The sequence below is a fragment of the Dioscorea cayenensis genome, chromosome 7 (genome assembly GCF_009730915.1).
Source record: "Dioscorea cayenensis subsp. rotundata cultivar TDr96_F1 chromosome 7, TDr96_F1_v2_PseudoChromosome.rev07_lg8_w22 25.fasta, whole genome shotgun sequence".
NCBI classification, from domain to species: Eukaryota; Viridiplantae; Streptophyta; class Magnoliopsida; order Dioscoreales; family Dioscoreaceae; genus Dioscorea; species Dioscorea cayenensis.
Window position 1 is genome coordinate 17,193,851 of NC_052477.1, and position 69,443 is coordinate 17,263,293.

The 69,443-nt window shown below is 38.0% G+C and overlaps 1 protein-coding gene, 1 non-coding gene and 1 pseudogene across 2 annotated transcripts; 2 read left to right on the plus strand and 1 right to left on the minus strand.

Annotated features, from left to right (window-relative positions):
- Positions 1–904: 904 nt before the first annotated feature.
- On the minus strand, positions 905–1,011 carry LOC120266192. The gene has a single exon (XR_005538034.1). It is a non-coding gene; the product is annotated as a small nucleolar RNA R71 (small nucleolar RNA).
- Positions 1,012–51,749: 50,738 nt separating this feature from the next.
- LOC120265109 (ribosomal L1 domain-containing protein CG13096-like) lies at positions 51,750–55,312 on the plus strand. Its single transcript, XM_039273017.1, has 7 exons — positions 51,750–51,753; positions 52,916–53,023; positions 53,142–53,195; positions 54,222–54,268; positions 54,570–54,680; positions 54,965–55,016; positions 55,278–55,312. The coding sequence occupies exons 1-7, from the start codon at positions 51,750–51,752 to the stop codon at positions 55,295–55,297; spliced, it is 396 nt and encodes a 131-aa protein (XP_039128951.1). The 3' UTR covers positions 55,298–55,312.
- Positions 55,313–57,498: 2,186 nt separating this feature from the next.
- Positions 57,499–58,914, plus strand: LOC120265110 (annotated as a pseudogene).
- The last annotated feature ends 10,529 nt before the right edge of the window (positions 58,915–69,443 follow it).

Here is a 69,443-nt window from a genome sequence, read left to right on the forward strand (position 1 = left end):
GGCACTGTACATGCACTGTAGCAGCCCGGAACATGAAAATTTCAGAAAAAGTCTAGGTCTGAATTTCCTTACAGGTAGTATTATGACCATCCTCGCAGGCAGTATTGTGAGCGTGAGGCCACCCGCAGGGAAGCCCGAGTTCATCCCTTTATAAGCATTGTTAAGGTTTCTTTTGAGGGAGGAAGCCTTCTTCTTGGAGCTCAACACCACCACACCAAATCGGAGCTAGAAGTAAGGTTTTGAGGGCATTTCCATGGAGGATTCGACAAGGAGAGCGTGATTTTGGGCGAGATCTACTCCTAGGGTTTGTGTAGAGGAGATTGAAGACAAGGGAAGCCACCTCTTGTGTGGCGTCTTGACTCTAATTATCTTGCAAGGTACCCATCTTATGACACGAGCGAGTCAAGTGAATTTAGTTGAGCCCAACGACGAGATTGAACGAGCCTTGCATCAACGGTTGAGAGAAGTGGCCGAAAGTTCAAGACAACAAGAGTTCTAGGTTGAATCTAGTGAGCCTTCAGTTATGGCCGACCCAAGGAGAACTTTATCCGATTTTGAGAGGCCACAATTTACCGGGGAGGAATTTAGTTTGCAAGTACCTACTGTTCTGGCCAATAATTTTGAGACCAAGGCAAGCACGATAGGAATGGTTTAAAACTCAGTATAGTTTGATGGGTTAGCTGATGAGGACCCACATGCTCATCTTTCTCGCTTCCTTCAAATTTGCTCAACCTTCAAGATCAACTCTATATCTGATGATGCCATTAGGTTGAGATTATTTCCATTCAGTATGAGAGGAGCGGCATACATATGGCTCACTTCTTTAGCTCCTGGTTCCATCACCACATGGAAAGACATGGTGGAGAAGTTCCTTGCTAGATATTTCCCACCAAGCAAGGCAGTAAGACTGAGACAGGAGATTTCATCCTTCAGGCAAGGGGACACCAAGACATTGTTTGAGGCACATGACCGGTTTAAGGATCTTCTATGCATGTGCCCTCATCATTGATTCCCTGCATGGATGAGAGTTCAGATGCTTTGTAATGGGCTGAATTATGCTACAAGGCAGCTCATCGATGCAGCAGCTAGTGGTTCTTTGAGCAACAAACTCCCTGAAGAAGCTGAAACATTAATCGAGAACATGGTTAGCAACGAATGTCATTGGAGCACTAGACAAAAGGCACCAAGAGTAGCAGGGCTGTACGAGGTGAATGAAACCACTGCTTTGGCTGCAAAAGTGGATGCTTTGACCAAGAGTATCATGGATAACAATGCATTGGCCACAAAGGTTGAAGCTTTGACACAGAGATTTGATCAGTTCATGTTGGGTTCTGGCTCAAGTCCTAAGGCAGTGATGTCATGTGAAACATGTGGTGTTGGGCATGCAACAACCCAATGCCCCATTTTTGTTGCTTCCCCTGTACCGACTGAGTCAGTAGAGTATGTCAGTGGAGGACCAAGGGGTCCGGGAAATGCTTTCGGCAACACTTACAACCCGGGGTGGAAGAACCATCCAAATTTCTCTTGGAACCAAGGTCAGTCACAACAAAGACCACCACCACCTCAAGGTCCTCAGTTTCAGCCCCAACAACCACAAGACAGGAAATATACCACTGAAGATGTGTTGGTAAAATTCATGATTAATACTGAGGCAAGATTTCAGAATATTAACAATAAGTTAACACAGCATGGGGGACAGTTCAGTGAGATAAGCACTGTGTTGAGAAATCTTCAAGCGTCTATACAATCTCTTGAGAACCAGGTGGGATAGCTTGCTAGAGAACAATTAGAACGACCCTCAGGTAGCTTACTAAGCAACACTGAAAGCAACCCGAGGGAGCATTTGAAGGCTGTCACACTAAGAAGTGGGAAACAGTTGGAGGCAAGGGCCAAGGAGAGTCCAAGTGCCTCCAATGATGGGGTAACCATTCGGGAAGACCCTAGTTCAGGTGAGAATGCGAGTGAAAAGAGTGAGAAGAAGCCTGATGAAGATGTTCCTAAGTCTCCGATCCGAGAGGGGCCTGAGTATAAGCCTGTAGTGCCATACCCCTCTAGGCTCAAGCAAGACAAGGAAGAAGCCCAATTCAAAAAGTTCCTTGGCATTTTCAAGCAACTTCACATTAACATCCCCCTGGTCGAGGCTCTTTCACAGATGCCCAAGTATGCTAAATTCTTGAAGGATCTCCTCACTAACAAGAGGAAGTTAGAAGACTTGGAGACCATGACTCTGTCGGGGAATTGTTCTGCTGTGATCTAGAAGATGCTTCCTAAGAAACTCACCGATCCCGTGACTTCATCATCCCCCGTGTGATTGGGGAAGGAATGAAAAGAAAATGCTTTTAGCCGATTCGGGGCCAGCATAAATGTGATGCCATATAATTTGTTCTTAAAGTTAGGGTTAGAAGATTTGAGGCCCACGCGGATGACCTACGCAGCTTGCGGATCGCTCGATGAGAAGACCTCGAGGAGTGGTTGAGGATGTTCTAGTTTGAGTTGACAAAACTTATCATTCCGAGTGGACTTTGTGATTTTAGATGTGGACGATGATGTTGAAGTCCCTTTGATTCTCGGTCGCCCATTCCTTAACACTTCTGGTGCTTTGATTGACGTCAAGGGAGGCAAGATGACCTTGAGAGTTGGAGATGAACAAGTGGTCTTCACCCTCCCCGAAGCAATGAAAAACACACTTGATCATGATGATATTTTATACTTTACTGATAATACTAATTTAATCATCTTTGATTGTGTGCAGGAGGTTTTGGCTCTAAATCCCTTGGATGAGTACTTGGAGGGGTTCGAGATCAATGAGGTTGGGGCCAAGGTCCCCTCTCCTCCACCAACTCACAAAGTAGCCCAAATGGAGGCTAGCCCACCACCTCATGGACAGAAAAAGAAAACCTTGAAGAAAGTGTGGAGAAAAGCGAATGAAAGATTGAAAAGAAGTGTGTTTGTCTCCACAATGCCACCCAAGAAGGTAGACCGCTTATACTTCGAGAGCCAAGGCAAGTTCTAAATTTTTTCATGTCTCTCTCAATGAACTTTCCGGGTAGCAACACTTTGCCAAAGAATGGAGGTGACTCTCCACCATATGTCCCACCATGATCATGAGGTAAAACACGTCAAGCTAACGACGTTAAACAAGCGCTTCTTGGGAGGCAACCCAAGCTTTTGAACTCTTTACCTTCTCTTTTCGTATATTTGAGTGTTTGTGGTTTGTGTTCTTTAGTTTTTGTGCATGTTTGGTAGCCTTGTTCATCGTCTTTCTTATGTTTTTCATCCATGTCGTTGAGAATGCCTTGAGTGATTTGATGATTAGACTCCATGAAATTAAATTCTTGAGTGTTTATGTGCTTAATTTGGCTTTGTTTTCATTGTTTTTTAGGTTTGGAGGAGGCTAAGTTGATGTAAATCTGGAAATCGTCCATTTTATGACCGAGAGAGAGGCCATGAGCCATCTAGAGGGCTCTCACGGGTGCCCTTGTGCCCGCGAGGACACCCGTGAGGCATCCAGAGAGCTCTCACGGGTGCCCTTGCTCCCGCAAAGGCACCCGTGAGCAATCCCGAGGGCCCTTGCTACCGCAAGGGCACCCGTAAGGATACCCGAGTGAGGGTTTAAATCAGCCCCTCACTCGCCTTCTTTCTTCTCACTCACACACTCATCTTCTTTCTCTCATAACTTTCTCATTTCTCCACCAAATCCACTCATTTCTTTTGCTCTAGATCACTCTCCTCCTCCTCTAATCTTATTTTGTGAAGGAATTTCAAGGTTTAAACACTCTCTTGGCCATTTTAAGCTTTTGAATCACCCTATTTATGCTAGGGTTAAGGTATGAGGGTGAAGAAAGTGGCCTACAAGAAGGCTAGGAGGGACCCTTCTCCCCCTCCCAACGAACCAAAGTTTAAGAATGAAGAGCACAAGACATGTTATGCACTTTTATCGTGGAAGGGGTTTGGAACCATTCAGAGAATAGATTGGGATGTCTTGATGATGTTGGGGTTGGATGGTATCATCTTGGAGCTCATCTCCCATAGTGGGTGGGACAAATTATTCTCCATTGAAGAGCCCACCTACTAGGAGTTAACACTAGAAGTTTTGAGCACCATCGAGGTTGTGAAGCATTGTCCATTCACTCACCAACAAAGTTCTATCTCCTTTCATGCATTCGGGAAGAAGCATCAGGCCCTCATCACACTGTTTTTCCCTAAGTCCGGACCCGAGTATCAATCTCTTCATCACCTGACTGGGAAAGTTTCCTACTTCATTTCCTTGTATTTATTGCCTATCTTTCCCATCTTGTTCTGCTGATTTAGTTACATTGGGGACAATGTACAACTTTAGGTGTGGGGATGGAGTATTTTTACAATTGCATGCTTGAATCACCAATGATAGCTACGATTTCATTGTTAAGGACTTCCTAGCTTGGTAGAATGATAGTTGTGAGTTGTACTCTATCTGTGCTTGAATGTAGATTTGTTTCATCTTTTGTGCACCTTTATACATGTTCACGAGCACTTTCACCTTGTACACTCCAACCAACCCATCATTATGATTTTGGCATTAATTTGTTAAATTCTATCTTTAATGCACTTTTAAGCCCTTTTGAGTTCCTTTATTGTTTTCTCTACCTTAAAGTGAACTATTGTAGCTAGTTTTATACTTGGGGACATGAGATACAAATTGTGCATGTGAAAAGAAAAAGAAAAAGAAAAAAAATGAAAAAAATGAAAAAAAAAATGAGTCTATGACAGTATTCCTCTGCTAGTATAGCATGAATGCATCTATGTAGACTGTATTCGAGTACGTTGGGTGGCTCTTGTGCCTAATCAGCATGTGCATCCTTCAGAAAGATTGTAAAAATTTTTGTGCAGTCTATGTTAGTCGGAATGAAAAGGAAAAAAAAGGGTGTATGTTGTATATATGTGTGAAAGAAATAAAGTATCTCTCTTGTTCCCCTGATGCTTGCTACGTAGCCACTTGAAAGTTAGAGTTTTACCTAGGAACCTGACAAGGTCCCCTTGCGTATATCCCTCAAGTGCACGGGTTTGTCGAAGTAATAATCCCGGGTGAGCGGGTATCGAATCCACAGGGAGTAGGGAATAAAAATACTTAATTTCGATTCTTAGCTATGTGAAAGATCAATGATAATGAGTGTGATAATGATTCAATTCTCAACAATAAAAGCAACAAGAAAGGGAGCAAAAGTAAAGAAGGGGGTAAGGCAATCGATAAAGATGGGGTACCCGGATAATGCTCCGCCTAGGATAATTGTTTCAAGTGCAAGAACCCTCTATTATGCTTCCTAATCAATGCAATGGTGAGTCGTGGAAATCCTTAATTACATAGTCCCAAATCTAAGGTCAACTATGCCTAACTCTATACATGTCCCGGAGGAGAAATCAAACAATCTCAACACCTTGCACTCGCATAGGGTTGCAATGGGCTCTAGGGATTCCAAGTGATAAATCTCTTTCTAATTATAGACCTAACCCTTTGGTCCAGGTGGAAGGTCCCTAACCACAATTAAGCCCTAGATACTAAGATCACCTCAACGCTTCACTCCGTTGCACGCGCAACTAAGCCCCAGTGGAAGTTCATCCCTTAGACCATTCACTCTATTATAGCCGCAAAGAACTCGAGGAACGGAGGTAGAATTTATCACACCGGAGGGGAAAGGGGACGCTCCTGTGCCTCTCGACTCACCCTCTCAACCCTCTCCAACCTAGCTTTGTCTAACGCTCGTGGTGTGTCACTCACTCACAAGGTTACCAACAAGAACTCTCAACCCTAGTGTCACTCTAGGGGAAATATTCATACAATCAAGCATTCAAGGTTGGAACTCACAATAAACATTAATTTATTGAAAGCATAATAAAAAGGTTCAAAGAAACAAATACATCCTAGGGTTCACAATACCCGAGTACCCACTAGGGGTTTAGCTCTCCATGGAGCTAAGTACAATCAATGAAATAGAATGTAAAAGCAAAGAATCCATAAAGAAACCCCCTCGATAGTCATGTCGATGGTCTTGTGGGAAGTCCTCTACTCGTCGTCCAAGAATTTCCTCGTCCGGTATAGGATACGCCTCGACGGAAGCTCCCCTACCAACCTTCTTCCTAAGGAATGACGATGTCGGAGCCATAGAACCTCTCCAAAACCTTGGCCAATACCCCTCGAAACTCTAGTCGAAGCCCTCTCGCAAGTTGGGGAAAAGATGGAGAAAAGAATACCAAAATCGGGGATGAATCGGCTTTAAATAGGACTGGAATCGAGCGACTACACGGGCGTGTATGCTCCACGGTCCCGTGCGGAATTTCCACACGGGCGTGGATAATTTCCGCACGCCCGTGTGGATTCTCTGTTTCTCTGGTTTCTCGGCCGGTTGTGAACAGTGTTGCTACAGTATTTGACCTGAATAGCTTCCCAATTCCATACTTTCATCAGGGTAACGCAAACGGGCACACATTCACATCGTGGATCACTTGCTTCTTCAATGGTGTACACGTTGGTGGAGCTCTTGTTCTATGTGCATAAGTCGGAATGCTCGAATGTGACTGCCTTTGTGCCCCTCCAAATGGATGTGCCCACTAGAATACGAGGAGGTTGGCACACACTCTAGCATCTCACACCTGACCTATGTCTTCACGTTTGAACCTTAGCAAGATTTCCTCCAAAATTGGTGCATTATGATCCACATTGGCCTATTTCCTTCATACTCGGCCTCACAACCCTACCTGCATAAAAGTAACATAAAAACACACATATTAGTGTAAATACCCCAGAAAAGTAATGCTCAACATAAGGAAAGAATGCTTCGCATTCAAATCACACAAGCACTTATCAAAACCAGAGGATTCTTAATTGAGTATTGAGGATGTCTTTAGCGTCTTGATGTCATTTTCATTTTGTGTTGGGTGAATGGGCATCCTGGGGTAATCCAGGGTGTGGAGGTCAAGGGGGAGTTAGCACACACACTCACAGGAGCACTCTAGATGAGACAGAACTATTATCACTTCACTATTCATTGAACAACTCAGTTGTTGATTTCTGTCCATTTGTGCTTGTGGAGTCCTTTACGCTTGAGCATGAGGTCGTGCATTTAACCATTTATCTTCTTGCCCCTGTTCTTCATGTTTGTTTGCTTGGGGACAAGCAAACGCTTAGGTGTGGGGATGTTTGATAAACGTCAAAATGTACGTATTTTATACATACCAATGTGCATGTTTATTATATTTTATTGAGAACTCGATGCTTTTTTTATGGTTTAATCATTTTATTTCATGTTTCAGGCACAAAGAAGGCCTAGGTGAGCTCAACGACGGAATGTAAGAAGAAATCGACATCGAAAACGTTATTTTTGGACCCTGGGCACTATGCATGCTCTGTAGCAGCCCGGAACATGAAAATTTCAGAAAAAGTCTAAGTCTGGATATCCTTACAGGCAGTATTATGACCATCCTCACGGGTAGTATTGTGAGCATGAGGTAATCCACAGGGAAGCCCGAGTTCATCCCTTTATAAGCATTATTAGGGTTTCTTTTGAGGGAGGAAGCCTTCTTCTTGGAGCTCACCACCACCACACCAAATCGGAACTAGAAGTAAGGTTTTGAGGGCATTTCCACGGAGGATTCGACGAGAAGAGCATGATTTAGGGCGAGATCTACTCCTAGGGCTTGTGTAGAGGTTGAAGACAAGGGAAGCCACCTCTTGTGTGGCGTCTTTGGAAGCTTCTCCGGCCTTCATTATTTGATGGAGTCTTTCTTATGTTTTGTTTGGTTGTTTGCATGGATTTCTTGTTGTATTTGATGACTATGAACAACTAAACCCCAAGGTCACCGGATGTAGGTGAACCTTGGGGGTGAACTTATGCTTGTATGGATGCTTGGTTCTTTCTATTATATTTTGGCTTGTTTGTGATCCTTGCTTGGTGTATTTGAATGCTTTGGTATGCATGAGAACTCGGTGTATCAATTCTTAGGTAATGCTAGGTTGCATGACCATTGCCCTAGTGTTAGACTCACCAAGCTTGGAAGGGAAACACATATAAATATGCCATGACCATCGGGTATTTATACCCCTCCAATTCTAGGGTTAATTGTTAGCTTGTATTCTAACCCTAACTTGAGAAAACCACCTTTCCCATTGCAATCCTAGGAGGATTTGGGTGGAAGATATTCCGTATCCAATACTCGTACCGGATTAGGGGTCAATTGACATGACCATCGGGTTGACCTAATCTAGGGTTTTCTCGGTCCAACTAGCCAATTGCATGTTAGTTCTGACATCCTATACACTTTAGTAGCCCCTGAGAGGATCCTCATCCGCGACCGCTTTCTTTCCTTGATTATCCCCCGTATCTTGCCTTCATTGTTAGCATTTTATTTGCATTTTACTTGTTTATTTGTTTTATCACTATCACATTCAAACTTGGAGATTAAACAACATAGCGAAAAGGAAGTAAGAGTAGCTTCTCGGGCCCTTGGGAATATAACCCCCTCGTGCTCGCACGAGGGGTATTACTTGGCGATCCCGTACACTTGCGGGGAAGCGATCACTCATTTGTGTGACCCAAACGACAATGCCAGAAGTATGAAGGGTTTGACTCGTTCAACTTAACCCTTTTAGTATCTATGTTATAGATGGACTTATGGTTTTTAAAGTCTAGAACGTAAAGCCCATTATTAAGCATAGCACTGCCATACAGAATGTCCTCATAAAAAATTGAAATAACATTATTTTTAATAATGAAGTTATAACCATAATTATCTAGACAAGAAACTGAAATAAAGTTTCTGCTAATAGCAGGCACATAATAACAATTTATTAAATTCAAAACAAGTCCAGAAGGCAAAGTTAATGGATAGTCTCCTATTTGATATTGTAGCAACCCTTGCTCCGTTCCCTACTCTTAGGTCAACTTCACCTTTAGTTAAATGTCTCCTACTTCTGAATCCCTGGATATTTGAACAAATTTGAGAACCACATCCGGTATCCAATACCCATGATATAGAAATAGAGAGATTAACTTCTATCATATAGATACCTGAAGTAGAGGGCTTGCCTCCCTTCTTTAACTCTTCCAAGTAGAGTGGATAGTTTCTCTTCCAATGACCAGTATCATTACAGTGAAAACACATACCCTCCTTCTGAGGTTTGGGCTTGGGTTTCTTAGCCTCCTTGCCTTTGGAATAAGGTCTAAATTTCTCCTTTGGCTTGGACTTAGCTTTATCCTTCCACTTTCCTCCCTTTCCCTTGTCCTTTCGTGCCATAAGCACTGGGATGGATTTCTTGATACTCTACTCAGCATTTTTAAGCATCCCATGCAGCTCAATAAGTGTCTTATCCATACCATGCATGTTATAGTTCATGGCAAACTGATCATAACTATCTGGTAAGGACCCTAAGATAAGGTCCACCATAAGTTCCTTTTGGATTGACGCATCAAGTTTCTCGAGCATATCAATATACCCTTTCATTTTTAGTACATGGGCACTTCCATAAGTATTATGAGCCATCCTACAGGAGGTCAACTCTTTTGTGGTCATGAACCTTTCATGCCTGGCTTGTTCTTGGAACATTTCCTTAAGATGCACCATAATATCATAAGCCTCCATATCCATGAACTGCTTTTGTAATTATGGACTCATGGTGGCCAGCATGAGCTGAGTAACATCATTAGAGTCATTATTTGACTTATCGGGTGCCTCTTTAACAATAGCCATACCATTCCTTGCTGGTGCTTCTAGTAACAGTTTCTCAATGGATTCCAATTTCTGTTCTTATCTAAGAACAATTCTAGGTTTCAAGATCAATCAAGGAATTTAGTTCCATTAAGCTTGTCCTTCTCAAGGACAGATCGCAACAAAAATTTTGTGGATTTGCATTATTGGTTGTCATTATGATCAACACAGAATTAAAAGCAAGATTTAGTTATGAGGTCTTTAAAAATTTTCCCACCATTATGAATTAATATCCTAATGTAAATAATTCGTTGTTAGTGATTGGCCAAGATCCATATTTCACTTCATATTGGTCAAGCTGAGCTTGTACACCCAAGACTAGGTTATTTAGGTAGGAACTTTTTCCAACCACATCATATGTGATTCTTGGATATAATGGGGTTAACATTTAGTGTTAAAGTACACCCCCAATCTTTTCAATGCCTATGGCTAGGATCGTCCCACTACCCATGTTAAGTCAAACCATTACTGGAGTGTTGGCCATAACCATTATCCCAACACTTGCCTTACAAAGATAATCTAACGCACTCAGCTTTGGCATGACCCGTGTTTTGATGATCGATGCCTTGACAAGTTTCTAGTAAGGGAAGGCATTTTCATGACTTACTATTGTTGGGATTAATTACGGTTTACATGGTAATAGCGGAATTTCATTCACCCAAAACATATGTAAGGAATAAATAAAAACCAGAAATAAATGTGACATTCATGGGCCAAAAAATCCTAAGCCTAGAGACTATCTCTGGCAGGTTCCTTTCCTGGTTGTGCCATGACGAGCTCTCCTACCAACCTTTGGGGGCTCCGTCTTCATCAAGTCGTCTTGTCTTTAAATTTTATATGATATAAAATAAAATAAAAAACAAAACTGATAAAGACACGTAGGCCATACACAAAAATATAACGACTCATAGGCCGTACAAAAATAAAATGACACGCCGCCGTTTAAACAGCTAAGGCCCAAGAACGCACAACCAACATTACACGCATATTAAATAAACAAAGCAAGAAAGACATGGAATCTGAATTTTAATTAACTTTTAATTTAAGCCATACAGGAATTATGTGTTTAGGTTCTAAGAACTAACCCAATAACGAGCTTGGGTGTCAACCCAAATGATCAAACCCTTTAATCTATTTCATCAAATGAAATGTTCTTAAAACCCCTAAAACTCACTATTAGTTGATTTGTGCTATCAATCAAATTGATCAATTCCTTACGTAGAATTTTAATGTTTAAGACATAACAATTATACCAAAAACAATAAAACAATCATACCAAAGAAGCACATATACATATATGGCGCATACCAAAATAAGCCTAACAAAACAATTTTAAAAACTTATAAATGGACATATGGCCTAAACATATATATATATAACCAATTTTAAAATCCTAATCAAATCAAGATTTGCAAATAGAAAATAAAATCTTTCTAAACATAAGCATGATCAATTATTTTCTAATCATATTAGGAAATATTAACTAGTTAATCGGATTAACAAAATTAACAGAATAGGGATCTATCATCTTATTCTATTAGCATGAAATGTCAATTAAAATAACATTATTAATAGATCTAACATCTAATCCTATAGGCATGCAAAACCTGGCTCTGGTACCACTGTTGGGATCTTATCACTCTAACAAGGGAATTAACATGAGAAAAATACATGCCAAAACGCAGCGGATGACAAAACTTTTAACAGCAAGTAAACATGATAAAACCCTAGCTTATGACAGAACTAGGACTAAATTCAAAATAAATAGATAATTAAAAGTTATACCTTTCTTTTGATGACGATTCTCAACGCACCCATGTTTCCCCGAAATCGAAAGGGACTGCAACCTCTACTATCACGGATACACGAACACCTCTGGGAATCTAGCAGATATGCTAGTACCTCAAGAAACAAACTTAGTTTTTTGGTTCAAATAGCAAGCACCCGATATTTAAGAGAAAAGGGACTGTAGGTGCGGCAGTGGCGAGATCTGGCGGCGGCGGCCAAAGAGTGGGTGGCGGCTAGGGTTTCTTAAGAGACAATCTCTCAATAACCTTATTTTTTTCTCTCTCTTTTCATATTAGGGTTAGAACATCTATTTATATTAGAAACCCAAAATCCTAATTTATGAAAAAACCGTTCACTCCTAATCAAATTAGGAATCTCTTCTTTACTTGATTAATTAAATCATTTTAATTAACCAAATCGATTAGATTGGATCAACACTTAATAAAACCCAACCCGAATAAGCTATTCACTCCACCTAATTTAGATTTTTCACCAAAACTCAAAATAGGTGGTCCATTAAGTAACAAATACTGAACCTTGACCCAGGCATTCTTAGTGTATGATCCTGTAGGTCCATTTAGCATTGGCAATGAGCTTAAACAATTTTAACGCTCATAAATCATAATTATTCTCTAGCAAGATAATGCGATTACCCTAAAATTAAATGGAGGTCAATTTTGAGAATTAATAGAACCTATCACAACCTCATACAATCCTTTGCCACAGCATATCTTAATTAGCATAAGGTATGGAGCGAGTCACCCTTATTTTAATGCTAATTAATTTTTTCATCTCTTAGTGAACTGACTAGGTCAAGTAAATGATAACTCTTATCATTTCCCTTGGGCGTGACCACGCACTACTGAATCTTACTAATCAAGTGGACAGTGACATTCATTCTCTCTACAGAGAGGGATAATCCCTTCACTTCACTCATGTCTCCTAGCATGAACCGCGACATGCCCAAACAAACCCATACTTGCCACTTAGTTACGATGACGTTAGGCATAAGTTAAAGCATGTAAGGATTCATCTGAGATCTATAGTGATTTCAGGTCAAAGGATTTGAGTACAAGAATTGCTTGAGAAAAACACTTATGACTTTACAGTCATGTAGTGTTCTCAAGAGCAGATCGTTCCAGGTACACTATTCCCTAATATGTATCTATGTCCTTTGATTAATATCTCATATCCTATGACCCGTAAAACAAGGTAATCTCACAAAAGACATACTAGTCTTAATTTATTTTCATTCCCATGAAAATAATCGACTAGGGACATTTAGAATATTGTTCTAGTTTATACTTCAAGGTTTTACTATCCAAATCACGCATTTGATAACTTGAGCAGAACTAATATTCAAGGATATTTTATCTTATTAACTATGCACAGAAATAATAACAGATATAACGATGCCTCATAATAATTATCCAAATAATAAGAGTTCATACAATGTATTGGGGCTAGGGCTTACACTAACACCTTCATCGTGAAATCTCACTGCAACTGAACCTTTACCTTGAACCTTAAATTCTTTATCATCACCAAGTTTCACCTTGGACCCTTGAAACTCTTCCAATTGATGAAAGAATTCCTTTCTTCCTGTCACATGACTAGAACATCCACTGTCTAGTAGCCACGCTGAATCGGATACTGGCTCATCATCATGGACCATAAATAAACTTCCAAAACCTTCTGAATTATGTTCATTTCTTGAAGAAGACCCTTTCTCTAAATTCTTATCCAATGAACAACAATGAGACTTGATATGACCATATCTTCCATAATAAAAACATCTGAAACTGTTGATAATTACCTCTATTATTACTGAATTATTGTTGTTGCCTCTGAATATTATTATAGCTACCTCTTCCATCACCAAAATTGTCTCTGCCTTCATGACAAGGTCTATCTCTTCATCTTCAATTCTTCCCCTTCTAGCAAAACCATTGCCTCTTTCAAAAGACCTTGACCAATCTTCTCCACTTCCTCTTAGGCCACTACTAGAAGATTCACCTCTCATAACAAATGCTTTATCTTCATGTTTTTAGAAAATTGATTAAACCTTTCCTCATGTGCTTGTAAAGACACTCAACAACCAAAAAGAGCTTGGAAATATCCCTAGCCTCTTCAGTTGAAGTCACAACATGAATAAACCTTGAAGACAAACTCCTTAGCACTTTTGACACTACTTCCTTATCTATAAGATCATAACCCAGGCCTCTAATTTGATTAACAATTGCAAGTACCCCTAGTAATATATTACTGAATAGTCTCCTTGATAAGTGCTTGTGTATTAGTAATATGAAGTATTCGTTTCTTACAATGAGCATTACTTTTCTCAGATTTTATCGCTAATACATATGTATTTGTGTTCTTTTGTGCATGTAGGGTTGTGGAGACAAGTATAGAAGAAAGAAGCCAAAGTAGATTGAGTTTGCACTTTGGTTGATGGAATCTTGGAGTGAACAAACGTGAAGACATAAGTTGTGCTCAAAGACATGTAAGTGTGTGCCAACCTCCATTGTGTTCAAGAAAATATGCAAATTAGAGGAGGCACAAAGGCAGTTACGCTCATGTGTTCCGACTTGTGCAAAACTAGCAAGATTATCGTCAAATGTGCTTCTATTTGAAGATGCAACGCAATCTATAGCGTAGACATGTGCCCGTTTATGTTGCCTCGATGAAAAGTATGGATTAGGGAGTACTTTGGCGGAGTACTGTAGCAGGTTACTGTAGTAAAACCAATGTAATAATTTACTATAGCAGTTACTGTTCACAGGCCGCAAAAAATCGATTTCCTGGAGATTCACAAGGCATGTGAAAATTTCGCATCCCCATATGGATGCCTGATTCCATCCCTTTTTAAGTCGCGATTTCAGCTCGATTTCAGCCCGATTTCAGAATCCTTATTTCCATCTTTTGGCTATCTTTTCTCCACCTTTTGAGGCACCCGCGGCTAGGGTTTGGAGAGGCTTTGGTTAGGTTTTTGGAGGGGTTTACGGCCTTCGACATCATGTTTCCTTCGGAAGAGAGTTATTGGGGGAGCTTTCGTCGGCACCGATCCGGCGACGTATGCCCTAGGCTTGACGAGGGGACCTTTGGAGAAGACGCGGCCACTCTACAAGACCATCGACACAAACACCAAGGTAGTTTTATTCATAGATTTCATCTTTTTACTTTTGATTTCATTATTGATTGTATTTTGCTCCATAGAGAGCTAAACCCCTAGTGGGTACTTGGACTTGTAAACCCTAGGATAATGTTGTTTCTTTGACCTTTTATTATGCTTTCTTTAATTGATGTTTTAATTGAATTCCAATCTTGAATGCTTGTTGAGTTGATTTTCCCTTAGAGTGACACTAGAGTTGATAATCCATATTGGTAATCCTTGTGGATAAATGACACACCATGAGGGTTAGACAATGGTCGAGAGGGTGAGTCGAGGGTAGCAAAGCGTCCCCTTTCCCCTCCGGTGTGATTTATCCTACCTCCATGTTCTAAGAGTTCTTTGCAGTCACAATAGAGTGAAGTGCTAAGAGACGAACTCCGTTAGGGCTTAGTTGCGCAAGCGATAAAGTGAAGCGTTACAGTAATCCTTAATATCTGGAGCTCAATTGTGACTAGGGGTCTTTCACCTGGACCAAAGGGTTAGATCTATTTTAGGAAATAGGGTTTATCACTTTGAATCCCTAGAGCCTAAAGCAACCTAGCACAGTGTGAGGTGTCGAGACTGAGAAATTTCTCCATCGGGGCATAGTGTAGGGTTAGTCACGGTTGACCTTAAGTTTTGGGACCGTGTGTTTATGGATCTCCATGACTCATTATACATTAGTTAGGAAGCATAATGATTAGTCTTGCACTTGAAACAATAGTCATAGGGTGAGCAATGTCTGGGTGCCCCATTTATCGTTGATTGCCTCTCCTATCTTTTAGATGCGTCTTCTTCTTCTTTTCTTATTTCTATTTGCATTGATTCTTATTCACATCACTATTAATCCATCCTCGTTCTAGTTAAATAGCAATCTTTGTGTTTCTAATCACTATTCCATATGGATTCGACTACCCACTCATTGGGGTATTATTACTTCGACAAGCCCATGCACTTGCGGTACACACGCAAAAGGGTGTTGTCACTCCTCTTCTCTGATATGTAACAACTCAAACTTCTGCCTTAACGTTTGCCTCCTCATAGATACCATCTTGGTTGTACCATGATATTCATTCTAAATATATTCACATTCTTCTTTTGCTATGTTCAACCTCATAATCCTATCAAATATAGCTTCATCAACATCTTGTTGAATTAAAAACAATGCCTTATCATCATCTTTTTGGTTTTCCCATCATCTTTAGTTATGTATCTTCTTTGATTACTACTTCAATCACTTTTCCACAAATTTTGAGACCTAAAGAAGGTCTTCATTCTTTGACTCCATCTCTATCCTTGAACACAAGCAATGATGAAGTAGAAATCTCAAGTGTAGATGATGAAGAGCTTGAAGCCATACTCCACTATCCTTAGCTCACACTTCACAACCACACAATACACACACTCGCTTTAATTTGACAACTCTACTCCACTAACACACAACAAAAGCACATAAAAAAACACTCACCTAAAAGCTTTGATACCACTATTAAAAATCATAGATCAGGCTTAGCAGAAGATCAGAAAACCAAAACCAAAGATTTTATTCAATAAAGGAAAAAAACATGGTAAAAAACACTAATAATTTCACCAAAGCTCTATACAAACTACAGTAACCAAACTCCTTTTAAATTAACTTAAAAGGTTAGTGATGAGTCATAAGACACATGTTGCATGCTTAAAATAGGCAATCGCTTAGTGTGCTCTGCCTCAAACTTAAGCCACTTCTGCTTAATGATGAGATCACAACCCTCCATTCTTCAAACCTAATTTCCCTTTATACAAGCACCTAACATAACTACCGTTCAAATATATACAAACTTAGACAAACACAGACAACTGAAAACATTAAAAGAGAAATATTAACTCTTGGTCTTTCACGATCTTCAGTCACTCCTCAACATTACAGCAACATCAAACCACAGCTCTTACTCAATCACAATGGTCTTCAATCAACAACCAACAATTTTTGTACCTTAAGGCAACACATAACAAACGACAAATTCATACCTGCAGTTGAAGAATTAAAATTTCAGTTTGATCTCTTCTTTTATCAAAACAATATAAAGCTACAAGTATACAAAATAAGCAGCAGAAATTTGTCTATTTAATCATACATCTATAAAACATAACCTCAAATCAAAATACTATATTATGTTTCTATAAATCTAATGACCTTTTAATCATCATCAACTACCACGACTGTCAGTAGTAGTGGCAGGGGTAGCAGCTACAATAGAGAGAGAGATAGAACACTAAAGAGAACAAGTCGAAGGATGGCAACGGCTATGCTATAAGAATTAAGTGTAAATAAGACTGTTTTGCAAAGAAAATGATCATTGAAAGAGATGTGAGAAGGTGAACCCTTGTAGTTGTTAAGTTGTTTAGAAAACAAAAGAAGTAAACCTTAGGCTTTGTGTTAAGTTCTGTTCCCCATTTCCTTTAATGCTATAACTGCACTCTCCCTTAGGTTGCTTGATATGCAATGTTGTTCACGCGATTTTTACCTTTGTTATTTTTAGCACTGCGCTTAGTAAAGCGCAAGCTCTATTTTTTTTTTTTACTCATATTTACTAACAAGTGATGGTGCTCCAAACCGATATAGTTTGTCTCTTAACCGTGGCAGGCTGGTGCAACCCACCAACCTTAGGTAATTAGCCCAATAGCAGATTGGCACATTTAGTTTGTAATTTTTTAAAAAATAAAAATCCAAAAAAAAAAAAATCCAATTCTTCTTCTAAACATTGGATAAGTTGAATTTGGATGCATTTAGAGTTTAAAAATAGTTATGCACATTAAAAAGTAATACCAAGCTTAGGGGTGAGCAAAATCGGGTATCCGATCCAGTTTTTAGAATCGGATCGGGTACCCAGTTTTTCAGATCTACAAAAACTTAATCCGTATCTGACCTAGTTTAAATCAGGTACCAAAAATCGGATATCCGGTTTAAACCAAATCGGATATCAGATATCCGAATTTAAATTTTATTTACTCCATGGATTTGTTTTATATAACAACATTACATAAAAAACAAATATTAAAAACTTATAACTTAGCATTAAAGTCTTATGTTATTCTCCACACAACAAAAGTCATAACAAAAATAATAAAGAGTTTTATCAATCTTAGACATTACCAAAAAAAAAAATCAAATATGATCATTAGTTGCTAGAGAAAATAGATTAGAATAGAGGCTAAAGAGAAGAGGCGAGGTAATAGCCGTTGGGGACTAGGAGGCAGTGATTTGGAATTTTTTTCTTTTTTACTTTTAACCCATGTAGAATTTAAATTTATTAATATATATATATATAACTATATAAGTATATAACTCTTCAAGTTATTTGATTAGCCATTTGGATATTTTTTTATTTTTAGCACTTGCAAAATTTAAATTTATTAATGTGTGTATATATATATAACTCTTAAAGGGTTTAGATGAGGGATTTGGAAATTTTTTTCATTTTTACTTTTTAGACCATATAAAATTTAAAATTATCATATATGTATATAGAATATAATAAAAATTAAAACCTGATCGAATTCGGATACCCGATTTTTAATTTCTTGACCCGTATCCGACCAGATTTTCATCTGAAAAATTCAGATCAGGTACCCGACCCTCTTTTTCTGATCGGATACCCAAAAAATTCGGGCCAAAAAATCGGATACTGGATCGGATCATCAAATCCAGATTTTTTTTTTGCTCACCCCTACCAAGCATATTTACTTCTTGGTAATTTCACATACTAATCTACAAAAACAAATGGCCAATCATCTGTTCTACTTTACTAACAAATTTAATAGCATACATATTATTGTCATACGTTACATTTAGATAATTACTTTGCATATATATATATATATATATATATATATATATATATATATATATAACAAATGAGTTATTGTTTTTAAAAATATTTGACGATATGCTTCTAGTAATTATCTATATAGAAAAGTGTGTAAAATTATTGTTGTTTATCGTATATGATTATTATTTGGTATTGTTTGATACAATTTTATAATTTACATAAAATGATGGAAACTGATGGATTTACATCTAATGATACTATAGGATATTTTTAATATTTAAAATTTAGGAACATCTCTAGAAGATATGTCATGTATCTATATTCAATCGGGTGAAGACATGGTGATGGTATTCCCGGAGAAAATAATGAATTACAAAACTAGGATAAGAACAACGAGGGGATAAGAAAGCAAAAGAGCTGAAAAATCACCAAATTTTCTCAATTAAACAAAAAATAAATGATTGATATTCATTATTCTCAACTAATAATATTCCTTATTTTTACACCCATACATAATTAAACGACAAAGACAAGGGTGGGCCCAGTACAGTGAGGAAACTAAGATGTGCCCCCAAACTCAAAATCTCACACAACCTAGCTCATACTTCCCTTTCATGCAGTTACTTTCACGCCACGTCATCGACTTATCCACTTGTCACAAAGCTAGAGGCGTTGGATGGTTTTATACATCTCGTCACATATCAATCCTGGTGCGATTTTGACTACCAACTGTTAGTTAAGCAGGTATCAAATCATTAGCTTTGGGCTTTATTAGGCCATAGTTCCCCAGTCTTCGATACTTCACTTGCTCTTCACTTAGATTTTCATGATTCAATCGGGAACGTCTTTGAAATCAAGATTTTTTTTTTCTTCGGCTCCTCCTCGGCATCGTCTTCATCCTCGCTCCACTCTCTGACACCGACAAAGCCCGGGAAGCTATCATGGTGGGAGAGAAGCTGGTGCCAATTAGTGAGGGTTTAAATGAAAATATGTGAGTGGGATGTTGCCTTCCACATCAGCAGATTATAATTCCATTCATTGGTGGGGCATGGCTAATAAAACAGCTATTGGTGGGCGTGACCAGAGGATCAAATGGAGGAACTCTCATTTGAAAGAGTTCATTACGAGCAATGACGTGGTTAAATGAAAGAAGGGCAATTGGAGAATATTGTAAGGGTTTGTTATTTCCAGCTGGAGAGGGATATAAAAGGATAATAGGAAGAAGAAGAGGGTTAGCTTTTGTTTGAGAGAAATGTGGCCTGGTTCTAAATGTCAGTGATCTCTGGAGAGTTCCGGCGGTGATTTCTGACAATCAGATCGGGAGGGAAGTTAGGTTCCCATTATCTTTTGTATTTCTCACCAATTCCTTGGTTGTTACCTATTTTTCTGTGATCCTATTTTAGATCTTGTTAAGATCTTGAATGATTCTGCAACATTGAAATTAATTTCTTTTGGATTGAACATTCTACTGAATTAGTTGAATTGTAAGGAGAATTCCAGTTGATTTAGTAAATTTTACTTGGATCTTAGTTTCCCTTCTTATTTGATTGAAGATCCATAACATTTTGGTGCTTTCCTTTGTTCCCTATTTCGAATTTGGTTTCGTTATGGTGGAATCCACTTGCATGAAAGATATTACAGCTCGATTAGATACTATGATGGCTGTCATGGAACATGATGAGGAGAGGTTATTAGCTGCCATGGATCAACGTGATGAATGTGTGAATCTTATGGAACAAGCCCTCTCTAGGTTATCTGTGATTTTGGAAAGTCAACAGCATAGGTTATAGGACAATGTCACTATTTCTACATCAGTTCAACCAGTGATTAGAGAAGAACATGATTATCATGCTAACCCTTCTGCACAGATGAGAGCAATAAGACTGAATTTTCCTCATTTTGATGGTTCGTAGGTGTTGCAATGGATATATCAAGCTGAACAATTCTTTGAGTACTTTGATATTGTAGATCCTTATAACCTCAAAATAGCTCAAATTCATTTTGAAGGTCTGGGGATTCCATGGAATCAGATGATAAATAAGAATGGGTATTTTACATCTTGGTCTCAGTTTTTGCAGGCTCTTGAATTTGCTTATGGTTCTTCTGCATATGAGGATCCTGGTTATGCTTTGTTTAATCTGTCTCATGAAGGCACTGTTACTCAATATTATGAGACCTTCATTGCCTTGGCAAATAGAATGGATGGAATGTCACCCAAAGCATTATTAACATATTTCATTAGTGGTCTAAAGAAAGATCTTCATAGAGATATCATTCCATTAAAGCCTGATTCATTACCTTAAGCTATGCACTTCGCTTGATTATATGAAGACAAATTTTCTGATAAGTGTTTGGTTGTTACAAAAGGATCTTCTAAACGTGTTGTATTCCAACCAGACATTCATGTTAGCACTAATTCTTTTCGACCACATTAAGGAGTTTCTGCAATTCATAAATCTTAGGTGAATTCACAAAATTTTTAGGACACTAATCAGCAGAACATACCTGGATCTTCTAGTTCTTCTCCACCATTTAAGAGAATCGGTTTAAATGAAATGCAATTAAGACATGCCAAGGGCTTATGTTTTAATTGCAATGAAAGTTTTTCTCCTACTCATAAATGCCCAAATAAAAGGTTGTTGTTGCAATGGGATAAGGATACTATTATTAATGAAGAGGCTCCGGCTGTTATTGCTAATAATTTAGTGTATGTACCTAATGTTGATTTCACTGTGGAGTTTGACAATCCTATAACTTCTAAAGAAACTTCTACTAAACAATCATTGAATGTTATGAACAGTGCTCCTGTGTCTGGCACTATGCGATTCTCTGGAATTGTTATTGGGCATTTAGTTCAAATTTTATTAGATGGGGGCAGGGATGTTAGTTTTATGCAGCCTAGGTTGGCAAAATTTTTACATTTGGATGTACAGCCTAGCCTTTCTTTCAAGGTACTCATAGGTGATGGCTCTGCTCTGCAGGTGGAAGGGTTGATTCCAGACTTACAAATTCATGTACAAGGCCATTTGTTAAAACTTCCAGTGTATTTGCTTTCTATTGAAGGTGTTGAAATCATTTTGGGGGCTGATTGGTTGGTAACTTTGGGATCTCATAATATGAATTACAAAAATCTTTACATTCAATTTTATTATGATGGCAATTTTATCACTATTCATGGAGTTCCAAATTTTGGTCCTCATATGGCATCTCTTCATCAGTTGCATCGATTGTGTAGATCCAAGGCAATTTCTACTTGCTATTCTTTATCAATCAAGGAAGCTGATTATAGGTCTTTATGTCTATGGGTCTCAGTAGATCCTTCTACCCATTCAGATGTCCAATTATAGTCTCCTGTTGACATGCCAGAATCTTTGCAACAGTTGTTATTCAAATACCAAGGAGTATTTTCTATACCTACAGGATTGCCTCCATCCTGAAAATTTGATCACAGAATCATTCTTCAATCTAAGGCACAACTTATGAAGGTTAGACCTTATTGATATCCCCATAGTAAAAAAAATGAGACAAAAATCATGGTAAATCAGATGTTGCAGGATGGTTTAATTGAGTATAGCATGAGCCCTTTTTCATCTCCTATTCTTTTGGTTAAAAATAAAGCTGGTACTTGGAGATTTTGCACCGATTATAGATCATTGAATGCTTTGACTATTAAAGATGCATATCCAATTCCAACTGTTGACGAATTGTTGGATGAATTGCATGGTGCACATATCTTTTATAAACTAGATTTAAGATTTGGTTACCATCAAGTCTTAGTTCATTCTGATGATAGACACAAGACAGCATTTAGAACACATCATGGGCACTTTCGATGGTTGGTGATGGCCTTTGGTTTATCTAACGCCCCGCCACATTTCAAGCTCTAATGAATGAAATTTTTCAGTTTGCTATGCTCAAATATGTTCTTAAATTTTTTGATAATATATTGGTGTATAGTGATCGCTTCCCCGCAAGTGTACGGGATCGCCAAGTAATACCTCTTGCAAAGACACGAGGATCGTATTCCACGGGGCTAAGGATCTCCTATTACTCCTTCTCGAGCTATTATCTAGCCTAAGATCTTAAGTGATGGGTTTACTCTACTAAAAACAAATAAAACTAAACACAAGATTTGCTAGCAAATTAGAGAGAACAAGCAATAAGCAAGCAAGAGAATCAATGAAGTGCAAAGGCCTATGGATGTGGATCCCCTTGAGGGGTTATCATGCAACATGGATGATGATTTAAAGATGCAAGGGTAAATTGGACCATGAGATTCCAAGATTAGAACAACCCCAATTTCTCGGCGATTGAACCCTAATCCCATACGAACATAGATAGGAATTTCTTCCAAATCTACATTCCTACGATTGCATTAAGTACAAGGAAATCTCGCTTAGGAATAAACCTACTCTTCTTCGGATTAAACCTACATGGAGGGCTACCAAACACCCAATTTCTCGGCGTGATGATACAAGTATCCCCCTTCTAATCCATTCATGACCTAATACATGCGAGCAAGTCACATCTACATGCATCATTCATAAAAGAGCTACGGATTTCTCCTTGGTGTAACACTTAGCATGAAAACAATGGATTAGATCTCAAAAATACCCAAGCATAGAGTTAACAAGCAATCATCCAAAATACATGATAAAACCCCCCAAGGTTCACCAACACCCGGTGGCCTTGGGGGTCTAGTGTGTCATCATCTCATAAGAAAGCATACAATCAAGCAAAACATGAAACAAAGACATAGTATGACACTCCCTAGATGAAATGGTGAAGGATGGGGCGAGAATATGCCGAATGACGCTTCCCCCGCTAAAGGAATGCCGAATGACGCTTCCTTCAAGTCGTGATCGATCTCCCCTTTGAATGATGTTGCCTTCTTGCCTTGAGAGCCTTGGACCTTGGGCTTGAATGATCTTCTAGCTTTCTTGCCCTTCTTCTCCTCCCCAAGGTCGCCCAAAATCTCCCAAATGATCTCCCAAAAGTCGGGCAGCAAAAAGTTCTTTAATCAGCCCTAAAAGTGAGTATATATACCCCCGAGGGCATACGGAGCAGTATAGGGGTCGTATGGGGGTCGATAGCACACGTAAAACCCTAGATTCGCTCCGGACGGGGTGCATACGGCCTCCATACGGCCCCCGTATAATCGGGTAGTATGGAAATCGGATGTAACACCAACTCAATCCGGCACATACGGTAGCATACGGCCCCCATACTCGGGTAGTATGGGGGTAGTATGAAATTCTGCTTTTCTTCTCTTATTGCCAAAATGATATCTTCTTGTTCTCCATGGCTTCCATATGCCCCTACAAAGCAAATAATAGACGATTAAGCGCAAACGGGCATCAAACCTCACAAAATACATGCAAAGTGCATACGATACATATATGAAAACACCTACATTTAGACACTTATCATATAGCAAGGACTTGGACAGTCATTTTGTATACTTTGAACAGGTCCTTCTAACATTACAGCAATATACACTCTTTACCAAATATTCTAAATGCTACTTTGGGGTATTCCAAATTGAGTATTTGGGGCATATCGTTTTAGTTGCAGGTGTGCAAATGGACAAGATTAAAATTGAGTTTATTTTATAGTGGCCAGAACCTACAAATGTTAAACAGTTGAGAGGATTATTTAGAATCAGTGGTTATTATCGAAGATTCATTAAAAAATTATGCACTTCATGCTCAACCTTTGACTGATTTATTAAAGAAAGACTACTTTCAATGGGATTCTACAACAGCAACAGCATTTCAGAATTTGAAACAAAAAATTTCTGTTGATCCAGTTTTGAAATTACCTGATTTTAATAAACCTTTCACCTTGGAAACAGATGCTTTTGGGATTGGCATTGGTGCAGTTTTGTGTCAAGCCAATCATCTAATTGCTTTTTTCTCAAAGAAATTAACTCCACTAATGCAAAAAAATCATCTTATGTCCTGGAATTATATGTTGTTACTGAACTAGTAACTAAATTCAAACATTATCTTTTTGGCCATCACTTTACCATTAGAACTGATCAGGAGGCATTGAGACATCTTTGTCAACAGAATATTCATACTCCAGGACAACAACAATGGCTCCCAAAGCTTTTAGGCTATGATTTCAATATTGAATATAGACCTAGTAAGGACAACTTGCCGCTGATGCCTTATCAAGGTGTTTTCAAATGCACATCTCAATTCCAAAATGCTCTCTTTAGTCTTAGATACATCAACTTCAAAAGCAGGATCAATTTTATGCTGACAAAATTAAGGAATTAAGTCCCAAACCGATACAGATCCTGAATTTACTTGGCAGCACAATTTGCTATGGAAGAGAGAAAAATTGGTTATTCCTGATGATATACAGATACAAAATCAGCTGTTAAAGGAATTTCATTCAACTCCTATTATTGGCCATACAGACACTCTTCTGACTTATATGAGAATGGCTCAACAATTCTATTGGAAAGGGATGTGCAAGGATGTTAAGAAATTTGTTAAAACCTGTATAGTGTGCCAACAAGCAAAATTAAATCACACTAATCCTGTGGGCCTTCTTCAACCCTTGTCAATTCCTCAACAGATATAGGATGATCTGACCATGGATTTTATTATCAGTTTACTTATATCAAAAGGGTATTTATTGATTTTTGTGGTCGTTGACAGATTATCAAAATTTGGCCATTTTATGGCTCTCAAAGCCAACTTTTCTAGTACTATGGTTGTTCATATAACAACAACAACAACAACAACAACAACAACAACAATAATAATAATAATAATAATAATAACAATAATAAATTAATTAAATGCATCTCTTAATTTAAAATTACCAAATATCCAAATCTCAAGACCAGTCGAGAGCACTGATCTCAAGACGGTCTAAAATACTCAAATCTGAAAATCAGCTGAGTGCACCGATCTCGAGGCAATCCAAAATATCCAAAATACACAAATCTCAAGACCAGTAAAGAGCATCAATCTCAAAGCGGTCTAAAATACTCAAATCTCATAATCAGCCGAGAGTAATGATCTCGAGGCGATCCAAAATATCCAAAATACACAAATCTCAATACCAGCCAAGAGCACCAATCTCGAGGCAGTTTAAAATACTCAAATCTCAGGATCAGCCAAGAGCACCGATCTTGAGGAGATCCAGAATATCCAAATTACATACACAAATCTCAAGACCAGTCAAGAGCACCGATCTCGAGGCGGTCTAAAATACTCAAATCTCAAATCAACCAAGAGCACCGATCTCGAGAGGATCCAAAATACACAAATCTCAATGCCAGCCAAGAGCACCGATCTTGAGGCTGTCTAAAATACTCAGATCTCAAAATCAGCCGAGAGCACCGATCTCGTGGAGATCTAAATATTCAAATCTCCGAATCAACCAAAAGCACCGATCTCAAGGCACTTCAAAATATCCAAAATCCCAAGATCAGCAAGGACACAAATCTTGAGGCGATATAAATCCCAAAATCAATTTCAAAATCAATCATGAATACAAATCACGAGGTGAATATATATATATATATAAATGATAAAAAATAATAATAAAGAAGTAAATAAAATAAAAAATAATTATAATAAAAATAGTAATTAATAAATAATAATAAAAATAATAAAATAATAATAATATTTAAAAAACGTGGGATGTGGGGTGTTCGTCGTGGTTCCCCGCGATCTATACAACCGTCCACGCCTCACGATGAGGGTTGGATGTCTTGAAAAGAGAAAGAAGACAGAGGAGAGAATGAAAAACAATGAGAGAATGGAGAGAAGAAGAAGACGGAAGAGAGGGAAGGAAGATTTGAAGAAGACAAAGAAAGGAAAAGAAGAAAAAGAAGAAGAAGGTCTTTCTCTCCTCTTATACTGATAAGTGCTTGAGTGAACATGTTTTTATGCATGTTTTACATACATTGAGCATCATATTTTATACGGTTTATGTCTCATTTCGTGTATTAGGTGTTCTTTTATGCATATAGGTTGTGAAGGCATGGGGATTTCAAAAGGGAGCGAAGATAGGCTATTATGGCATAATATTGGGAGTTCTTGTACAAATCAAGTTGGAAGACACAAGAGGAGTTCGTGTATGAGGAGATGTGTGCCAACTTCCATAGTTTTTGCAAGCCAAGTTATTAATGGAAGGGCACAAAGGCAGCCATGTCTCCACATTCCTCCTCTTTGTAAAGATTTCAAGACCTTTCAAGACGCATTGATGAAGGAAAAGCCAGTATAGCTCGCCATATGATCGTAGTGCCCGATCGTGTGGCCTTAAGAGGAGAATGTTTATCATTGTGTAGCGAAATTCATCGAGCCGAATTCATCAGAGCAGGATTCATCGCTCCACGCCACGCGCGTGGGGGCACGTGATGCACGCGTTGTGAGGCTATAAATACACCTTTGGCCGATTCTAAAGGGACTTTTGCGGAGCTTTGAGCATAGACATTGAGAGAGAGACGGCTAGGGTTTGAGGAGAAGGTCTTCGCCGATTGATAGGGAGTTCTTCACCAACTTTGATAGATTCCTTCGACGTCATAGCATTTTTGGGGAGCCATTGGCAACCTAGCTTCGAGAGGAATCCTTCAAGACGTAGAACTACCAATCAAGGCCAATCCGCGAATTCGAGGGGTTTTTCTCTATGGGTTTTATTGCTTTTCATTGTATTCATTATTATTTTTGTAACTAGGCCCATGGAGGGCTAAACCCTAGTAGGTATTTGGGCATGTGAACCCTAAGATTTATATTTTTTTGGATTGATTCTCTTAATGTTTCTAGTTAATCCGAGTTGTCTTGAGTTTTTAATCTTGTGATTTAATTGCTTGCTAGTGTTGTTAATCCTTGTGGTTGATTTACATTGCATGATTTAATACTTTAATGTGTGAGGTCTCCATTAGAGTTAGATTTCCAAGATTAAAGAGGGTTGAGAGGGTGAGCCTTAAGATGGAGGAGTGTCCCCTTTCCCTTTCGATTGAGTGTTTCCTATCTCCGTATTCCATATTCTCTTTGCAACCATATTTGGTGTGAGGCGTGAGATTGCTCGATTTCTCACGGGACCTTGTAGGGGGTTAGGATCCTTCGCCGGGAATTAGGGGTTGGATCTACATTTAGGAATCGGTTTCACTCTTAGGTTTCCTTAAAGCATATTGCGGTCATATGGGGTGTGAAGTGTTGAGATTGGTCGATTTCTCCACCGGGACCTTGTAGGGGACTAGTGCCTTTTGCTTGGAGATAAGGATTGGTTATCGTTGGACTACCTCGACTCATTAGACTCGATTCTAGAGCATTTAGTGAATCTTGAGCTTTAAAGAAAATCTTAGGGGGAGCATTGCCCGAATACCTCATCCTTAGTGATTGAGACTCTTCTACTTTATTTCTTGTATACTTGTTTGCTTTGCTTGCAATTAGTTCACTCCATTATATTAACTGATTCCGACTAGATAATTGAGAAGTGGTTATTACTAGTACTTCCGTTCCCTGTGGATTCGACTACCCGACTCACCGGGTAATTATTACTTCGACACCCGTACACTTGTGGTTTACGCACGCATATTCGGACGTGTCATATACCTCTATATATATCTACATATATAAAAAAAAAAAGAAGCGAAATCTCCCTTGTTGTTGTCGCTGCTACTTGCCGTCATCGCTTGATGTTTTGGTCACTGCTGCTACCTGAGGCCATCGTTGGTGTTATCGTCACTGCTTGATGTTGTTGTTGCTCACCATTGATGCTATCATTTTTTGCTGCGTTGTTGTCGCTGCTACTTACCGTAGTCATCAACGCTGTCACGTTGTTGACGCGTTGTTCGCTCGCCGCTTCTTTCCTCTTTTCACTGGGTCTGGGAAAATATTGAAGCCGCCACCGAGAAGCCAGTAAGGAGAAGGAGAAGAAGTCCGCCGCCAAGAAAAGCTCCAGTGAGAAGAAGCCCAAGGTCGGAAAATATCTCCTATCCAAGGCCACCTCTAAAAAAATAAAAATGCTCATTTGTCAAGTAGATGCTAGTCTCGCTATCGTTATGGCCTCGACGAACCTTATACTCGCAGTGGCGAGGGTGGTCACGCGGTGTTGTTCTTCCGCCGGATGTTATGCGACATGATGATACTCTACCGATTATTCGCCGATTCGGGTGTGGTTGTAAAAAACAAAAGTAAACCTCTGCTGCCAAGTCCGCAGAACAAGCCGTGCAACTCTTATGTGTACTGCTTGCTCCCTCTCTCTTCTGTGAAAGGACGAACATCACCATCAGCCCATCAGAGAACCCATTCCGCGATCTAGGATCAGGTGTTGTTAGAGAGAAGTGTATTCTATAATTTATGCCGTAAGTTCTCAGCCTAGCGAATTCTGACAATAAGAGGCTTGCAATGAGATTTCCAAGCAAAATTAATAGTAATAATAATAATAATAATAATAATAATAATAATAATAATAATTGATATGAAAACTGGAATAGAAGAAATCGGTTTCGATCTGGGACCAGATTGTTGACTTCAGTTCTTTGTGCTAAAGAGGAGGAACTAAGCAATGGCAACTACGGTTTTGTATCAGATACATCAGAAACTTTCTCAAACAAAGTGGCTGAGAACCAAATATGAGAGCAATCAGATGATGATCATGATGGCCATTATCTACATGAAGATGTATTATTAACAAAAAAAAAAAGGAAAAAAGATTGGAGGAGCAAGTGCTTGGGAGGTGTTAACAAGAGTAGAATTTGATTCTGCTTACACTTGGAAATAATTCAGATGCAAGTGAAAGCAAGAGCCAGTGATCATGAAGGTATAAGGCTGGAGAATGAAGACATCTTATCTGAATCTATTGAGATGGTCTCTGTTCATTCCAACTATGTTGATTGCAAATAGATGGTTTGATAAATTAATTTTACCAAAGAGTGTGGACAATGAAATTGCTTTGTGGGTATTACCGATGTTTTGTAAAAATATCCAATGTGATATATGGTTTACTAAATTCTCTTGTGATTTTCATTACAATGCTGTAGCAATAAGAAACAAGGAAGATAAGATATTTGTTTGGAAATTGCAGTCTAGTCCACCTGTGCTCATTGCAAGGCTATCTCCTATATATCACTAATTAGGCAAACAGCTATGTCTTTTGATGGAAACACCATTCTAAGCCACTGTGAAGACGGCTCCATATGGTGCTGGGACATTGTCCTGTGGAGAATAGAACATCATACTGAATTGGTTCATCAAATTTCTGTCGTTGCTGCTCGGCAAGCATTAATGGAGTCGCTTGTGCAACTTATGAGAAGTCCATCTACACCAAGACGTTGCATGATTATGTTCACTTACTCAACTGGCGATTTGGTAAACGCAACTATGCGTTAACGGTGTAGAAGCTCGGTATTGGAAGCTATGTGCTTTCATGTGCTTCACCACCATTTATTCTCAATTATCACAAGATGTCAAAGAGAATAAATACATTGGGCAGCAAAGATAATAAGATACCAAATTCCAAAAAAAATATATATATATATATACATATAATGTGAGTAAAAAATTAAAGAAAAATTTATAATAACACCTTGCAATCGGAGGAGTAAAAGCAAAGATCTAAGGAAATTATAATGGCACCTCACAATGATTTATTGTCGAAGACACTTACTCGTTGGCGTTGATATGATTAAAAAAAGAATTAATAAAAAAAAATTAAGGAATGGGACTAATAATAGAGGTATAAATACTAGTTAGTTGAAGCAAAAAAAAAAGGCATTATATGCATGCATAGGCCGACTTTTTTGGCCCTACTCGAACTAACTCCGTCCGAAACCCGACTAGCTCACTGAACCGGCTGGTCGGACCGTAACTTTGATAACCGGCCCGCATCTAGAAGGGCCCTAGCATAAAATGTTAAAGAATTTCAAACTCGTGACCGGCGGATCCAACGGGTCAGTGAACCGCCGGGTCATTTTTTAAAATTTCAAACTTTTTATTAAAAAATTGTTGGTTATTGTGTTGTTCATGGAATTTGAACCCATGACCTTTTATTGGAGATACAAAACATCAACCACTTGAGCTATAACTTAATTTGGTGCCTTAAGAGGGAAAAGTATATATATATATATATAGGTAGAATGTTGACTTTATTTGCACATTTTCCATTTGTTTAAGCTCATATAACTATCAATTTCAATGTTTTAAATACTAGTACTTGATGAAACTCACACTATATTTATTTTTGATTAATTATAAAAATATATTTTGGTGTTCTACGTTGAAAAAAACCTTCCGCCTAATAATAATAACAACATAATGAGTACAACGATAACAAATTTTAGAATTCAAAAACTAAATTTAAAAAAATAAAAAGTCAATCTCAATTATAATGGATAGATAAATAGATGACAACTTTGATCTAAATAAAAAGAGAAAAAAAATTATAAATAAACCCCATTTATTTTTTGCAGCAAGTTAACCACTAGACCTTTTAGTCTTTTTTGAAAAATAATAAAACAATAAATCTCTAACAATTTTTATTTTTCAATTTTTCTTATAATCTATGTGTATGCTCCTCTTGATCCAATTATTTTTGTATTTAATATTGTTTTTATTTACTTTTAATTGTTATTAACATAGAGAAAAATATTCATCATTCAATATTAAAAATCTATTGTTTTTTTAAATTATTAATCATCTCCATTATTTAAACAAAATATAATTTATATCAAATTATTTATAAAAAATATAATTATATAAAACGACATAACTTCATTGATGTGATGTACTATAAAATGATCCTAGAAAAAATTAAAATTTAGTTACATATCAAATAATATTGGTTTTAAAAATATTGCCAACAACATTTAATAATGAACATTTAACAAAATAAATTAGCAACTTTAAAAAATTTTAATAATGCAATTTTTTTGAAATTATCTTAGATATTTTTTTAATAATGATTGAATTTTATAAAAAAAGGGGAAAAAAAACATGGTAGCCAAGGATTGAACTTGAGACACAAGCATTGTTTTGAATTTTAAAACCACTACTTTAGCCAACCCACTTATAAATAATTTATGAGAATGATTTCTTTATAAAAATATATATTTAATACATATATCTTAAGTTATTGACATTTAGTCCCACATCGACTATTTTATGAAAAACAATCTAATAATTGCCTATAAAAGGAGTGATGGGCATCCTAACCATTTTATTTGAGTTTTATTTATTTAAAATTATTTTTAAATTATATTTCATAATTTAATTTTTTAAAATTAAAAAAATTAAAACAAAATCTCTACGGGTCGACCTGCAATCCCAGGGTTTCAGCCCTGCTTTGTCGGGCTTTGGGGAGTGGCCTGGGCCGGGTCCGGGTCAGGTTTCATGTTGTGAAATCTCATTTTTGCCCTTGAAAATGGTGGGAAAAAAACACCAAATCACATCATGTTCAACCTTTTCAAGGGCTTTTCGCTTGTTTCGATAGACAATGCCTAGAAGTTGCATTACATCTTGTTCTTCCTCATTTCTCCTCATTTGATTTGTTCGACTTCGCCTCACGGCTTTTGTAATACGGTGAGAATCTCTTTGTTGCTATCAGCTTTGACCATTCCGCTGATGTTTATTATGGCAAACTCATTTGTGGTAGTCTCGGGTGAAGTTTATCATACCCAAAAATATATAAATCGGTTTCTCCAATGTAAAAATGAAGTTAATTTCCATCGGATTGGTCAAGTGCACTCCATCTTCAAATGAGTCAGTAGTCGATTTTATCTGTCGAGACAGTAGCATGTTCTATTGTCGCCTCCGCTTTGAAAAACGAGTTCATTTCGTTATAAAGTTCTTCTCCTGCTTATGGTTATCTATTTGTATATTTTAAATCATCGCTTAATTATTTTTCTATTATCCGCTTAAATATATTACCAATATGTTTAATAATTGTCATCTCCATTTAACTTTATCTTTACCTGTTTAACTATTCATATTAACGCGTAAATTCTCAAAGTCTCTGCAGAAACGGTGATCTTTTTCGCTTTGATCCGAATTGTCGGCGGGTGGCACGGGCAGTGGCAAGGTTATAGAGTCCGTCGCATAAGAATTAATGACGGCATTAATTCTTATGCACGATAACATAAATATCCGAACACCTGTTCGTTGTCATCGACCAATGTCGGTCCCACCGTAGTTTTCATTTTTTTCTCGGATATGAAGCGCCACCGCTTGTGGACTTCACACCATAAATAACAAGGAAGAACCCTTCCCATGGACAACCACCTCCCGTCCTCATCATCCTCCTCCTCCTCCTCCTCTTCATCCTCGCTATCCGCTCCCGTATGATATTCACTCGGAGTCGACGAAAAGTTCGAGATCAATCTCTATCCCGAAAAGGATGTCTCGTGATCCTCCTCATCTTGAGAATCAATCGCCAGAATCACGCATAAGTTAAACTATCTTTTTCCTACCCTAAAGTCGAAATACCCGCGATAATCGCCTCGAATGCGAGGATTCTCCAAATGATGGATGACAGGGCAAGCAATTAAGCGGGCATTTCGACTTGGGTAAGAAAAAGAAAGTTTTCACTTATTGCGTGATCATGGAGGATTCTCTAGAGGAGGGAGATCGAGAAACATCCTTTAAGACGGAGTTGATATTTATCACTCGAGACTTTTTGTTACCGCTTAAGAACCTTACGCCAGCTGTATAAATATTACTTTCGTGTTTAACTATCGTGATCTTCGCTAAGTCGACTCACGACACATTGATTAATAGACGCTTTTCATGAGTGTTTGTTTAACCTTTTTAATGTTCTATGTAGTGCGTGTTCAAGTTGATGCGCATGTTATGCAACCGTGGCCGTGAGTATCTCGAATGTATGCACACTTGTTTCTGTCTCTACGAGGGTCGAGTCGTGAGTGTCCAAGATCCGAGAAGACGTTGTAAATGTTGTAAATGTTTTATTTTAAATGAAACAAGCTTATTTGAATGTGAACTTATGATATTTAATCAAATTCTCCATTGTAAACGTTTAAATATTTTAAACAAACAAACCTATTTGAGTGTCTCCTTGTGATAACTTGTGAAATTTAAACAGAGACATAGAAAAAAATTTTGATAAACAAAGAACGGCATTGTAAACAATACAAAAAGTTAAACAATAATCAATTTACTCTTTAAACAATGACAACGGTGTTTAAGAAAATACATAAAGATGTTTTAAACAAATGACCCTGTGAGGTACCCATCTTCAACGCGATGTCGATGAAAGCATTCAATTTAAACAATAACATATATTTTTAAAACAGATAAATCACTATATTTAAACGGCTTTTACGATTATTTACATGATATAGACTTTTAGTTAAACAGTAACAATTATTTTTAAACACTATATGTATCCTGCTTAAACATAAAAAGCTCGACGCTTAAACAGTAGACTCATGTTGAGGTGAGAACTTTCATTCGAAATGATGATAATATGTCTTCATTGCGACAGTGACATATATTTCCCTTTTTGCCCTTGGGATGGAGGAAAAATAGCCGCCCAATCACATCACGTCTAGTCTAACCTCTATGCATACAACTCGCACTTTTTTTGTTTCGCCTATCCGATCGTTGTTTGTTGTTTATATCTTCTTCTTCTTCTTCGCCTTATTTTTTTGTTCTTCATTTCATTTGGTTTGTACGATTTGGTTTTTCGACCGATATATTATGGAGAGTTTTTGTGGTATTGCTAGATTCAACGGGAAGGAAGAGTGCTAATGTTCACGACCGACTCTTGGGAGTTGGTGTTAGCCGAGATATGTGAGCGATGAGGTCCTCAAGTTTCTCTTGTCGTAGTGAAGTTTATCACACCATATGGATATAAAATGGTTTGTCCAATAGAAAACGATGTTGACTTCCAACAGATGTGTCACGTGCACTCCATCTTCAAATGCGTCAGTAGTTGATCTTGTTGTCGAGACAAAATGTGCCATCACGTAATCCTAATGAAAAATGAGTTTTACTCGTCATGAAGTTCCTTCTCTTTTATTTGATCCAGCTAGTATCTGGCTCATTAGTGTTTAAATATGTCACCATCGGGTTAACATCTTGTACTAATCGCTTACGTTATTCGATGAATCGCTAAGTATTTAATTTAACGCTTTAAATATTGTCATTATCACTTAAACATTATATTCTCCGCTTAACATATTGATCTTTTCATTCGATCAAGTGTTGGCAGAATTCGGATTCTGCGAGTGCTCCCTGCTCATCCCCATGGTGACTCTCGACAGCTGGGATATCTTTCTTCTTCGCCGATCATTCTCAAGTCGTCGTTGGATATTGGACAATGCTTTTGACGTTGTTGAACATTTCGTGGATGCACTTCAAAAATCATGCAATCAAACGGAATTTTGACTTCAAATTCATAAAGAACGAAAAACATCGAGCGATCGTGGAATGCTCACCGATGGTTGTCGTTAGCGCCTTCATGTATCAAAAGAGTATAATAAAAAAATACTTTCGTAATCAAGACAATCAACCTGGCCACACACTTGCAGGTAGTGGCATAGGTTCAAGGCCACATCCGAAAGCGCCCAAAAATGGGTTAGCGTGACGAGTGATTCGAAGCTCAAGGACCACCCTTGACAAGGCCATCGACATTCGTAAGGACATGTTGCGAGAACATGGTGTCCACATACCATACAAGCGTGCTTGGTTGGGGAAAAAGATCATGCCCCGGGTGGTCCTCGACGGCAAATGACATCTCCAGCCCATGATCGCTTGCTTTGGTATGTGGATAAGGTGGTCGAGACAAACTCGGCAACAGCGTGTATTATGGGATTCAAGAGGGCTTGCGTGACGCTCATTGCTTCTCAATGGTATCCACCTCCTTGAAAATATCGGGGTACACTCATCGGGTGCCATAGGGAAAGATGGAAACAATGGTTTTTCCACGCCACCTTCTGTGATAGTCGACAACCCAGACCGATGCCAATTGGACTTGGCTCATATCTAAGTTAGGGCGATGCTTTATACGAGGAAGGAGATTATCATGAGATAATTACCTTCGTGTCGGACAGGTCCAAGGGCCTTGTGAACGTAATTGCGAGTCTTCTCTTCTTCGCCACATCAATACTGTCTTCGGCATTTGGAGGCCAATTTTATGAAAGCCAATGTCAGAATTGGGAAGGTATTGAAGGAGGAGTGCTGGTCTATATGCTTCCGCATTGCGTGGGCATCCACGGCTAAAGATTTCGATGATACCGTGAATGAACTGCAGGTCACATCACCCAAAGCTCATCACTGGTTGATTAATAAATTGGATATGACACATTGGTCGAATTATCTCGCTCGGAGATGATCGCTGGGGTGAGATGTATTCAAATGTCGCGTAGCTGCTCAATGCTTGATCAAAGAAGCTCGCATTTACCTCGGACGTAAAATGGTCAACTCCATAAGGTCTCGCGAATGTTGATTTACACTTAACATTTAGTGTTACCCTTTAAATATTTTTCAATCTTTGTTTAATTCGACTATGTCCGACTTTTAAATATTAATCCTTTCGCTTAACTATTTACAATAATGTTTAAACATGTTTTACGAATTATTTAACCATCACCTGCCTTTGTTTAACCTTATTTGCCAGTTCAAGTTGATGCGCATGTTATGTAACTCGGGCGTGAGCAAGCGAACAAATGGGAGACCCTACTTGTGCCCTGCATGTATATCTCAAGGTAGAGATCATTGTTGAGGATAGCCGAAATCTTCGTGTTGGTCGTTGTGTCGATAATCGTTACGAAGTGATCGACCAGTGCAGCAACTCTGTAGATCTTGCCATTAGAACTTGTTCATGTCGAAAGTGACAAGTTTATGGTATCCCTTGCAAACACGCTTGCGCTGCAATAATGCAGACATACACCAATGTTCATCGATTTATTAGTGGCTACTTCACCGTCGACAATTACAAACTGGTGTATAAGGAAGCTATATTTCCCATAACCGATGATGACAGGCCTTCAGACGGAAATCGTGAGCTTTGTTTGCGACCGCCTGTGACGAGAAGGCAGCCTGGCCGTCCTAGACGAAAGAGGATCGAGTCGTAAGCATTAGATGTCCGCGAGTTACATTGCAGCCGCTGCTATGGATCCGGTCACAATCGTAGATCCTGTAATGAAACTGTCGCCGACTAGGCATTGTAAATCAACTGACTTCTAAAGAGAAACAATCTGAATTGACTGGAAATTTTTCATATTTAAACTTTTATTCTTTACAGTGTTATCAGTTATTTAAACATAGACAGTGTTATGTTAAACAAAGAAACTTTAATTTTAAATGTTTCAAACTGATATTTAAACGATAGATGGTAAAGTTAAACATTTAAAATCAAATGTAAACAATGACATTGTAAATTAAACAATGAATTAAATTTGAATGGAATTTCGTCTGACTTTACAATTGAAAACAGACAAAATTTACATTGACATATACAAGTCATGTTCTTCGAAAATGAAAATAATGAATTGAATTTGTCCTAATTTACATTCGAAAACAAAATTGACATTAACATATACAAGTCCTGTCCTGTGAAATCAAAAATTAACCCGCTTCGGACGACCCCCCTTTCTCATGGACGCTACCGCCTCCCTCCTTAAGTACGCGGGTAACATACTTTAATCTCGGTAAAGAACGCTCTGTCTGGGGTACCCGTGAATCTCTCACCCCAAAGTAATCTGCTCGATAAACCGCGATGACATAGATCGCAAGCAATCGACGCCTCTTGTTTTTTGCCGGGGTTTCCATGTCAGAACGAGTGGGTACTTTGCATCACCGACTGCGAATCGCATATCGACACCGTGTCGAATAGATTGCATACCGTCGAGATATGCAAGTTGAGATTAAGATACCGCTTAAATAACAAAACACTATCAATCGGACATAATTAAAGAACTTACCATGTCCAACGCGTCTTTTTCGTACTCCCAGCATTTAAGAATAATGCTTGTATTCTTGTTTTGTCATTGTCAAGGACGATGACATGGAAGTGGCCATTCATTATTATCGAGGATGACAATTTCAACTTATGCAAGTCTGCAGACAACATCTCCGATCATAGCCATAGTTGTTTTACAAGTGCGTCCTCCGCTTTGACATAAACAGAGCCACGTGCCTTAGTGATGGAGGCGCTTTTTATAGGGATATGGCACTTTGCTCATCGACTTTTGCATTATGCATACAAAAGCGTCCATCATATCATCTGTGACCATCTCCTTACCCTCAAGCAGCGTGTATAATTTGTCCCGTGTGGTACTGACATCGTCATTCTTCCACAAGACAGTGCTGAGATTAAACGATAACAGATATAATTAGACCATATTCTAAATATTTAAATGATATTATCAATGCTCAAATGATATTATAAATAATTAAACGTTAGGTAGATAAATTAAATGATAACATATAAACATATAAACATTTAAACACTATCACAAAAAAAGTTAAACACTATCTTAAAAACTTTAAACACTATCATGAAAACTTTAAACTTCCCTGTCCATACGGCAGTTAAGGAAGATCCTCATCAACTCCTGCTCGTATTTGTTAAGACGTGATTGGCCAACCCATTTTTTCTTCTTCGGAACGAAGACTTGCTGAGCCGTCTTGTCCCAATTTTAATTGGCCTTGATCATCTCCCTCGCTGCTCTGGCCGAGGTCTTCACGGGCACTGCTCGCTGAGCCTTCACGTGTTCGAAGACGCAGAAGATCTTCCTTCGATGCGGGACGAGCGACAGATCAACCGCAGCACATCCTTACATGGTTGTTGTTGTTGTTGGATTGTGTCCGGGCTTCGATGCGGATGACGACAAAGCATCAACCAGCAGACATACTCCCTTACATGTGTTGTAGGGATCGCGCCTTGCTTCGATGCGGCATCGTCGGCCACAACCACGCCCACGACTACATGCATTCAACGATATTCTCACGCGTGGCTACGTGCAACAAAGAGATCAACGGAGACACACCCTTAGCTTGTTCTTGTTCTTCGTGGATTGTGTCCATCTTTGATGCCGCAATCTCTGCAGCCCATGGCTCCACCAGGTCGGGATTTCAGTTAACAAGGAGTAAACGATCTTTCTCAACCGCCATGAACGGGCCACATTATCTACGATGTCCTCTACCATCACTGGCCATGTCATCTTACTGATCGACGGACTCCAAGAATAAACATCACCACGGATGGTGTCTGCTATTGTTTCATCGTCAGCCGATGGAGACAGAGGCAGATTGTTCTCCTCTTTTTCGCAAGTCTCTTCGAATGTGGCTCGCCTTTGAAACGGCCACCCCGATGATGCTCGTCTGCTGCAAATCTCGACTACTGGCCCATCCCGGGTGGTTTATTTCTTCGAGGGACGGAGCGCTTTTGGCCATGAACGCCCTTCCAGCCTCCAACACGAGCGATGTCGAGGAAACTCGACCATCAACATCCGCACACATGCATAAGAGTTGGTAGTGACATCTTCGCCTAAGGTAGCGCTGGGTCATCACGGCTCGAGGGGTGCCATGGTCGGGGACCGCCACAATCTGGGGGACCGCCGCTGTCGTGGTAGGGGGTTGTCATGCGCGGTGGGTCGGAAATAGGAGAACGACGCTGAGCGCCACGACGCTGTAGGTCGCCTCTCATCTCGCCTTCGAGCAAGTGGTTCCGAGCAATAGCGATCCATCCGCTCTGGCTGGCTCCTAACAAATATTTCTTATTCAAGACTCACGGAATCATTTCGAGAAACTAACATATGTAAACCAAACAATTTCAAATAAATCATTCAGCTTTAAACTATAACTAACTATATTTAAACAGAGTTTTTATATATTAAAACATTATAGAATATATTTAAACAGAGAACAAAATATTTACACCTTTATGAATAAATTTTAAACTGTAAATAATAAAGTTAAACGCTAAATAAAATGGTTAAGCATTAAAGACTTCTATTAAACATTGTCCATGATTTATTACATCTTTTCCTTCGAGCGATGACAAGCTGGTTTCTACCATCGCTTGCTTCCTGTAACTACTTTCACCGTAGCACAACATACTTGGGATCTTGCCGAAATGGACTTTCTTTCCCTGCTCCAGTCATCAGAAACCATACATTGCGCGACCAAGCACCTCTTAATATATCCTATGTTAGTCTTCTTCCCGCATGATCTATCTTACACTCGAGCGCACTGCGGTGGAATGTCCTCCATCGACCACTTCAGCGCCGCTCGCACTTACGCGACGCCCTCATGGACGTGTAGATCATCGATATAATCACGCATCCAGCTCGAACCGAGTATGATGTATTTAGGGAAGAGGATCTGCACTCCATGAGGTACACCATCAGAGTTTGACAAAAATTATCTTCTTTCCCCTCGCTACGAACAAGTTGCACAAGAGTGCTCTTGATGGAGTCTCCTGTCTCTCGTGAGGTTTTTGATAAATACCTCCTCTCGAACGCGTGAGCGGGTTTCTTCTTCTAAAACACGATCGCCGCCATCGCAACGCACCAAGAACGAGGGCCACATCCTAAGGCCTGAAACTCAGCAGGCTTTCCCCGATCCCTCGAATTTATCGTGCGCCATCGTACTTTTTTGCAAGAGAGAGAATCAAGAAAGGCCCTCTCTTGGATATATAGCTTCCACTTGAATGTCAGCGAACAGATGTCCTTCTGATGATCTCCCCCAAAGTCGTAGGGGTCATGTTATCTTTCAATTCACTAAGGTCTCCACTACCGTCAACATAGCATCACCCATTAACTAGGGTCGACTCACCATAGTCATAAGCTCTCGCGACAATAACAACACATTCAACATGCAGATTGACAAATGTTTAAGCGGAAATATAAGATTTTAAATCCAGTAACCTTCAGCTTATTAAACGGAGATATCAATTGTTAAACAGTAGACCTAGTTTATTAAATGTAGACAACAATACTTAAACGTAGACAACAAAAATTTAAACCCGTAACATCTCATTTCTTAAACGTAAAACCCTCATTTCGTAGAAAACTCGCAACCATATCAAATGAAAGGGGAAATGTATATTATAAATATTACATAATCATAACAATCGAAATAACTATTTCGATAGTGTATACAGACGAAAGCGCAAAACAACACAAAACCCTAGCTGAGAAATTGCCCTGCAGACTCAACAAAATCCCCACCGAGAAATCCTCTCAGACTTTTAATATCTTCCAACAAAAACATGAGCACAAAAACGAAACCGAAAAATCTTTCAGTAATGGAATAGTTACTATAAAACCATACTCAATACCTTAGATTGAAATCGATTAAATGCCAACCACTTTGCGGACTTCTCCTTCGAGATACCATAGTGGAAAAGGAAAAGTCAAGAGAGGTCACTACTGAGAGACAACTTTCGAGATACTGTAAATGGAAAAACTCAAGACGCGAGTTGAGAAAAACTCAAGAAACTACCTAGTAAATTCCTCTCTTGGGTTACATACCGAAAAACCCCCACTCTCCTCATACCGCCTAAAATGGTCATACCACGACTCCCCGTGCAAGGGCATTTTCGTCCATAAAATTTGAAAATCACTCCGCTGACATCCGCTACACTGCTGAAGATAAAAACACTGAATTAAAAAGAAAGGGATTTTTGGGGAGTGCAAAACTAACGGGGTGTTTTTGGCAATATGGCAAACTTAGGGGGTGTTTTTGGCAATTTCCACTTTAAAATATGTAGTCTATTATATTTTCATTTATTTTCTCCACTCAAACAAATTTACCATATATGTGCATTAGTCTACACCACAATTACAAAATAATTTATAAATATATATATTTTGTTATTATTAATAAATTATTTTTTAATTGACTATTTAATAATTAAGTTCAAAACATAATTTTTTTAGGTGGACTTATTATTTTCCCAAAAAATCAAAATTAAAAAAAATATTAAAAAGTCAAATTTATGGGTATTTGTATTTTGGGTACAAGGAAAAAACACAAATAACTTAGGGAGGGGGATTATTAGAAACTAAACAGAGCATAAATATTATAAATTATTCATTTAATCCTTTCTAACTGAAAGGGATGGATATAAAAATTAATATTTTATTAGAATATTATTAAATATGATAAATGATGTGTTTCTAATGGAGAGAGAATAGAAATAGATTTAAAAATTAATATTTAAATAAAGTATAATTAAATATTATAAATTATCTTTTTTTTATAGAAATGGATTGGAAAAAGATTTAAAAATTAATGTTTTATGATTTATTTTTTTTATAATCATTAAATAAAATAAATATATGAATATATATTATAACCATTAAATATTTACCAATTTAAATAAATAAATATTATTATTTATTTGTAGTTAATTTTGTGCTTCAAAATTTACCTGAAAAAAAAAATAAAAAATAGAAAATGCTGCCAGAGATGATGATCTCGGGCTCCATCAAATCACAGCCGTTCACTTTCCCAACGGCTCAATCTCTCTCAATACCTCAGCACTAGGGTTTCAATTCCCCCAAAAACCCTTCCAGCCTTCCTCAATCTCCAGCCCTTCCTCCGTCTTCTTCGCCAGTCGCACCAACTCGCTGACGACGTTTGTCTCTCCTACCTCCAAGGCGCCGCCGACGAGGTCGAAGCCGTTCGCCAAGAGAACGCCGAGCTCCGCATCGCTAAGAACGACCTCGCCAAACGCCTCTCCGAGGTGACAGCCTTTTAATCATCTATTCACTCATCCCACAACTATTGTTATTTTTTTTTTCGCCTAATATGTTAATCACTTCGATTTGATTGCTCTGAAACTTTGCTTTCTTTGGATGTTTTCTTTATGGTATATTAGGTTGCTGAAGCTGCTGTAATCTTAAGTGCAAAGAAGTGCTAGATCAGAAGCCATAAAAGAGTAAATTCGAAGACAAGAAATTGTGGTAATTTTCTGAGTTTTTCTGCGTTTCTATTCTATTGTTGATATATGGTTTTATAATTTATTGGCATTTTTGCTTGATACATGGTTTAGATGTTCATTTGTGAAGATACATGAATCAAAATTGAAGTTTTGAGGAAATGGTTTTTGTGTTGAGGTTGGATTTTGTAGACGTACTTGTCTTGAATGATATACATAAAAATTTTAACTCTCACAATCAATGATGAAAGAAATTTGTTAAATACTTGGGATGAGCATGTATATATATGTACCATGTATGATGACAGGTGTATATAACATAGTATGTGGATTTGTGATCAATCACTGTTCTGCTTTCATTCTTTTGTATTCTTTCTTTGAAGGTGGTCCCTTATATGAGCTACATACATAAAAACAAGTACAAATAGTTTATACCATTTTGGGCCAAATGTTGTATGACTGCAGTGTGATGCACAATCTCACTGTGTGTGTGTGTGTGTGTGTGTGTGAGTGTCTGTGTGTGTGATAATGGCAGTGAACTTTTCTTCAAAATAGTTGATAAGGTAAAACTTGCTGCCCAGTTGATATTTGTTCTTATTTTCACAAATTTGTTTAATCATAGTGAGTTGAGTTTGTTATTTTTTGTCAAGCAAACAAGTCTTGTGGAATTTAGCTGTTTTCCTTTTATTTTCAAGTTATAGAGAAAGCTTGAATAAGGACTAAGTTGATAGGTTAAAATTGTCAAGCAGTGTGTGATAATGGTGGTGAAGTTTTCTTCAAAATAGTTGATAAGGTAAAACTTGCTGCCCATTTGATATTTGTTCTTATTTTCACAAATTAATTTAATCATAGTGAGTTGAGTTTGTTGTTTTCTTTCAAACAAACAAATCTTGTGGAATTTAGTTGTTTTCCTTTCATTTTCTAGTTATAGAGAAAGCTTGAATAAGGACTAAGTTGATAGGTTAAAATTGGCTGGCATCCACTGGATGCAGTTTCTGCACTCATTCATTCTGGATGGGGTTGGCTGAGAACTTGGGTCTTATTAGGTCTAGAAACCAACAAAATTATAGTCCAAACACAAGATAGCAGTCAATGAACCTTCACAACAACAACAATATGGAAGATATATCCATTGTGGCAACCTACCAACAACCCAAGTGGGAAAATATCCGGCCTCTTGATGCATCAGCAATATACACCAAAAAGAAGCCTTCCCTATAACAACCTTCTTCTTGATCCTGTGCAAAAACCTAACTAGCTTTAATTTAATTTTCTTGCCTTTTAATGTTACTATTCTATATATTATATATTGAATTATAAACCATAGAAAAGGGGTTAATATTAATGAACTTCTTAGTCCTAATTATTCATATATTTTATCTAACTTTTACTTTTCTAAAAATTTTAATTTATAGGTGAATTAATTAAAAGTGACTCGATCAAGAATAATTGAATCTCACAACATGGCTAATGTTTTTGCGGTCCTTGGAAGACCTAGGGTTACTGCACTATTGGGTGTTTTGACCGTCTTTTCCGTAGGTTTCTTTGTGGCTCTTAGCTTCGACAGCAGTCGAAATTTACTTAGAGAAGCCATTCTTGATGTATCAATTGTAAATTTATTACTCTTATGGGTATGGATTATTGGCCTGTTGCTTTTGGAATTCTGGCGGTATGTGATCGAGTGACTTTTAAATAATTCACATGAGAGAGATATTTAATAAAATTATAAATTTATTACTCTTATGGGTATGGATTATTGGCCTGTTACTAAATAGTATTTTTATTTTAACAAAATTAGCATGAAAGATATTTTCACATATTTCTATAGCTTTTAATAAAATTAGGCTTATCTAATTTGACTATTTTATAATAGCTTTTAAAATAGTCGTATGTCATATGTGAAAATATATTTCACATGTATATCTAAACTAATTTCATTAAAACAAAAAATACTATTTGGTATTTATAAAAGTGATATTAGCTTTGATTTTACTTTTTTAGGTGCATAATTATTTAAAAGTTTAAAATGCATCCAAATTTTACTTATTTACTTTGAGAAATTATCCCACGGTTCATAGTAATTACGACAAAATCGAGATGTGCCTCATTCTCACTCGTTGGATTGTCTCAATTTAGTAACTTCTAAAATAAAAAGGGCATCAATATTTTAATGTAATTACCAACATATTCCTATATTATATAATAAATAAAAAACAAAATTAATGAACCTATGGTTAAGAATGAGTCATGTCTTGGTTCCGTGGTATTTATCACGGAACTGACTCCACTAAATTATTTTTTATTTTATTTTTATTGTTTAAAAGAAAGTTTGGATTTTAAAATTTTTATTTTTAAATAAAAATTAAGGCCAATCCCCTAGGATTGGTGGGCTATATCGGCTTGCCACAGATTAGAGACAAACCATGTCAGTTCAGAGGTTCATCACTTATTAGTGGATGTGAAGCACAAACGGGAGAAAGCTTGTGCTTTTTTATGCACGGTGCTAAAAGTAGCCAAGGTAGGAACCGCGCAAACAGCAAAGCAAAGCAAGCCGCCCAAGTAAGCACCCGTCATCCTTCGATGTTGTTAATCTTTGGTGCTCTCTTTCTTTTTATTCTTTTGCGGCCACTGTCGTTGGCATTGCCACTTTTGCTACGCGGTTTGGTAATTGATGGCGACAAAAAGATCATTTGGTTTACGGGAACATAATATAGTATTTTAATTTGAGGTCGTGTTCCATGGGTGTTTGATTCGATAGATAGATTGTTGTTGCTTATTTTGCATATTTGTAGCTTTAGATTGGTTTAATAGAAGAAGAGATTAAACTAACAGAAATTTAATTTTTTTTATCCTTATTTTCTTGAATTCCCTTATCTTATGATGCCACAGGCTAGAAGCTCTCAATCAATGCCAAAGTCATTTTTCTATCTCACTGCAACACATAACAACAACAAATTCATAACCACCACTGAGAACACAAATTTTCTATTAAACCAATCTAAAGCTACAAATATGCAAAATAAGCAACAACAATCTATTTATCGAATTAAACACCCATGGAACACGACCTCAAATTAAAATACTATATTATGTTCCGTAAACCAAATGATCTTTTTGTCGCCGTCAACTACCACACCGTGCAGCAAAAGTGGCAATGACAACGACAGTGGTCGCAAGAGAATAAAAAGAAAGAGAGCACCAAAGATTAACAGCGTCGAAGGACAACGGGTGCTTGGGCTGCTTGCTCTGCTTTGCTGTTCGCGTGGTTCCTACCTTCATTGCTTTTAGCACTGTGCATAAAAAAGCACTAGCTTTCTCATATGTGCTTCACAGTCACTAATAAGTGATAAACCTCTGAACCGGCATGGTTTGTCTTTAAACCGTGGCAGGCCGGTACAACCCACCAATCCTAGGGGATTGGCCCATTAGTTTAATTTTTATTTAAAAATAAAATTTTTTAAAATCCATACTTTCTTCTAAACAATAAAAAAAAATAATCTAGTGGAGTCGGTTCCGTGATAATTACCACGGAACCAAGACGTAACTCATTTTTAACCATAGGTTTATAAATTTTGTTTTTTATTTATTATATAATATAGGGATATATTGGTAATTACATTAAAAGATTGATGACCTTTTTATTATGGAAGTTACTAAATTGAGACAATCCAACGGGTGAGAATGAGGCACATCTCGATTTTGTCGTAATTATTATGGAACCGTGCGATAATTTCTCAGAGTAAATAAGTAAAATTTGGATGCATTTTAAACTTTTAAATAATTATGCAGCTAAAAAAGTAAAATTAAAGCTAATGTCACTTTTATAAATACCAAATAATATTTTTTATTTTAATGAAATTAGTTTAGATATACGTGTGAAATATATTCACATTTCTATAACAAATTAGTTTAAAAAATTAGTTTAAACCGTATTTATTTTTATTTTTATTTATATATAAAAAAGTAATTTCAAATTTTAAAATGTGTTATAAGTCTTTTTCATATATCTTATTTAAAATTTTAATGTGAAATATATTTTCACATGACATACAACTATTTTAAAAGCTATTATAGAATAGTCAAATTAGATAAACCTAATTTTATTAAAAGCTATAGAAATATGTGAAAATCTCTCTCATGTATATCTAAACTAATTTTGTTAAAATAAAAATACTATTTAGTAACAGGCCGATAATCCATACTTATAAGAGTAATAAATTTATAATTGCGGTGTGATCGAAATTTACTTAAAGGCAAACCATGCCGGTTCAGAGGTTCATCACTTATTAGTGAATGTGAAGGACAAACATAGTTACCAGAAACGTGGTACGATCCAAGTCGCTAGACGGGTACGGATACAAGAAATGATGCTTGTAGTGTATCCGATACGGTGGGGGGGTAGGCTTAGTTGGTACGATTAATTCGATTCAAGATACGATTGAAAATTACATCCGAGTCGGTTATATAAAATACATACAAAATTATAAGGCTTTAATTTTAATCGGAAAGAAAAAGTTGTTCTTAGATTAGTAAATAGATCCAAAAGTGCATAAGAATAACACTTAGTAAGAAAAGAACATTATAATTAAAGTTATAAAATGAATTATGCAAACTTTAAAGAACTAATTTTATTGCAATGTTAAAGAATGTATAGATTATAATTTTATATAATAAAATTTTATATTATATAATAATTTAAAAACTTACGCTAGATTTTAAAATAGATAGCAATTTTATCTATAACAACTTTTAAAACCTACTAAATTGTAGCATTATCTATACCTAGTTAGATAGATTTTTATAAAATCTACGGTTAATTAATTTTGATACGCCTCTCTCATCGACTCAGATCGCGTACCCAATCGATCCAGAACGAAAACGAACTCCGATTGGGTACTAGCGATCTAGATCGAAGATCGGTGGGGGACTTAGCGAATCTGGTAACTATGAGCACAAACAAGAGAAAGCTTGTGCTTTTTTATACAAGGTGCTAAAAGCAGCAAAGGTAGAAACTGCGAGAACAGCAAAAACAGAGCAAACAACCCCGTCGTCCTTTGATGCTGTTAATCTTTGGTGCTCTCTTTCTTTTTATTCTCTTGCGGCATCTGTCATTGCCATTGCCACTTTTGTTGCACGGTATGGTAGTTGACGACGACAAAAAGATCATTTGGTTTACGGGACATAATATAGTATTTTAATTTGAAGTCGTGTTCCATGGGTGTTTGATTCGATAGATAGATTGTTGCTGTTTATTTTGCATATTTGTAGCTTTATATTGTTTTGATAGAAGAAGAGATTAAACAAAAAATTTGTGTTCTCAGCTGTGGTTATGAACAGTGTAGTTAGAATCGTACGGTTCTCGATACGAATCTTATGATTCATATCGTTTTTCATCCGTAACGGTTTGAATCTTATAAAAGAATCGAAATTGATCTAGAATCGTGAATGAATCATTTGAATCTGTCTCGAATCGGTCGAATCGATATGAATCGAGAAGATTAACGATTCCTAGTTAATACAAGTTTTGAATTAAAAAAAAAGGGAAAATCAAAGGAAAAGGAAGAATAAAAAGAGTAAGAAACATAGGAGGAAGGAGAAATTTTATTGTTTTATTCCAACATCCTCAACAAAGGCATTTTATACCATCTCTTCGTCTTTCTTGACATTCTTCTCTTTTTCTTTTAAATTCTTTATTATAATGTATGTGATCAACTATTTTAATTATTATAAAAGTTTTTTAAATTAGTGATTATTTAATTAATCTTTAAATTTGTTATCCAAAAACAAATTCAAAGATTAATTAAAAGATAATGCTTTTCTTTTAATTTTAATATCAAATTAATTTGTTATCTTAAAACTCTTGTTATGGAAAGAAATCTTTTTAATTTAAAAACTAATCTTTGACATAATTTAATCTTTTTGTGATTATTCTATTAATTTTTAAATCTGAACTATTTTTGAAATAACTTATGTTTTTTTTAAATATATATAGGTTTGCTTAATACTTGAAAATGTCTTCTAAGCTCAAAACAGGATCTCAAACTAAGAAAATGTCTTCCAAACTAGTTTATATTTAATTCATGACTTAGAAATTTTTTTATTTTTTTATTTTTTATATAATCATGTTATATATATATATATATATATATGACTTTGAAATGTTGAACCGAATCTTACGATTCGATTCGATTCACGATACTCGATTCACAAATTTAGAATTTCGATTCACGATTCGAATATCGATTTGACTACCTTGGTTATGAATTTGTTGTTGTTATCTGTTGCAGTGAGATAGAAAAATGACTTTGGCATTGATTGAGAGCTTCTAGCCTGTGGCATCACAAGATAAGTTAAAGGAATTCAAGAAAATAAGGATAAAAAAAAGGAATTTCTATTAGTTAGTTGATGTAAGTAGCAGAACTCATCATTGACTTTGATGGAAATATTGGTAGCTTAGTACTTGGTGTGGTATTTTTAAGCAAACCCAAGAATCTATAGTTATCTGTACTAAAACCCTAATCTAATGAGTAGTTATGTTATGTTCTAGAGTAGGCAGGGTAATCTGCCATGAGCTGATTGGTTATGGATTGATAAGTCTGCCCTAAGCCAGCTGATTGAAAGATTATGGTATGTTTGGATTGAGGGCCGACGAGGGAAAGTAAAGTAAAGCGAGGGTTTTGGAGTGTCAGAGTCGGCCCTTCCCTCGTTTGGATAGATTTTTTTAATTTAAGGAAGGGAAAGGAATGGTTAACTTTGACCTTCCGAAACCCCTGTTGGAAATATAGTACCACATCGGTTGTGTAATAGAAGTGTAATGGGTTTATATATATAGAGCCCATATAGGGCTCACTAGTATCAAAAGTATAAAATCTAACAACCCCTTTTTTCTGGCCCCCCGATTTGGGGTGCTGGGGGAGGGAGAACCTCGTAAAGATTTTAAAATTTTTTAAAATACCTTATCACCCTTAATCTTTTAAATTAATTATATAACACCACTTCATAAGTATTTTTTATTTAATAATAAGGGTATAATTGGTAAATCATATTATTATATATTCTTTCCTTTTCCTTTCGTAACCAAACAAGGTTTATTAGAGAACTCTCGTTTCCTTTCCCTCCATAAAATTTGTCTATCCAAACGAGGGTTGAACCCGTCCTTTCCTTACCCTCACTTTCCCTCCCCTTCCCTCCCCTTACTTTCCATTCGACTTTTGAATCCAAACACTACGTAAGAGATATTAACTATGTATTTGTTGGTTTTGTTCGTCATTCTTATGCTTTTGTTTGTATTTAATCCTGTATGTATGCATTTTCCAGTTCGATATTGATGGCTTTTAGAGGCCGTGGACGAGGTCGTGGACGAGGTGGAGGTTTTGATACCCGATTGGCCAGACATGAGCCTTACATCCTTTTCCCGGTTAGATGAACTGATATATAAGACACTTTTACATGTGGGCTGTGTTGGTCATCTTTTAGTTGTTGCAAGACTATATTAAATTGTGATAAATTCTATTATTGGAAATTCATTTCAAGCAACATAGAACTGTTCAGTAAATTCCCTATTTTCACAAACACGATACTTGAATTGTGCTTTCGTTTCTACTTACTGCTTTTTAAATACTAGCTATTGGAAAATTATTTGTTACCAATTGTCAGTGAAATGTGTTAGAATAAGACTACATGGAATATAGAGAGAATGAAGAGAGGAAGAAGAATTAGATTCATGTAGTGATGTATACAAGTATATATAGACACAAGAAGTAAAAGGCTAAAATGGGCTATATAGTAATGGGCTCTTTAACAAAATGAAGTTATCTATTTTCAAAATATCTTCTGAATGGGTAGTGAAGGAATTTATTTATTTATTTATTAGGGAATTTCTTTGAATTGTTCTTTGTTCTACACACACACACACACACACAACTTTTTATCTAATGAGCCAATGAGCAAATTTTATTATTGCTTTCATTTTGTATGGTGCTTTTTGGCTTGATGAAAATGCATATTACTATGTTAGGGTTCTAAACAAGAACTGTACACCATGTAGGGTAGGAATTATTATTTTTCCAAGTATGAACTTTGATCTGTTATTTCAGTTTAATGTATGAATTCATTTGTGTGTACCTTGTCAGATGTATCTTAGTTAAAATATTCTAAAGTCTGTTGAATGACAATTAAATTTTTATATAAGTTTCTTTTAGTTAACCAAACAGCCAAAGCTCTGGAGTCCATCTAATCAAATCAATGCTCTTGTATTCCTTATCATGTTTGCTGCCTGTAGATTTAGTATATTATCTTCAAGCATCTGCACAATCTGTTGTTTTCACTTTTCCTTACCCTTGTAGAACTTCTCTCTTGAGATTCTTCGAGTGGCGTTCAACCTGATTTATATTTCATAGTTATATGCAGGAGAATGTATCACTTCCAGATCTGCCAAACGCTGAAGCTTTTACCAATGAAGAAAGAGTTTTGATAACTGGAAAAATCAAATTGGAATATTTTTTTGGAAAAGCTTCTTGTTATCATTTGGAAGAGGGATCCCTAAAAGTCGAGTAAGATTGGGCACAGTGAGTGATTTCACCATCATTTTTATGAACTTTTTGTATTTAGATATTATTTTATATTCCAAAGTTGCCTTATTAGTAAAAGAATTATATATACCTAGAGCATGATAAATAATTTCAAAATATGATGTATACCTCTTGCTGAAATAACTGATTTTACCTTATCAAAATCCCAAATGTGGAATGCATTTAACTCTAGCCAAATAAATGCCATGGACTACTATTATTAGTTAATAATGATCATGTGGTCATTATTAAAACACAGCTGCTATCTAGTTTATCTGTGTGCCACTAACACCTTCAAAAGACGGAAAGATTTTTGTGAATCTTGGTGATCAGTTGGAGGTTGTGAGCAATGGAATTTTCAAAAGCATTTTGCATCGAGTTGTTGCTGATGAGAATGGAAGCAGGCTCTCTATTTCAACATTCTATAATCCCTGTTGCAATGCCATCATTTTCCCAGCACAAAAACTTGTGTATCCTTCCCACTACCCGCTTCCATGACTAGCTTAACTACTATGTCACTAAAGTTAGGAGATATTATCATGGTGTTTCCCTCTTGGAGTAATTATTCCCTGTCACTATCATAAGTCCCCTTATGATCCCCTTATGATAGTAATCATAAGGGACTATCATAAGGGATTAAATAGAGTTAGTAGCCTCTAGCCGTAATAGCTATTTCATAATCATAGTCATTTCTCACGGTCAGGGCAGTACCAATCCTCCCGCAGTCAGCAATGTTAAATCACTTCGAAGGTCAATTATTATTCACATAATAAGAATCGATGATATTATTTGAATAGTGAAGTCTTGGAGCATGATATGGGTAACCCTGTTCATGAGGTAGATAATGATAATATGTTTACTTTACAAGGCACGGCGATAATATGAACTATCATAGTTAAGGATATGATAGTGCGGTGAGAAATTCCCAAAGTAAATTAAGTAATATCTTTCTGATTCTGTGCTGTTCCCATTCCTAATATGATGAGGAATTAGTATAATATCTACCAATACTTATAAATTGATATGAACTGGTGTCTTTAAGAACCAAACTATAATAGTCACTCATATCCTGATTAATATTTACCCACATATTATACTAACATAATATTCCACATATTGTTGAAATATGAATTATCTTGGTGATATGAACATTATTACCAGCTGTGATTATGTTGGGGTATTGATACACGTAAGATATCATGAGCATTATACTAGCAAGTATCTCTTTAATTTAAGTGCTACCCATATTCGACCAATTTATACTGTTATATTATAGCCAAAATAGTATCAGTAAGGATATGTAAGTAGCAATTCTAGCTGATGAGTAATGCATAATATATAGGGATTTAATAAAGTCGGCAGATTAAAAGAATAGTCACTTCATTCAGTGGAATTATGTTTCCTCATGTTGAGCTGTGTCATTTGTGGATCACTTTGTAAGTTATGCTTTAGATAGTATGTAAAATGAAGTGAAATTAATTTTCATGATTGCTTTTTTGTCTTTTTGAAATAATCTATTTTCTCCCTGCTGAAAGATTATCTGCATCTAAAACAAAGAGGAACTGGGATTAGGAAATGTTTGCTTGTCAAGTTTCTTCTACATGTGATTGATTTGGGTGGAAGTAAAAGAAGCCATGACATGGTTGTGAGCACCTATTGCCGTTATAGCATTTCATAATTGAGTGTAAAAACATATTAAAGAAAACATGAATTCCTCGTCACAATTACCTCTACCTGTGCAGATTTGCATCATAACTTATAGTGGTGTTCATCTTTGAATAGGGATCTTGATGTTGCTGTACAGAACGTAGAAACCTGATCAAGCTTACTTGATGTCATGAAAACCTCTAATGAAGTTTTCTATGCCAGGAAATTTTGGGATACCTGTTGTCTTTGCTTGTTGCATGTTTCTCTCTTGGTCTGGATTTTTGCTGCTTCCAATCTTTTATATCATATGTTTTTTTCGTTGATCTTCTATTCAGAAAGTCAGGATAGTGATAATCCTAAGAGAAGAGCACAAGTAAAACGTGAAGCTCTTTCGTCTTATTTGAAGCTCACTTCATCAAACTTTCCTGCTGAACTGATCCACGGTATATGGTGCTGTTATCTAACCGTCTTGATCCAATTTTACTTGTTAGCCATATGTTATTGTGCTAAGTAATGAAGTCTTCATTTGGAGATTTGTTAAGTTTTTCTTCTAATTTGCAGGGTCAAAATGGCTGGAGTCTGATCGCAAGAAATTGCGGTGGGATCAAGGTTCAGGTTAGCTTAAAATGTATTTCATGATTTGTACTAGAGGGTACCAATAGATTCCCATTCTATTATTTTTTCAACAGAATAATGGCATCTTGCATTACTTTTCTGGAGTTTTAAAAAATCAGGCCATGCGCCAACAACAGTGAAGATTTTGCCGCTAATGTTAAGATTAAATCGAGTAGATCAGCTCCTAGTTATTTATTGTTACATAATTCCTTCGGCTGCTATTATTTTCTCTCTAGAAAATTTTTCAAATTGTTATGTGCATGCAAGACTTGGCGGATAGGATGCTTTCATATATCAGAATAGAATGACATCACATAGAAGACTTTGGATCATAATGATGTCAATATTGTGAGGAAATTTGATACCTTGTTTCAATATTTGATTTTTTTATTTTTCTTATTTCATTTTATTTTTTCTTGTGTATCAGGTAAGGTTTCTGCTAACCTTTGATGTGGTCAGATCTCATAAGATGTATCCGTTGACTAATCCTGACTATTATTAAGGATTAGAATATTTCTAATCTTGGATTTCGTGAAGATGATACTCTAGGGTTGTTATTTAGTTTTCATGTTTTAAGTGTCTATTATGATGACTGTTACACAAGTTCTTTGCTACCCTTTGCCTTTATTTTGTTCCCTTTTGTTTTTTATTTTACTTTAGTTTTTGATCGTTGAGCTTGGCCTCATTGGATTATAGTGCTCTCTCTTTATCTATTTATTTTAATTTGGATTCATAGGTCTTTACAACTAAAAATGCTAGTGATACGTATTTTAATTATTTCATTTATAACAGTTTTCCATCTTATTATTTTGATAGCCTCTGCCTATGATTACCATCCCTTTCGGTGTCAGCATCATGAAATGATGCCATTTTCATTAGTAGTATAGATTAGTTATGTATATCATGTTCTTTCTTATCACCTCATTTGTTTTTTTCCCCCTCTTTTCAAATTTTTAATTATCGCAATATTGAATTGTTTTTACCAACTCCAAAGGAATGGTCTAACTCATCTTGGATTCCCTTCAGATGAGAGAAAGTTGGAAATTTTTGAAAAGCTCGAAGAAAGAAGCAAGGTAGCAATGAAACATAGTATCTAATTTTTCTACATCTTTTATTACATCAGGGACATGGTCTTGCTTTAGATGTTTCTATACAGTACATATAAATAAAGAGTGCGACATGCCTTGGTAGAACGAAAGTTTTTCACTGAATTTGCATTTTGACCTGTTTAATTTTTAACAAAAAGAGTAGTGGTTATTTATCAAAGTTGTTATAACCTCATCTGAGATCCTTTAATTAAGTGTATTGCTTCCTTTTTTTTTTCTTCTTCAGTATGTTGAATTTGATTTAAAGATGCCACCCTGAGAAATGTAGGGACATAATGAAAAAGATGCCCATGCCTCGGAAAGAAAAGGTGAAAGTGATGATGAGGGGTTAGCAGAAGGAGAGGCTGAAGAAGAAAGCAGTGAAGATGATTATAATCAGGTACCAATCGACCAGTGGCTGTATGGCTTTCTGATAAAGTTGTCATATTCATTTTGTTAATGGAGTAAAGCGTTCAGCAGTCCTGTCATCATTTGTCTTATATTACTATTGTTATTTAATGATTCTAAACTTGGTTGTGATTTTGCTAAACTGTGATGTTTGGTTCTCAAATGTATTTGCTTTGTTCGCACGCATCCTTTCCTTTTGCATGCCACTTTTATTTCTACAAGGTCACATTAGCAACTCTGATTTTATATAAAGATGGGTGACCAACTTTTCTACAGAACGTAGACTTTGATGATGATGAAGACGATCTGAATATGGAGGAAGAAGCTGGTAAGTATTTCCGTTTTTGCTCAAGGCTTCTCATTTTGCAATAATTATGTACTCAACCCCCATTGGAAGAGATTGCTTCTGAATGAGTGCGTTATCCAGTATTTTTCACAGTATTCCTCTGAACCTATAAGATATGGTAAATTACATTGAGTCTGCTTTGCCCATGATAATGATCATGAAGAAAAGATTCCCCAAATGATTGTTAATTTCGTTCTATTAGTCAAGAGGTTTGTACCTCTGAAAAATGAGCTGGCGATGCAGATGAAGATTTCTATGAATAGAAGGCTGCTGCTCCCTTAGGTAGATTTTGCTCTAATGTCTATTTTTTCCCAGCCATTACATCAGGTCTGTCATTTTCTCTAGTAAAAAGTTTTATGGTGTACCTTTAGAAGTTTCTAAAGCTTTTGATTTATTTAAGATTGACTTTTCTGCTCATGCTACCCGCTAAGTTCATGCCATCTATCTGTAGAATTGTTTTTTCGGGTGTGTTTGGATCGAGGGTTTGGGAAGGAAAATAAAAGAAAAGGAGGGTTAAAGAGGGCTAGGCCGAACTCTCCTTTGTTTAGATAAACCCTTTTAATTTACTGAAGGAAAAGGAAAGCTTAATTCATGATCCTCTAAGACTCTTTTAACCTTACTTTTTCTAACACCTGATTTTGGGTGTCAATAGGGAATAGAGAACTTTAAAAATTTATAATAAAATTAATGATCTCTATAATTAAATACAAATCTTATAAATAATTAATTACATAACCTCATCTTGCTTTGAGAGTGTCCTCGATTCACGCGACTATACAAGAATCTCGAAGATATACTAATTACTCAAAGAATCGTGCAAGTCTCATAGACTCTCCACTATGTTTCCCCTCGTTTTTGCTCACAAAAAGATACCTTAATCATCACAGTGGAAATTCCAAATCAATCCACAAAACAAAATGTAATCAAGCATAAAATAAATATATATATAGAATTTTATTAATTTTATAAACCACTACATATCTTTTAAGTGATTTTAATGCATTGAAAATTTTGAACATTTAATAGTTGGCGACGTTCGTTCCGAAAGTGATGTGGTTTATACAGTGGAGAAGTGAAGAGTACGTACCACTTAAAGTTAGAAGTGGTATTATTTTTAGTATTTAAAGTGGGAGAAGTATGGTGTTTATTTTGCAGAAAGTGATCTGTTTGTTTTTGAGTAATCCACTTTACTTCACTTCTAGTGTTCGTTGTCAAAATGTGAGATCACTTTAGTAAGGAGTTTTATATCATGTTTTCCAAAAGCAAAGTCCCAAAATAATAAATGACCAATAAGATAGGTATTTTGATTTTACAAATTCAAAAATGTCATGTTAAGCACTATTTTATTTTAATTTACGTTTATGGTTTTGGATTTTAAAGATAAGATTAAATTTAAAATTGTGACTCAAGGATATGGACGAATTGCAATATGTATCCTAGACTAATTTTATTTGAATTTTGCATGATATTTATTTATTTATTCGGACGGTAGAAAGGGCCACACGTCTAGAAAAGAAATCACAGCCGTCGATTGCGCTCTGGTTCCCCAGCTGTCAATGCCAACATGGCTGTCGGCGCTAGTCAACGTCAGCACACGAGGATCACTGTACACGTGCAATGCATGCCAATGGGTCCTGACAGCCTGTCCTCTTTATTCAACTCACTCCCAAACTTTTATACAAATTACGAACGTACCACGAAATATCAGTCTTTTGATGGACGGTGTTGAGATTGAATGCAGGGTGAGAGATATGTGAATCACGTGACTGGCTTCATGTCTTTTACTAACTTTTAACTCAGGGAGACAGATTAAAACTATTAGTATCTTCTTTGAAATCGGTGAGTAAAAGTTCCGAGTCGTCCGGGCATTAATCACTTTTTAACGGTCCTATCAATCCATTACTAATATAGATTGTACCACAAGATTTCTCATCTTTCCATCCATGATGTAAAAACCAGCATTAATTTTAAATTTTAAATTTCATATTTATTAATTTATTTTGATAAATAAGTTAAAAACAAAAATAACCAATTATCCAAAAACATTCATAACCATTTATAAACAGTATTATATAATAATTATGTATAATAAATTTATAAACAGTAACTATTTAATCGTTATTTACAGATGTAGATAAACATTCTAATAAATTTACACAGATAATTAAATTATTTAAATATATATATATATATAAATTAAAAAATTACCGTAGAGAGAGAGAGAGAGAGAGAACGTGCACGTGCGCAACGCATATAATCACGTGCCATCTAGAAGTAATAAGTGGGTATTCTATTCATGTGAAAACGAAACAGTTAAAAAAGAGCAATGGCAAAAAATCGTAAATAGAGTGAAGGTTGAGGGCATTATCGTCACCTGATCACCGTCTTCTTCACTACTTCACCTTCATCTTCACAAACAAACCCTATATCACCAGCTTCGTCTCCATTGAAGGAGCAAGCAACAATGCGCATCCACTGCTGCCAATGGCCGCCACTTGCTTTACTACTACTCACATTCCTTCCTTCTTCCTCAGAGGCTCACAACATCACCAAGATCTTAGCCCAGCACCCAGAGTTCTCCACCTTCAACCACTCACCTCACCATCACTCACCCTCGCAACCGAGATCGACCGCCGCCTCACCATCACTGTCCTCGCCGTCGACAACTCCGGCATGTCCTCCATCCTCGCCAAACACTTCACTCTCCCACCCTCAAGAACGTCCTCCGTCTCCACATCCTCGTCGACTACTACGGCGCTAAGAAACTCCACCAACTCACCGGCGGTTCCGCCACCGCTTCCCTCCATGTTTCAAGCCACAGGTGACGCTCCCGGTACCTCCGGCTACGTCAACATCTCCGACCACCACGGTGGCAAGGTCTCCTTCTCCGCCATCGACGACGCCGAGGGTGACGCCCCCTGCGACCCCTTCTTCAATGTTCGTCAAATCCATCAAAAGAAATGCCTTACAACATCTCAATCATCCAGATCTCCGCCCCTCTGACCTCCCCATCGCTGAAGCTCCGGCCGCCGCCCCAGCTCCGATCAACATCACCGAATCCATGAAGAAGAAGGGATGCGGCCTCTTCGCGGATCTCCTCCCTCTCCACCCCGACGTCGAGAAGACCTTCGAATCCAACGTCGACGGCGGCCCTCACCATCTTCTGCCCCATCGACTCCGCCGTCAAATCATTCATGCCTAAATTCAAAAACCTCACCTCTGAAGCCAAGCAATCTCTCCTCCTTTTCCATGGCTACCCCGTCTACAACTCCTCCAGGGTCTCGAAAACCAACAACGGCTCTCGTCCCCACCTCGCCACCGACGGAGGCGGCAAGAGCTTCCGATTCACCATCCAGACCGAAGGCGCGGATATCACTCTCAAGACCAAGGCCATCACCGCCACCATCAAATCCACCATCATCGACCAAGATCCATGCGCCATTTACACCATTGATAAGGTTCTTGAGCCTCATGAGTTGTTCAAGGAGGTGCAAACCGACGCTCCGGCACCGGCGCCGGCTCATGCCGCTAAATCACATAAGGGTAAGAATGCCGCCTCCCCACCGGCTCCCGCCGATGGCCCTGACTCTGCTCCAGCTGATGATAAGGCCGCCGATGACACATGCCGGTATCGTCCTCAGCTCCGGCCGCTTCCTCACCGCCACCGCCGCCGTCCTCGTTGTGTTGATGGTTTTAGGTTTTCCTTTCCTTTTTGTATTTTTAAAAATGGGGAAAAATGAGAAGTTATTGATTTCATGGAAAAATAAAAAAGAGGTGATGAGTGACGTCATCTCTTTACATTTCATGTAGGATTTTGGGATTTTTGTGGTTTTGTATTTGTAAAAGCATGCATGGAATTTGTAGTGGCTGCTGCATCTAAATTGTGTTGTAAAAAATTTATTTATTATTTATTTTTGCATTGTTATTGTATAATAATTATTTAGATTTTTATTTTGTTATTAATAATCAAAATTGAGTAAATATTAATGGAGAGGTTGGTGATATGGTGGGACTGGCCAACTGGTTTTGTGGAGGATGAGCACATGGAGACATGGGAACTCTTTTTAATAAATAAATAAATAAAATATATTTTATTTATTTATTTATTTATTTTAATGTGAGGGAACCATGGCATTTGGATGGTGGTGCCGGCACCATCCTTGTTCCGAATAATGTTTATTTTTATTTGATATTTTCCCTATATTGAGAAAATAAATTTTTATTTTTTTGAAAATATTTGTGTAATTAGAGAAAATACAAAGAATGTTACTCCCATAGTTATTATACTTGTGTCAGCTAGCTATGTGTGAAACAAGACATGCAAATCATGTCTCAATTATGTCTTCATGGATTTGCTTTCTCACATTATTATAAAATATCATAATGGTACTGTATTTATTTGCAATAATTAGGTGTGTTACAAATCTACTCACTTGTGTTTACTACAGGTGTGCTATTGCATTCCCAACTAATTTGTTTTAAAATTAAAATAAATAGGGAATATAATTATATCTATGCATACATATCCAAGTAAAATTTATTATTTTGCTCACACAATTTATTGGATTGTCAATCCATCTTTATCATTGTATTTGTCACACTTAATTGATTCATTTTTAAATTATTCAACACATTGAACTCTTTCTGATAATTTTACAAATTTGAGTTAGTAGGTATTCTCATAAGCTTTCAATATATTTCATTCCGCTCTAATTTTTATAAAATAGAGGTTTATTTTTTAATTTTTATTTATAATTTCTTTCTTAAAAAGCATTCTAAGTTTATGAATACGTGAGTAATTTATTAATTTAAATCTTGTTGGAATTAACTACATTATTTTATTTAAATTTTATTTAAATGAACTATGATTTTATTATGAATATCACATGTTTTTAAGTATTGTGGAAATCAATATGGTGTAGCTTTTTAGGTAATGTTGATATTAATATATTGTGTACTTTTTACTCATTTAAATTGCTAGGATTTGAAATATGTGACGTTTTTTTTTTTTGGAAAATTACTGTTCACCCCTCGTAATTTTCAAAACTTCCCAAAAACCCCCTCCTACTTTTACACACTCACCTGAGCAAATTTCCGCATATTGGTTTAACTTCCCTTTACCCCCACCGCTCACTCAAATGGTCCATGTCAGTGAAATCCCATTTTTGCCCCGAAAATGCTGCGAAAGGAAGCCAAATCACATCAGCTGCTCAACCTCGACGGCTCGCTGCTTCGACTAGACAATGCCAAGGAGTTACATTACATCTGCTTTGTTCTCCTCATTATCATACCCCGAAAATATATAAATCGGTTTCCGAATGTAAAAACTGAAATCGATTTCCATCGGATCTGGTCAAGTGCACTTCATCTTCAAAATGAGTCATGAGTCATTTTATCGTCGAGGCGCAGTACGTGCCATCGTTGCCTTCTCGCTTATGGTTGTCAGAAGTCAGACGACGAGAAGACATGTAATCACGACGAGTTCATTTCTGTCAGAAAGTTCTTCCTCTGCTTTATGGTTATCTATTTGTGATATTTTAAATAATGTTTAACTATTTGCTATTATCCGCTTAAATATTTTACTAATATGTTTAATAATTGTCATATCCGCTTTAATACTTCCCATCTCCGCTTAACATTATCTTATACATGTATAACTATTCATAAACGCTAAATTCTCAAAGTCTCGCAGAAAACGGTGATCTTTTTCGTTTGATCCAATCGCCGTACGCTGGACGCTGGGCGTAAGAAGTTACGAGTATCCCACATGAAGAATTAACGAGCGACATTAATTCTGCATGACGGTAACATAAATTTCCGAACACCCTGCTCGTCTCACTCACCAATGCCCGGCCACGCGGCGCTTAACTTTTTCTCCTGACACGAAGAGTCACCGCTCGTGGACTTCTACACCATAACAACTGTGAAGAACCCTCCCCACGGAGACAACCACTCCCTCGGCCGTCCTCATCATCCTCCTCCTCCTCCTCCTCCTCTTCCTCCTCTTCCCTACTGGACAACCACTCTATCCCGAAAGGACGCCGCGAGCCTTCTTCCCTTATCTTGAGAATCACTAGCCAGTAATCATCGATCCCAGTTAAACTATCTTTTCTCGCCTGTCAAGTCCTCCTAATCGCCTCAACGCGAGGATTCTCCAAATGGACGACGGAAAGCAATTAAGAGAGCATTTTCGACTTGGTACGAAAAGAAAGTTTTTCACTGTATCATGCGATCATGGAGGGATTCTCTGTGAGGAGTGAGACGCTTAAACATCCTTTAAGACGGGTTGACATTTACCACTCGAGACTTCTCATAACGCTTAAGAAAATGATGTCGCGTACAACCCAGTTACGCCTGCGTTTAACCATCGTGATCGCTGCTAAGTCCTACCACGACATCGATTAATAGTCGCTTTCATGAATGTGCGTTGTTTAACCTTTTTAATGTCATGACGCTTTTAGAGTGTTCAAGTCGATGCGCATTGTTATGCAAACCGCGAGCATCTCGAACGCATGCATACTTGTTTCAGTATACGAGGGTCGAGTCGTGAGTGTCCAAAGTCCCGAGCGGACGTCAGAATGTCAGAATACTGTAAATCTCAGAATGTAGTAAATGTTGTAAATCTTTTATAAATAAACGAAACAATCAGTATTTTCGATCGCGAACTTCAAATTTAAACAGTAGACCTAGTAAAAACAATGTGGGAAACAAAAACGTCATCAGTAAACAATGAAAAAGTTAAACAATACTCAAGTTACTCTTTAAACAAATTATAAACTAAGTGTTTAAGAAAATACGTGAATATGCTTTAAACAATGACCTGTGAGGTACCCATCTAGCAACGCCGATGTCGTTGAAAGTATTCAATTTAAACAATAACATATTATTTACATGATATAGACTTTAGTTAAACAGCTAACCGTTATTTTTAAACACTATATGTATCTCGCTTTAAACATAAAAAGCTCTGACGCTTACTACTGTAGACTCATGCTGAGTCGAGAACTTTCATTCGAACGACGACAACATGTCTTCCTCGCGACAATGACATATATTTCCTTTTGCCTTGGGATGGAGGGAAAAATACCGCCCAATCACATCACGCCTAGTCTAACCTCCCATGCATACAACTCGCAGACTTTTTGTTGTAGCCTGATCGACCGCTTGTTCTTTACATCTTCTCACTTCTTCTTCGCATATCTTCGCTTGTGTTCTTCATTTCATTTCGCTTTGTACATCTGGTTTTCGAATCGATATATTATGGAGAGTTTTTGTGGTATCGCTAGATTCAACCGGGAGGGAAGAGTGCTAATGTTCACGCTCGACTTCTGGAATTGGTAGTTAATGAGATATGTGAGTGATGGGGTCTCAAGTTTCTCTTGTCGTGGTTAAGTTCATCACACCGATGGATATAAAACGGTTCGCCAATAGAAACGCAGGCTCGACTTCCATCGGATGCTGCACGTCCACTCCATCTTCAAATGTGCAGAGTTGATCCTTGTCGCCGAGACGTAAAATGTGCCATTGCCGAATCCTAACTGAAACGAGTTTACATCATGAAGTTCCTTTTCTTTTAATTATTTCGTACTCGGTTCTGGGGTCATTATTGTTTAAATACGTCCGCCACATCGTTAACATATCGGACTAGTCCTCTACGTTATTAGTTAATTGTTTAAGCATTTAACTTTAATCGCTTAACCATTGTCATTATCGCTAAAACATTATATTCTCCGCTTAACATATCGATCTTTCATTCGACTCAAGTGTCAGGTAGAATCTCGTGATTCTCAGTGTCCAGCCCCATTCATCCCCACGACCTCGACGCGCGGATGTCTTCCTTCCTCGTCGATCATTCTCAAGTGTCGTTGCTGATATTGGTCAACGCTTACTTGGTGTCGAACATTTCGTGCACGATTATCAAATCACGCAATCAAAAAGGAATTTTGACTTCAAATTCATAAAGAACGAAAAACACTCAGCGATCGTGGACTGCCACTATGCCGCGGCGCCTTCATGCATCAAAAAGAGTATAACAAAATACTTTCTAATCAAGACAATCAACCCGCTGGCCACACACTCTGCGTGGTGGCATAGTTCAAGGCCACATCCGAAAGCGCCCAAAAACGGGGTTAGCGATTGAGTGATCTGTAAGCTCGGCGAACTCATCCTCAGTACAAGGCCATCGATATTCGTATGACATGCCATGGGAACATGGCGTCCACATACGCACACAAGCGTGCTTGGCGAAAAGAGCACGCCCGGTGGTCCGACGCAGCGACATCTCCAGCCATGACAGCTTGCTTTGTATGTGGATAAGGCGGCCGAGACAAACCTCGTTAGTCAGTGGCGATCGCGGAGAGAGACGCGATCGCTTTTAAACTGCATTCTTTCTTTTCAGCATGGCGGTATCGTGATCTCAAGAGGGCTCGTAGGTCAGTGCAATCCTCATGGCACCCACCTCCTTGGAAAATATCGGGTACACTCACCGGTGCCACAGATGTATGAATAATGGTTTTTCCACGGGCCGCCTTCGCATAGTCGATCAACGGCAGACCGGCGCCAATCTGACTTGGTCTCATATCTAAGTCAGCGATGCCTTTATACGAGAGTGGAGATTATCATGAGATAATTACTCTTCGTGGCTCTGGACAGTCCAAGGGCCTCGTGAGTCGCAATTTGCGAGAGTCTTCCTCTTCGCACACGCGCATCGCCTCTCTACATCTGGAGTGCCAATTCTTATGAAAAGCCCAATGTCGACTTTGGGAAGGCATCGAGGAGGAGTGCCGGTCTTATACGCTTCCAGATCATGCTGGCATCCACGGCCAAAGATTTCAGACGATACCGCGAATGAACCGCAGCCATATCACCCGAAGCTCATCACCGTCGATTAACAAACTCGGATATGGCACATCGGTCGAATTCATCTCGCTCGTGAGGTGATCGTGGGGTGAGATGTACTCGAACGTCATGAGCCCGATCACACGCTGGATCAAGGAAGCTCGCTATTTCACCTGCCGACTAAACGGTCGATTCCCATAAGGTCCGTGAATGTTGATTTACTACTAACATTTAGTATTACCCTTTAAACATTCCTCAATCTTTTGTTTAATTACACTTTTCCTGACTTTTAAATATTAATCATTTCGCTTTTATTTTAATTACAATAATGTTTAAACATGTCATCGAAATTATTTAACCATCACCGCTCTTTGTTTAACCTTATTTTCTCGTGTTCAAGTTGACGCGCATAGTTACTGAATCGCGCGCGAGCAAGCCGCACCAAACTGGGAGACCTATTTACGCCCGCATATGCATCTCAAGTTAGAGATCATCGCTGAGGAGCAAACCAAATCTTCGCATGGTCGTCGCAGGTCGACGATCGCTACGGCCGTATCGACCAACGCAAAGAACTCTGGATCTCGCCATCGTAACTTGTTCATGCCGGCTATGCGTAGTTTACGGTATCCCTCTGTAAAACATGCTTTATGCAGTTAATAACGCAGCATGCACACCAACGCATCATTTACGAGCTGGTACTTTCACCGCCGACAATTACAAACCGCATACAGGAAGCTATATTCCCCATACCCGACGTACGACAGCCTTCGCATCGAAATCGTAGCTTTGCCATGACCGCCGACTGTAAGGTTTCACGCTGCCTAGACGAAAGAGAGGATCGAGTCGCAGCGCTTGATGTCTCGCGAAGTTATATCGTCAGTCTGGCCGCCAAGGATCCCGCCACAATCGACTATCTTGCAATGAAACCGTCGCCGACTCAGGGCATTGTTAATACAAACCCGATCACGATAGAAAACATTGGGTATTTATAACGAATTGAATGTATTTACACGGAGACATTGTTATTTTTAAACTGGATACATCGTAATTTGAAAATATTTCCAAACCGATGTTTAAAACGATATATGGTATATTTAAACAATGGAAACTGAAATGTACACAACTACAACGTAAATTAAAACAACTGAATGAAACCCAATGAAATTTAACTCCGCTTTACAATTGAAAACAAAACAAAAATTTACATCGAATATACAAGTCATGTTCTTTCAAGACAAAAAACAACGAATTGAATCATGTATTGATGGGCAACTTTCCATATTTAGTTAAACAATAAATGCATTCATTTAAACATGTAGAGTGTTATTTTACACGGGTACATCGAATTTGAAATATTTAAAACCGATGCTTTAAAACGATATATACTATATTAAACAACGAAAGTGAAACGATGCACAATCACAACGTAAATTAAACAACGAAATAAAACCGAATCAACTTTAACCCGCTACAATTCAAAACAAACAAAAATTTACATTAAGATATATAAAGTCATGTTCTTCGAACACGAAAACAACGAATTGAATTTGTCTGTGACGTAGCATTTGAAAACAAAATCGACACCGACATACAAGACATGTTATTCAAAAACAGATTTAACCCGCCAGCGACGACCCCCTTTGTCATGGACGCCTACCGCCTCCTCCTTAAGTATGCGGGTAACATACCGTGAATCGAGGTAAGGAACGCTCCGTCTCATGAGGTTGTAACTTCTCACCCCACAAGAATCGCCGATAAACCGCGACGACGACTAGCCAAGTAATCGACGCTTTCCCTTGTTAGCGCGTTTCGCTGCACGAGATGGTACTTTGTTGTCACGACCGCTTAACTCCATATCGACACACAAAGGTCGAATAGATTCCTACCGCTCGAGATACGCAGTCGAGATTAGAATACCGATTTAAATACTCAAACGTATTATTAATCTGGACATAATTAGAAGAACTTTACCATGTCCAACGCTGTCTCCATCGTGACTCCTATACTGGCGAATAACGCTCTGACTCTGTTTATCATCGTCGTGATCGATGACATGGAAGTGGCCATTCACGATTATCGGAGGATGACACCTTAACTTCACGTGTCGCAGACAAAGATCCCCGGGATCATAGCCATAATCAGCGTCATGTGCCCGTCCTCGCTGACATAAACAACAAAGCTGGCCCTCGATGTGACGGAGGGCCTATTTTGTAAGGATACGTTTCGCTCACCGACTTTTGTATTACGACACGAAAAGTCGTCCATCACATCATCACACGACCATCTCCTTCCCTCATGGCAACAGTAGTAGGAACTCGTCACTGCGGTGAGGCCGATCAACTATTCTTCCACACCCATGCTGTCGAGGTTAAACGATAACGATATTAGAAGACCATATCAGAAATATTTAAATGATATTATCAATCTGTTACATGATATTATATATAATTAAACTATAGCGCTTAAAACTTAAACGATAACATAAACGGTATTAAACACTATTAGGTAATAGTTAAACACTATAAGAAACCCCTTTAAACAATATCATAAAAACGCTACACTTATCTCCGCCCCATAGCAGCGCCTGAGGAAGATCCTCATCAACTCCCTCGTCAGATTTGTTAAGACGACTCAAAGCCAACCCATTTCTTCTTCTTCGAATAAAAGCTTTCTCGAGCCGCCCTCGTCCAATTTTTGATCGGGCCTCTGATCATCTCTCTCTGGCCGGGTCTTTGCACTCATCGATCTTCCTTCGACGCGGACGATGGCGATAAAGATCAACCCGCATACACATCCTTACATTGTTGTTCTTGTCATGCGGATCTGTGCCTCGCCGACGCGGACGACGGCGGCGAAAGATCAACCGCGCATAATTTCCTTACATACGGGTTCTTGTTGTGGTGGGATCGTGTCCTCGCTGTCATGCAGATCGCTCTGCCACGGCCACTGTGAACGGATTCGACGATCTTCTCAACAACGGGCTACGATAACAATGTGCATCACTGAGAGACACACCCTTAACTTGTTCTCGACCTTCGTGGATCGTGTCCATCTGTGCGCATCTCTAAAACTGCCCACCGGCTCGACGATTTCATCGAGAAGAGAGTCAACGACCTTCTCAATCATGCAAGTAACGCCACATCATCTACGACGTCCCTCCACTCGCCACGGCCATAGTCATCAATCCCGCGATGACTCAAGAATAAAGATCACCACCGATGGTGTTGCTATTGTTTCATCGCACGCTGCGGAGACGTAGAGGCGTGATTGTTCTCCTCTTTTTCGCAAGTCTCTTCGACGTGGCCGCCTTTGGAACGACCTTCCCGATGATGTCTGCCGTCATTGCGTCCAATGCTCGCTCGTCCCGGTGCTCTATGTTTTTCGAGGGACGGGCGAGCTGGCCGCGAATCGCCCTTCCGCGCGCCCACACGAGCGTATGCCGAGGAAACTCGTCATCAATATCTCGCACGCCCGCGATAAGAGTAGTGCGACATCTTCGCCTAATGTCACCGCAACGCCACGGCCTAAGTGCTCGCCATGGCTCTGGGGACCGCCGTTGTCGCGCGTAGGCGTTGTCATGCACCGCCGGTAGGGGAGTGGCTTCTCCCGGCACGAGGAACGCGTGCGCGTGGTGGCTCGGAAGTAGGAGAAGAGCACGGCCTGCGCATCGATGAGGCCGCCCCTCTCATCCCCGCCTCGAGCAAGTGGTTCCGAAAGCAACGGCATCCATCCGCGCTACGCCAACAAATATTTCTTCTTCAAAGATCTCACTGAACCACTGTGAAACTAACATATGTAAACCAAACAATTTCAGCGAGATCATTCATTTTAAACTATAAAAACTATATATTTAAACGTTATAGAATATAATTAAACGGAGAACAAAATATTTTAAAACGAGTTATGTAATAATAGTTAAACTGCAATACTAAAGTTAAACGCTAAATAAAAATGTTTAAACATTAAAGACTTCATGTTAGACATCATTCATGATTTATTACCCCTTTTCCATCGAGCGACGACAAGCTCGCTTTCACCGTCAGTTGCTTCCGTGAAGCATTTTCACCGTAGCACAAAGATCCTCGATCTCGATCGAACGGACTTTCTTCGCTGCCCATCCTGCGACAAGGCGACTGGACCGTACGCTAAGCGACCGAGCAAACCCTTTTTAAACGCACCTCAGTGTCGGGTCTCTTCCCGCAGCATCTATCTGCACTGCCCAGCGCTCGTGGAATATCCTCCATAAGCCACTTGTGCGTCAAGGCCCGCGCTGCTACAGACGCCTCACTGGCCGGTAGATCATCGACGTAATCAACCCATCCAGCTGAACCGAGCATGATGTATTTGGGAAGAGGATCGCCCCTCACGAGGTACACCATCGAGTTTGACAAAATTATCTTCTTCTCCCTCTCGTCGAACAAGTCGCACCGTGAGTGCTCTCGACGGAGTCTCTGCCGTGAGGTCTCGAGCAGACACCGCTCAACGCCGACCCGGCTTCTTTCTCGAAGACCATCGCGCGCATCGCAACGCAGCACCAAGAACGAGGGCCGACATCTCGAGGTCTCGAAACTCAAAGCAGCCTCGATCCCCGAATTTATCGATGCGACCATCGTACTTTTCGCAAAAGAGAACGGCACGCTCTCTCTGAGTATATGGTTTCTCAGCCGAACACCGCAAACGTGTCCTTCGAATAATCTCCCAAAGGTCGAGAGGCCAGCGTTAACTTTCAATTCGCCTAAGGTCTCCACAACCGTGTCAAATAGCAACGCCTCATTAACTAGGTCGACCGCCATAATCACAAGCCCTCGCAGACGTACAAAAGTTTAAGCGAAATATAAGGTTTTAAACCAGAACTCTCGCTATTAAACGTAGATATAAAATGTTAAATGAGACCCATTTTGTTAAACAGAGATCGAGAATATTTAAACAGAGACAACAAATGTTAAATCAGAACATCTCATTTCTAAACGCTAACCTCATTTAGTAAAACTCGCAACCATATCAAACTAAACGGAAATGTACATTATAAATATTACACTAAATCATAACAATCGAAAACTATTTTCGAGAAACAGGATCACAATGAAAACGCAAAACAAAACAAAACCCCAGCCGAGAAATCTCCCCAGACTCAACAAAACCCCAAAATCAGAAATCCTCTGCAGACTTCAATATCTTCCAACAAAAACAGGAGCACAAAACAAAACCGAAAAATCTTTCTTTTCAGAATGTATATGCTAACATAAAACCATACTAAATACCTTGATCGCAACCCACGAAATGCCAACTAGCTTTTCGCTGGGACTTCTCCTCCTTCGAGATACCCAAGGGAAAGGGAAAAGTGTCGATGAACGCTAATTACAGAGGGCTTCGCCGGTAGAGACAACTTCGAGACACTGACTGGAGTCAAGACGTGAGTCGAAAGTACCGAAACTACCCAATAAATTGCCTCCTGAAGTACTCCTACTAGAAACCCCCACTTCCTCCTCAACGCCGAGATGGTCAGCAGCCCACGACTCCCCATGCAAGGGCATTTTCATTCAAAAATTTGAAACTCACCTGCTCACATCC

Coding starts and splice junctions, on each gene's coding strand:
- LOC120265109 (XM_039273017.1), top strand. Junction 53,024..53,141: donor TCCTGCTGAACTGATCCACG/GTATATGGTGCT, acceptor TCTAATTTGCAG/GGTCAAAATGGCTGGAGTCT. Junction 55,017..55,277: donor GAATATGGAGGAAGAAGCTG/GTAAGTATTTCC, acceptor CTGGCGATGCAG/ATGAAGATTTCTATGAATAG.